The sequence below is a fragment of the Wyeomyia smithii genome, chromosome 1, assembly GCF_029784165.1.
Source record: "Wyeomyia smithii strain HCP4-BCI-WySm-NY-G18 chromosome 1, ASM2978416v1, whole genome shotgun sequence".
Lineage (NCBI taxonomy): Eukaryota > Metazoa > Arthropoda > Insecta > Diptera > Culicidae > Wyeomyia > Wyeomyia smithii.
In genome coordinates, this window is record NC_073694.1 from 24,548,103 (window position 1) to 24,620,191 (window position 72,089).

The 72,089-nt window shown below is 39.4% G+C and overlaps 1 protein-coding gene across 1 annotated transcript; it reads left to right on the top strand.

Annotated features, from left to right (window-relative positions):
- The first annotated feature begins 1,925 nt into the window (after positions 1–1,925).
- LOC129717927 (transcription factor E3-like) lies at positions 1,926–52,075 on the top strand. Its single transcript, XM_055668215.1, has 4 exons — positions 1,926–2,238; positions 27,505–27,537; positions 50,614–50,762; positions 50,864–52,075. Exons 3-4 carry the CDS (start codon positions 50,629–50,631, stop codon positions 51,753–51,755), a joined length of 1,026 nt encoding a protein of 341 aa, XP_055524190.1. The 5' UTR covers positions 1,926–2,238; positions 27,505–27,537; positions 50,614–50,628; the 3' UTR covers positions 51,756–52,075.
- Positions 52,076–72,089: the final 20,014 nt, after the last annotated feature.

A 72,089-nucleotide genomic window follows, 5' to 3' on the forward strand; every position in this document is an offset into this window, starting at 1 on the left:
CTTTGCCGCCTCCAAGAACATGGCCGTGCGTAGTACCTGCTTCCAGCACAACCTCCTACACAAGTACACCTGGAGGTCACCAAATCAGACAGAAACACAGATCGACCACGTTCTGATTGACTGTCGGTACTTCTCAGACATCATCGACGTCAGATCCTATAGGAGCGCTAACGTCGACTCGAACCATGGTGATGGTTAAGATGCGCCCAAAACTCTCCGTTGTTAACAACATTCGGTACCGACGCCCGCCTCGGTTAGATTACGAGCGACTGAAGCAGCCTAACGTCGCCGAAAACTACGCGCATTCACTCGAAGCTGCGCTGCCGGAAGAGGACCAGCTGGAGGAAGCTCCTCTCGAGGACTATTGGAACACTATCAGAACAGCCATCAACAGCGTAGCGGATGATGATGATGATGATGATGATGATGATGATGATGATGATGATGATGATGATGATGATGATGATGATGATGATGATGATGATGGGATGAAGATGGTAGTATTCTGACGGACGATCGTTAGGTGACCGAAAGGTGGAAGCAGCACTTCGACGAACGCCTGAATTGCGCCCAGGCAGGAGACCATGGCGGCGGAGAAAGCGATCCCGCCGGTGCAACAAATGTAGAAGACGTGCCAGCCCCAACGATAGGCGAAGTTAAGGATGCCATCAAGCAGCAGATCAAAAAACAATAAATCGGCTGGCAAGGATGGCCTCGGAGCGGAGCTTATGAAGATGGGCCCGGAAAAGCTGGCCGTTTGTTTGCACCGGTTGATTGCAAGAATTTGGGATACAGAACAGCTACCGGAGGAGTGGAAAGATGGGGTTTTCTGTCCTATCTATAAGAAAGGCGACAAATTGGACTGTGGGAAGGTCATGGACGAAAACGGCTTTCCGGGGAAGCTGATTAGACTAATAAAGGCTACGGTGGATGGGACGCAGTGCTGTGTGCGGATTTCGAGTGGATAGTCGGGTTCATTTGAATACCTCAGGGGGCTTTAACAGGGTGATGGTCTCTCCTGCCTGCTATTCAATATTGCGCTACAGGGTGTAATGAATCGAGCGGACATCAACACGCGGGGCACGATTTTTAACAAATCCGGTGAATTCGTTTGCTCTGCTGATGACATGGACATTGTCGGCAGAAAAACTGCGGCGGTGGCAGAACAGTACACCAGACTAAAACGCGAAGCAGCGAGGATTGGGTTGCTGATAAATACGTCTAAAACGAAGCTCCACAAGCATTTGCGGTCGAACAGACTTAGCCCCCGTACGAAGTGTGACCTGTACAAAACGGATGCAGGAGAACGGAATATGGAGGCGAAGGATGAACCATGAGCTCGCGCAACTCTACGGCGAACCCAGTATTCAAAAGGTGGCCAAAGCAAAAAAGAAGACGACCAGGAACGCAGCGAGCAAGATGGGTAGACCAGGTGGAGCGAGATCTGGCGGAGAGTACACGGTGTCCTAGGGATTGAAGAGCAGCAGCTAATAACCGAGTGAATTGGAGAAACTTTGTTTATCATGACGGAATGCCAAATAAATAAAATAAATAATAGTTATTTGAATGACATTTTCAAATGTTCGCTTTCTCAATTTGAAAACTTGAATATATGCCTCCCAACTTGCTTAAAAAATGTAACTGTTTTTGTCTGAATTTTAACATTGTTTTTTTTTTTGTATAAGTTTTAACATGATATTGGTTTGGCCTTTGGGGAAGGGTTCAAACTTCAACCCCCAATAACACTTCCCCCAAAACGGCTATGAGTACATATTTGTGTTTAACACCACTGACTGTACACATCGCTGCTAAAAAACGCGAACGAGCAAAACAGGAACGACGGGTGGTGAATATTAGCGATCGGCGCAACATCAAAACAAATGACCCCCTCATCTTCCATCCAGTTTCCCCGCATCCACAACAGAAGAGACCGGCTTCGGCGCCGTCGCGTCGCTGCGCATGATTAAAAGCACACTTTCGGTATAGTTCACCACAGCACACCACACCACATCACACAGTCCAAGCCAGTCTCAGCTGGCCGCGCTGCTTTTGGATTGGTGGTTCAATTATTTCTTGTCAAGGGAACGAACGTGACGCTGTTAGTAATTCGGGTTTTTTTGCTGTCTGGAATTTCGAGTGTCTCCATTTAATAGTGAATTTTTAATCGCCAAGAAGGTGTTAAGTGTTACTCGTAGCAAGTGAGTCGTGAAATTCGTCGAAGAATCGCACCAATTAAAGGTAAGTGATAGTCGGATGTAACGAGAGATGGCAAAAGTAATGAAATATTTATTCTGTCGATAAACCGATCTTAAATTGAAACTGGTTTTGTGGGAATGACGTATCCGCTTAGTTTTTTTTTGCTGATCATGACATCGGTTCATCGGTTAAACGTTCAAGACTGGTTGGAAATTGTGGCTTCTCGGAAGATATGCGCGTTTAGTTGAGAACATTTTGCACCGCAAAAAGTTACGTAATCAGTATTGTCACCGCATACACAAAGTGGGTCTGGTGATAACCTATCTTAACCATTGCTTCCGGAGATAAACAATTAGAAGCGACCGAAGCGGTGCAAAGGGAACTCGAACTTGAAGAAAGAAAGTAGGCCTATAGAACTGCTGAAGAGAAGCGTAAAAGCTACTCCAAGTAAGCACTTGCTGCACGGTTGATTTTGCAGGAAAACAGGCTTGTTAAACCTGTTGAGGTAAGTCGCGTGTCCGCTGAACTTAAAATACGCACATTAGTGACGGATTCTCTGTTGCTGTGAGAGCTACAATTGAAGTTTCGACCAGCATGAGCCAAATGCTCATGATTACGATTGTTCGCGGCTTCTCAACGCTTTTGCAGAATAGTGCCAAGACAAAAAATAAATGAGACGTTTAGGATGATATGAGACTTTCGGAACCACTGCTTTGAAGAGATGGTGAATACCAGACGTATGTTATTGACGTAGAACTACATTTTTCTTCAATCCGGGTAAATTTCTGTGGAAAGGTATTTTGGTTAGACCTGTGCGCCGACCATATCATCGGCGGCGGCGGCGTAGGAAACATTTATCCTCGGCGGCGATCGGCGCGCCGGCGTGACGCCGTTGACTTTTATCGGTGGCGGCGGCGGCAGCGTGTATCGGCGTGACTCTAATTACCACTTTTAAAATATTGCGCTGTGCTTTTGTACTCTCATTTTCGGATTTTTTTAATTCAACGTTCATAAATAAAAATGTATGGGTCAGGGTTGACAGGATGGAGAAAAAAGAACCAAAAATGGTAAGAAAAGAAATAAACAAACAAAGTATAAACAAGTGTGAATACCAAAAAATCATCAACGAGCCCACAAAAAAAAAAAATACGAGATGTTCAGTTTAGGAAAAAAAGATAGATAGTTTTTCGATATGTTCATTTCGATTAACCGTAGACCTACTTCGGGAAAATTTGATAAATCTTACGTTGGGTCGTTTTCAATTTTCATATATTTTGTTAGGTTACCCATGGAAAAATTGTAAAAAATGTAAATTTTTTTTCATTCGAATAGAATTTTTCTTTAAACTCCACAGATTCTTCATTTTCTATTGCGACTTTTAAAACATATTCATTATCATTACCACCTGGAAAATTTCGTTTGTTTGAAATAGCGTTGAAATAGGCAACAAAATCACATTAACTATGTGATGTCATCTCCATGAAAATCGCCTTAAAATATGATCCATTCTGACCGAAAAGTTAGCAGAAATCACCATGGTAGGGGAAAATAGCTGAAAGTGTTCTTTTCGATGCCGTAACGTTCAAGCAACAAAGTAACGAGGAACCAGCAAACAAATAAAATGTTTGAAAACGTTCTTTTTGATCATTTTGATTAATATTAAATTCATCGTTAATTTTGGTGAAAAGTTTAAAATCGACGTTGAAAATAATTATCTACAAAAAATCTCTGTTTCAGCTTATTTAATGTTAAATATTGGGGGACTTAGGGAACATTTGTAGATACACGCTCAGGGGAAGGGAGGTACTTAACGAAGTGTTGCACTGCGTGAGGCCACCATGTAAAATTGCGTTACGTAGGGGTGAAGGGGTATTGAGAATTGCCAATCCCGCGATATTTAATATACGAGTGTTCCCTTATCGGCTGTGATTTGCGGTATTTTTATAATCATGGACAAATCTAGCAAACACAACCACTATCGGCGCGGTAAAAATTTCCCCGGCGGCGCGCTAAAAATTCTCGGCGGCGCGCCGGGTCCAAATTATCGGCGGCGGCGGCGTGCGTAAAAGTGTCGGCGGCAGCGGTGCGGCGTGGCGTCGCACAGGACTAATTTTGGTTGATTAAATGAAAATGTTTATCAACCGAGCAAAAAAAAAAACCTAAAAAGCCACTATAACCACAGACAAACAGACCTGCCACTCGATGACGATTTAATCGACCAGAAAAACAACGATTATTTTGAAATTTTACTTAATGGGCAGTAATGCTGCTAATATCGCTATAAGCAAGCGTGCACTAGGGTGTCCCAAAAAAAATCGATGTTGAAAAAGTTGACTTTCTAAAAATTTGTTTTCAGGTTGCCCAAACGTGATTTATGAAAAAATGACTTTTTTAGGCTACAAACCCACTCTGGATTTTTTTTTCAATTCTGTTCGATTCTTAAATTTTTCCATATATTTTTTTATTTTTGTGGGGTTGTTTTTGAACTTCCAGAGCTCATTAAAGATCACAAAAAAAAAAAGAATTTTTCCTCATAATTTCTAGATAAAACCCTTTAAAACACAGATAAAAACAAATTTTGATCAAGAACTGAAATTTTCATTCAAAGCGGGATTTACGACGAAAATTTACATGAAAAAAGATCCTTGATATCTAATCGGGGGGCTGAGATATTGGCATTTTTCTATGTGATAGAAAACTATGCATTTTAACAAATATGTTAAATAATTGTTTTGTTTAGGAAATAAAAAATAACAATGTTCAGAAAACAAATGCATTTTTGGATGACTGATAACTTAGTAGAAGGTTTGAAAATTCGGAAAAATCTGCGAAAAAAGTTAGAACCTAATAGAAAACTAATAGAAAACTCAATGTTGCTCTTAATATGGAAGAGATAGAAACATGATGTCTTCGATAAAGTTCCTTGTTTTAAGATAATATAAAACTTTGTCGAAGACACCTTGCGTCTATCTTATTCTGATAAAAAAGTATTTTTTTATCTCACTCATTGGTGGTTTGATCACCCATCTTTCTACATTAAAAGATGTATTTTTAAATATCCTGAAACTTGAACATACCTTATGGCTATAATCAACATTTGAATATTCGCTGTTTAGGAAATTTTACGCACAAGCGGCAAAATAAAACACTGTGCAATGGAGATATTGATGCATAGTTTTCCATCACATGTAAAAATGCTAATATCTGAGCCCCCCGATAAGATATCGAGGATCTTTTTTCATGTAAATTTTCGTCTTAAATCCCGCTTTGCAGTAAAAATTTCAGTTCTTGATCAAAACAATTTTTTATATGCGTTTTGAAGCGTTTTATCTGGAAATTATGAAAAGAATTCACTTTTTTGTGATGTTCAATGGGCTCTGTGAGTCAAATAATTAAACGCGATGCTGAACCAAACCATGCAAAATATTCAAAAACTGGAAAAATTTAAGAATCAAACAGATTTGAAAAAAGTGCAGAAGAGTGGTTTTGTAGCTTGTTCTTAAATCACGTTTGGGCAACCTGAAAACGATTTTTTAGAAAGTCGAAATGTTCTACAAAAATGCAATAAATAACATTATCTTTCAATTTAGGGCTGAGCACCTTAACTTTTTCAACATCGGTTTTTTTTTTTGACAGCCTAGTGTACATTCATTATCGAAGACAAAAACCGTCGGTAATGCCGCTGGTGTTGATTTAAGCAAGCGTGCACACCCATCAGCAAAGACAAGAACCGTTTTACAGAAATAAGTTAGTAGGCAATAAGCTCACATGGTGGCGCATGAGTGTTAGAATAAGGACGAAGATTTTTAAGGATTTTTCTTCGAAGAGACAGGTCTGTTTGTCTGTGCTAGAACTATCAAACAACATGTCATGGATCTCAAAATATTTAGAATCATCAATGTTATTTCGACACGAAGACTTTTCAAAAATTGGTCGTAAACATCTGTTTCAGCAGAATAATAAAAAAAAACAATTATAAAATATATTAAAATTCTCCTACGGTGCTTATTATTCCATTATATTAGGCGTTTTAGACATTTTGGATAGCATTTTTCGCATTCAAGACATTTTTGATAATGCTTTGAAATTTTTGCCATTTTTTGTCAACTTGGTCATTCGGAATTCCAATCTATGATTTTAAACTTTAATTGGGCTGTGATGTAAGAAATTTTTCTTCATCTGCTCCGACACGCAACACAAAGTAATATATCGGAAATAAATTTCCTTGGCAAAGAAGAAAGAAAAACTAGACGCTAGATTTATCGTAGTAATTGAAGCTGGAACTAAAGCTGCTGCACTCTAGCTGTAGAATAGAAAATTATCACGCTCCACACTTTTGCATCCTTCTTCCTTGACGTGTACAACCTCTCACAGAAACTCTGAAGTGTGGGTGTCTGTTTTTATGGTGTTATTTACGCCTTTTTACGCTCGTTAGAGTTTCGAGATTTGTGGAAAGCTAGCAGCATCCAGCAGCTAGACTAGGCTCTAGGTCTCTAGGTTGGCCGTCTTATGAAAATGGACATTTGCTTCTGTGCTGCAACTGCAAGCAAGAAAACGTTGTCATAAATCACTTGCACATGCACACGCAGGGAACACGCTTAACAGTTGGAAAATTTCCACTAATGAATATGCATATGGAATACGTGATGCACCAGCATTAGCATCCTTGGAGGGATTTGCATATCGCAGTGTGAACTGGAAACCGGGGTTCGGAGTTTGTTTTCAGTTTTGTTTTTGGCAGATTCGACTGCGAGTAAAATTTAAAATTTCTTGCAAACGATTTGATGATGAAAAAGTGTTAACAATGCTGACAATTTCGAGTACATGTTCATTATCTGAATGGAACTTTTCCCTACACCGACAGTCAGTGGGTTCTGTCACATAAACGTACGATTAGAATGACGAGCCCTACAAGAATAGATGTGGTAATTTCCCAATGTACGACCGAAGGGGAATGTTGTTGAGATTCAGCTTTCGGAGCAATTTCCCAGGTACGTACGGTGATGTCGTTCCCGTTGAAGGACTTCTCCCTACCACAGCCTCCACCAGCTACCAAATGGAATGGAAGCATGCAAAGCGAGAAGCGGGCGCGCAGATCGATTACGATGCCACCCTCCTCCCCCTAACTGCCGTACCATCGAGAGACATTTATGAATACAAATAAGCCACAAATAGTAGTACACAATACATGCCCTTCGTATGGTACTTCTGTTTGACATGGACCAAATCCTCCTCCCCTCTGATCAACCTAGCTCGCTTGGGAATGGGGGGAGAGAAAATACATGCCGGAATTTTGGGTACGTGATAACCAACCCTGAGCGAACGGCAATATCCAGTGATGGTGACCACATTTCCATCACACACAATCTCCGTTCCGTTTGCCCTCTTTTGTTCGGAAGCTGCCGCGTGATGGGGTGTAGGCTTTTGTAGCAGCCAGCCGCGAGGGGTTGGGGGACAGGAAAGTTCCATTACATTCCCATATCACATCGCAAGGCTGCTCGTTGGGAGCTAGTTGTTAGGGACCGTTGGTGGTCCCGAGCAATACCGTTTAGATCCCGATGACGATGAAAGCAACTTGTTGGTATTTTCCCACCCTTTTATTAGAGAATTTTGGAACTATTAGCAATTGAATGGGTGAGGATTCTTGGTCGGAGATTCAGTGACAAATGTTCCGAGTGATGGATGGATGATACGACTTGAAATGATAAATGCTCAATTATCAGCTGGCAGAAGGAACAATGCCAAAAGTGCTTCATCATCATCACACCTCTTCATTACAAATCGCTCTACGAAATCTTCCAAATTATGTAAAATCGACTGAGCCATCGAAATGTCGTGCTCCACTCGAAAAACAGCTGAAAGACATCTTCTTTCGTAGCCGGAGCATCCAACCAAGCTTCCGTCGTTAGCTCTTGTCGTGCTACGGATCCGGTGGAACGTCGTTATCATATAAATTGAATCCTGCCTGACGGTCTAAAACTTGGACACACTTGACGGAACATTTTCCACCCATTCCACGGTGCCGGTGAAAAAGCCTCCCCAGGATAATATTTCTCCGCTCCGAGGAAGCAGCTTTTCTCGAAGACGCACCACAAGGCAAAACGAAAATCGATAAAACCAATAAAGAGGAGGCTCGCACACACACACACACACACACCCAGCATAGAGAAGCGTCCATGTTTAAGCGGTAAATGTTGACTAATAAACTAGACACGATTGGTGTGCCTTCGAAAGCTGTTGCGAATTTTAAAGCGATCCAAATTGAGTTGAAATTCTACCTAGTTTCCCAGTCAGGTAAATAAACACCCAACCTACGCGTGTTGCAATGATTGCAATGCACTTCGAGCCACAATAAAGAGAGCGCTAGTATGTTGCCATGCCAGGAGAGGTCGTTGAAACATCTGGCATGGAGTGCAGCATATTTGCAGTCGACTCACAGCTGTGGAAAAATGCCGGTACAGTTCTGCATTCCGGTTCACAGGTATAAATCACTGATTCACTTGTTCACCATCAGGAATTCTACGGATGGTTTACAAGTTTCCTCGGGCTCGTGAATGTCGTTTCCACTGACGGATGGTGCATGGCATTAAACTATCTTATTTGTTACCATTTGTGAGCAACGCTCGACTGTCTGGCATACGGAGGACTGTCACCGTTCTGATGCATAGTCTGTAGAGTACTTTTCCAGTAGGAGTGTGAAATTTACGTTCCTCGCAAAGGAATGATAACTGTCTTGATCTGACTTTTCCATGAAAAAACTTAATCCCGGAAAGAGCAACAATACATATTCAACTGTCTACTGAACAAGTATTGAATTTTATTCAACTACCATAAAACAAGCACTAGTATTTGTGTGTGAATTATTCTTCAAATGACTCCGGAATCGAGCATGTTAGTTTTTGGTTTGTTTTTAAGAAATATTGAAAAAGATACGACTTCTTCCTGCAAATTTTGCGAAAATAAAATTAAGTTTGATCAACTTTAGAGCCTTTCCTTTCGGGTTTCGTGCTACTAGGAAATCAAATGAAGCGTGTCATTAGGTGGAGGCTCATTAATGACCGTCTATGCGTATTGAGGATCAAGGGCAGATTCTTCAATTACAGCCTTATCAACGTGTACCCGCCGACAAACGACAAAAACCATAACGTAAAGGAGGAGTTCTATGAGCTCCTTGCGAAAACATATGTGGAGTGCCCACAACACGATATAAAGATCGTCATCGGAGATACGAACGCACAAATCGGACGAGAGGAGTTCTTTCGTCCCGTTAATGGTAGGGAAAGCCTTCACTCTACCACCAACGACAACGGCTTGAGGTTAGTGAACTTCGCCGCGGCCAGGGAAATGGCCATCTGTAGTACTCATTTTGCACGTGTTAATATTCGGAAGCACACCTGGAGACACCCCAATGGAGAGGCATGCTCCCAGATCGACCACATGCTGATCGACGGCCGGCACTTTTCAGACGTCATAGATGTGCGACCAAATCACTATCTCGTGGTAGGCAAGATTCGCGCCCGGTTGTCCAACGTATTCAAATCGAGTTCGGCGAGGAAGATACGTCTAGACATCCAGAGGTTTTCATCGGAAGGAGTTGCTGCAGAGTATACTCGGAAAGTTGATAGACGGATCGGTTAACCAGCTGGAGGGGACCTGAACAAGCAGTGGAAGCACATCCATGATGCGGTCAGCGAAACAGCGCGAGAAGTGATAGGCATGACAACGAGAACCACGCGTAGTGGGTGGTTCGATGCTGTGTGTCTAGAGGTGACGGAAGAGAAGAACCGAGCCTACGTCAACACGTTAGTAGCAGCTAATCGTGTAACGCATCACATGCGGGAGAAATACCGGGAGGCAAGAGCTGCCTAAAAGAGGCTCCACTGCCGCACTGTGGGGCAGAACCCAGAAAAGTCGCGACAAAACTCAAAAAAAAACGAAATTCAGTTTTCATGCCTCATTTTATTTTCTACTTGCAGTAGACATGTTATCGACTGGAAATCATGACAATTCACTTTGAAAAATAAATTAGGAAATGTGCTATAATGTTGTGAAAGTGAGGATTTACAAGGCTTGTAATATGAAAGTAAAAAATTTCACAGATATTTTCCAGTAGGGCATGCAAATACTTATAAATTAATTAAATAACTCATATGACTCTCATAAAATAGAATATAAACTAAAAGGTAATGTGATACCAAGACAGTTTTGTTGAAAATAGGTTCGAAGGAGGCATAGTATGTCAAACAAGTTTTTTTTGTAATTTTTCCTCATTTTCGGCAATATGAAAAACATAAAGTTCTACGTTGTTCTGCTATGACACTATTATTGTACTAAAATACAAGGTATTGGCTAGTACTAAACCAAAAATCAGCTGCTACTAGTTGCGACTTACCGAGTAATTCGAGTTTTCGCAACGATTGTTTTCATGTCAATTAATGTAAAAAATCGTCAATCAGCAGGGTCCGTATCGATGTTTTTCCTACAAAAGGCTTCGCTAAATGCCGGTGTATGCATTACGACCATAATCGTGTTCGGGGGTCTTTCAAAACTGACGTCCAGTAGTATGAAGACCCCTCAGAAATAATTATTAGTTCTTAGGAAACAGTTTGTTATTGGATGAACAGTGTCTTAAACAAAAGTAAGCGTTTAGTATCTATGCCAAATGGAATAAAATATAACAAGAAGAGCTCTTAGAAAGGGAACATGACCAACTAATCTTCAATTGAACAATGTTCCTATTTGAAATATTTTGTCACAAACAATAACATTAAAATTATATTTTATATTGTTTCTCAAAAATGATGACACATCACAGGTTGGCAAAAAACTATACAAAGACAACTGCAAACTTCCAATAATTCATTTCATGATGACTCGGAAGTTCGAATATATCTGAAATTGAAACATATGTACCTAAGTCCCAGCTATGATTCATTACTGAAATTTTGGGTTTATGAATAATGAAAATAATTTTATCTCGTTAACGGTCCGTCCTACAGTTGTAATATGTTTGACAACTTTATGTCAATTGATGATATAAACAACTTTCCCGAAGCTAAGGCTAGCACCATTTATTCAGAAGATAGATGTCAGCGCCATCTGTAGAAAAAAAAATAAAGCTGCCTGAATACATTTTTCAAAGAGATGTTTTTATGGTGAACAACATTTCCGAAGACATGAACACTGTGGAAACAACTGTTAAGGAGTTATGAGGTTTTGTCGCACCAACGGACCAATTTGCCCCACTGTGTGCCGTAAGAAACGTGAGCACTACGATCGCGTCCGGCACGACACGAGGGGCTTCTATAGGGTAGATCTACTTAATATAGACCACTTCCTTTAGTGGACCACCTGAACTTCTTACACCAAATTACACATTATAAATATACTTATTTTGATATATACTTTGACAACTTCAATAATGTTCTTCATTAGAAATGTTGCAAGAGATGTTTACTATAATATTCTTCATTAAAGCTGCAAAAATGTCTTTCAATAACAGCTACCTGGTTTACCATGGTTTGTTAACGTTTTCATAGGAAATGGCTTTACCAAAAACTGTACTGACATCACACTTTCCGAGCGAAAATAATCAGATTTTCGATGAACGTGTAGGAAAAGAGTGTCTTTAAAAGATAAGCAATAAATTGTACTAAAAAAACACTTGAAATATTGAAAAAAATAGTGGCCCAATTAAGGGTGGAAATGATACTGTATTCCTAATTCCGGCATGCTTCATTTCGAACAAGAGCTATCTTCGAAATAACGCCGCGAATCATAGTTACCATAAATTTGTTATGATTGAGTTATTGTATAAAATTGCTGCTAAAATGGGAAAAACGTCGGAAATTGGTAAAAAATATACTGAAGCAGCTGTTACTGAGTGTCTTCAAGCAATAAAAAGTGGTGTTTCGACTAGAGAAGCTCGCAGGCGCTCCAATTTTCCACGATCCACCGTAATGTTCCGTGCAAGCAGCAAGTGGTCAGGAAAACCACGAAAAGGTAAACAAACTGCATTGACTGCCGCGGAAGGGGACTCATTTGTTCGCTGGATAACTCGGATGGTACGTAAAGGATTCCCTATTACGAAAGAACGGGTGCAGTCTACAGTTGATCCAGATCCAGAACTCTCAGTGCGTAAGCCAGAGTTAGTTTCATCAGCGGCAGCTACTGTTGAAGAGATGTATTATTTAGACCTGGCCCAAATTAGGAAATTGTTGTGGTCCAAATAAGGAAACGGTGGCCCATTAAAGGAAACTGAAGTGATGATTTATTTCTTTTATTATGAGAAAATAGAGGTATTATCTAATTGTTTTTCATGCAGAAAAGATGATAAACATGTTACTTCATGTTTATACACAAAGAAATACTTAATTCAGTTTAGATATTTACACTTTTTCTTGCAAAATTTGCAGCTACGCTACTAAGTGGTCCATTAAAGGCAGTTATACACTAGAACGGAATCAGGAACCGGACCATGTCAGTACCTTCCAGGGAGGGGAACCTGATTACCGATAAATCGCAGGTGGCAAGGCTTTGGGAACAACAGTTTGAAGTGGTGTTGAACGGTGAGAAAGGTAGATGCTAGAAATTGAGGAGGACGGACAACCCGTGGACCCACAACCATTGGACGAGAAAAAAAAAAATACTTACAAAGAACTAAAGAACCACAAAGCCGCTGGGAAGGACGACCTTTTCAAAGTCTGGAGCGAGCGGCTGTGTAGTGCATTTCACCAGATTATCCGAAGGGTATGGTCTGAGGAACAACTACCTACGGACTGGTTGGAAGGACCCATATGCCCTATCTACAAGAAGGGACATAGACTCGACTGTAGTAATTATAACCCTCCTCAATTCCACTTACAAAATTCTTTCCCGTATCCTGTTCTAGCGACTAACGCCGTTACAGGAAGCCTTTGTTGGAGAATATCAATGCGGTTTTCGAGTGGGGCGATCTACAACGGACCAGATGTTCACATTGAGACAGATCCTCGGCAAGTTTCGAGAACACTACTTGCAGACACATTATCTGTTATCCGAATATCGTCACAAATCAAAAAGATTATTTATTTATTAATTTTTTTATTTAACCATCTAGCCATTCAGGTCATGATGGTTTTTCTAGGGTGGGGAAAGCCCTCTGTGGGAGGGGGGGGGGGTGTATAGGTAAGAGCCAGTCTCAAACGGGCGTAAAAACCCTACCGGAATTTCGTACGATAACATTTAACAATGAACATTTAACATTTAGCATTTAACAATCAGCATTCAACATACACATTTTACATTCAACGTTAACGTAGCATAAAAACATTTCGAATTTGTCAAGGAGCTAGTCTTAGTATATTCTCAAAACTATCACTAGGAATACAAAAGTCAAAATGCACATACAAACTATCAAATAATCTACATATCGCTCTGATTGGTTCATTTTGTCCGTATACAAAAAAATACCAAATATTTTCCAGGGTATCCATACCTAGTAGATGGAATCTCTCTTCGTAAGGAGGCAGCTCCATTCTGTTGGGCCAAAGTAAGAACCGAAGGGCATAACATATAAGCCTTGACTGCTCAGATTCAATTCTTCTAATCCATATTTCTGCGTACGTGTTCGACACAATGACACATGATTCCAGTGCAGAACGCACAAGCTAGAAGTATACGGCTTTAAGGCAATATGGGTTTCTGAACTCTCTGGCGATTCGCATAATAAAACCTAAATTTTTATTCGCTTTTGATATGATATGAGCGTGATGGTCATGGAATAACATTTGATAATCTAGCAGTACACCAAGATCTTAACTACAATTGTACGATTAAGTTATTCACCGTTGATCGTATGGTTCCAGATTATTGGATTTTCTTCCGGGTGAATGAAATCACGGAATATTTTGTCACACCTATGGTCAGAAGATTTTTGCAACACCAGTCGCAGAGAAGGTCAACGTACCTCTGCAGCTCCTGGCAGTCATCAATAGATCTGGTTGCCAAATATTTAAGATCATCGGCATAAATCAGCCTACATCCTAGTGGCAAAACAAGACAGATATCGTTGAAAAATAGCGAGAAAAGCAATAGACCAAGGTTGCTTCCTTGGGGCACACCTGATAAATGTACAAAACTGCAAGACTCAGCACTTCCCAATTAAACCATGAAGCCAAGCTGATCCTCAGAAATGTACGATTTAGTAGCAACTTGGAACTTGCACATAACGAGGTTATACCATGATAATCTAAAATGTTTGGTTGTCGCCGTGCTTGAAAACCGGGAACAGAAATGTTTTATTTTTCTGCAATAAGGAATACTCTGACTGTGGCAACGAAATAAATGCTATCCCAACATGCACAAATATTTGTTTAGCTAGAAAATGTAGATATGCCAATATCTGTATTTTCTCTGATAGTCAAGCAGCTCTTAATGCACTTTAAGCCTACACATGCCAGTCGAAGTTAGTTTGAGATTGTATTTTATCCCTACGACAACTGACTGTAACAAATGATGTAAATCTATACTGGGTGCCTGGTCACTGTGGTATAGAAGGAAATGAAAAAGCCGATCTCTTAGCAAGAATTGGTTCTTCAACTGCATTCTTCGGACCGGAGCCATTCTGTGGGGTTTCTACATCCTGCCTGAAATCATAGCTCAGAGGCTGGGAAGCAATGATGATTGGTGCCAACTGGAGGGCTACTTCCAATGCAAGACAATCTAAACTGTTCATTACACCTTGCAATAGAATCACCCGCAACCTCCTCAGTACAAATAAAGCTGATCTGAGTACGTTGACTGGCCTACTGACTGGACACTGTCCGAGTAGGTATCACCTTAAAACCTAAATTAATCCACCTAGCGGTCAGACCCAGCCTTTCTCATTCAAACTTATCTACTATGTACTATATTGATGTTATTCCCTCCGTATCTGAACTATACAGTCACCACTATCGTTTTAAATCGTTCTAAATCAAAAAAATAAGTGATGACATGTGGTTTTTTTTTACATTTACATTTACATTTTTACATTTTTTTAGTATCTGATAACTAAAACTTGAGATGTTATACACAAAACTACATAAAACATGCAAAATTATGACTTTTTATGCTGAATTTGCCTCTAATTCAAAATTCAAAGCGATGACATGTGGTTATTATTCCATTAAAATGTTTGTTAACGCTCAGGAAAGATATATGAGGAAAAATATAAAGTATCTGATTACTAAAACTTGAGATGTTATTCACAAAACTACTTAAAACATGCAAAATTATTACTTTTTATGCTGAATTTGCCTCTATTTCAAAATTCAAAGCGATGACATGTGGTTATTTTTCCATTAAAATGTTTGCTAACGTTCAGGAAAGACATTTGAGGAAACACAAAAAGTATCTGATTGCCTAATTTTAAGATATTATTCACAAAACTACGTAAAACATGCAAAATTATGACTTTTTTTGCTGAATTTGTCTCTAAATCAAAATTCAAAGCGATGACATGAGATTATTTTTTCATTAAAAAGTTTTTTTACGTTCAGGATAGACATTTGAGGAAAAGTAAAACGTATCTGAAATATTAATCACAAAACTACGTAAAACATGTAAAATCATGAGTTTTTAGCTGAATTTGCCTCTAAATCGAAATTCAATGCGATGACATGTGATTACTCTTTCATTAAAATGTTCGTTAACGTTCAGGAAGACATTTGAGGAAAAATAAAAGGTATCATAATGCAAAAAGTTGAGATATAACTCATAAAACTACGTATGTTTGAAGATGGTTTATGTATACAGCACAACAATATCGCACGCTAGCCTTCTAATAGCGTTCTTGATCAACCAGATTAGTTGGGAGAATTCGTTATCTATATTGTTTTTAGCACATTTTGCATGCTGTTGGATAAGTACAACCATACACCGTGCCCCGGTGCTGAGTCGAAAAAAATTCCAGGTCGAAAAGATTTTCGACCTGATCGGGGATCGAACCCGATATCACAACCGTGTGAGAGCCAATCGACATCGCTAACCACAGAGCCACGGGGAATACAGAATACAGAAAAACATATCAAAATACTTTTTTTGAAATTTATATGTTTTATACAGTCCCTTCACAATTACGGGTCAGTCAACGTTTTGCCTGAATGTTCAAAAATGAAGATAAAATCGGAAAAATTATCAACCACGAATGCTTTACTATCTATTTCTGTGTTCTGATGTATACTTTCGATCGACAATTAGTTTTATTGCAGCTGATGTGTGTAAATCGGTTAAGAAGTAAAATATCATTTGCATAGCAAAAGACACAATTATGGGTCGCTTTTGGCATTCAAGATCATTTAGTCTATAAAATCATCAAAGAAAGTTATCTAAAAAGTTATTTCATTGTTGTAAAAGCTTGATCATTTCATTAAGTCGTGATGTATTATCATGCAAAAGTAAGAAAAACACCGCAAAATGTAGCATTTCTACAATTATGGGTCACTTTACTTAATGGACGGAGCAGAATTATTTTTTTCAGTGACATTTTCAAAATTAAATCATTTCAATCGTATAAATAAGGTTACAAGTGAGTTATAAAAAATACCTCTGCCAATAAAAATAGAAATAAAAAATGTCGACTTCCGGTTTAAGCAAAATAACCTAAAGAGCTATTTGACCAACAATTTCAATACTTCCAAAAGTAGAACTCCTTAAGTCTTTTTGAAATCCAAAATGGTGACTTACAGTTTCTGTAAATCAGCCTTAAAACACAAAATGCAATCCAATAAGGAAACTTCCGTTCTCGGAATATTGAAGTACTAAAAGTGATGATAGACATATAAGATGTGAAATATTTTTTAAGTAAGTTGAGCTAATGCAGCAATGAAGTATAAAAAAAAAATCTTGGCTTCGAAACCTTTGATCCCGAGCATCGCCGGGAGCGTTCAACTAGTATCAAATAATTATGAAGTTTGTTATTTGTAAGTTTGAGAGATGACTCGTTCGTATGACACTATTTATGTTCAAATAAGTCGTGTAATCTTTGAGATAATAGAATTTCGTTGTTTTATTACCAATTTAATACAAACCGGTTGCTTAGTTCGATTATAATCAAATGAAATGGGAACTTATAGGGCAGCCAAACTTTGAAACCACGTCTTCAATCATAATCCATCAGTTAACCCTTAAATAGTCCGTTCATCTGATAATACTATTGATCAAATCGGTTGTGTACTTTCTGAGATAATAAAGTTTCGTGATTTTCACAATTCGGTACATTACAGACGAAGTTAAAGTTCGATTACAGTAAAATTCATGAGTCAGCTAGACCTTTCATTTGACACTAATTTCGTGAAAATCGGTTCAGCCATCTCTGAGAAAAGTGAGTGAGCTTATGTACTCTTCGGAATATGTTTCTTTTCATAGCTAGATTTCACATTTCTAAACATAACAGGCAAAGTAATAGTCCGATTGCAAAAAAATCAATGGGGTCTTATGGGGTAACTAGACTTTTGATATAACACTGATTTTGTGCAAATTGGTCCAGCCATCTCTGAGAAACATGAGTGAAATTAAACAGTCTTCAGAAGACGTTTCTTTTCATAACTTTTGAACCACATATTCAATCTATAAAAAATTCAAAAATTAAGTGTTTTTAAGATTTTTTTAAGTACATTTGATACCAGTTTTATTGAAATCGGTTGTGTGGTTTCTGAGATATTAATATTTCGTGACTTTTACATTTTTAAACATAACCTCCAAAATAAAAAACACACACACACACACATACAGACACAGACACAGACACACACACACACACGCACACACATACATACATACATACAGAAAATGCTCAGCTCGTCGAACTGAGTGGAGTGATATATGCCATTCGGCCCTTTGGAGCACTTTCATATCTTCGGTTTTGCAAGTGATTGCTATACCTTTCTAGGAGAAAGGCAAAAAGTTAGAAAAATTATTTATTAGGAGTAAATTATTCGTGCTGAAGAAATAGCGAAATAAAAAATATGACTTTGAATTTCGTACACTTCAATCACGAGCAATACCGGGAACGTACGAATAGCACAATACCAAATTTAAATTTTGTTGAGGCCATATGTTTTGATCAAAGCAGTTACAGTTTTAAATAGTCTTTGAATTTCGTTTCTTTTCATAACTTTTGAAACACATATCAAATTGCTATGGAATTTCTTACTTGTGAGTTTGAGAGACAACCCGTTCAAATCTCACTAGATATGTTCAATAAGTCGTGTGATCTTTGAGATAATAGACTTTCGTTGTTTTTATAATTTAATACCTAACGGTTGGAATAAAAATACGATTATAGTCAAATAAAATGGGAACCTATAGGAAAGCCAAGCTTTTCATTTGACACTAAGATGGTTGAATTTAGTCCAGCTAAGAAACGAGTGAATTTGAAAAGTCACCGGAACATGTTTCTTTTCACAATTTTTGAACCACGTGTTTAATCACTATAGAATTCATCAATTAACCTTTAACTAGCCCGTTCATTTGATACCAATATTGTTCAAATCGGTTGTGTACTTTCTGAGATAATGAAGTTTCGTGATTTTCATATTTTGATACATTACAGACAAAGTAACAGACTGATTACATTGAAATTCAATAGGGAGTTATGAGGCAGCTAGACCTTCCATTTGACACTAATTTCGAGGAAATCGGTTCTGCCATCTCTGAGAAAAGTGAGTGAGTTCAAGTAGTCTTCGGAATATGTTTCTTTTCAAAGCTGGATTTCACATTTTTAAACATAACAGGCAAAGTAATAGTCCAATTGCAAAATAAATCAATAGAGTCTCATGGGGTAATTAGACCTTTCAAATGACACTGATTTTGTGGAAATCGGTTCAGCCATCTCTGAGAAACATGAGTGAGATTAAACACTCTCCAGAACACGTTTCTTTGAATAACTTCTGAACCACACGTTCAATCTTCATGAAACTCAAAAGTTAAGGATTTTTTAAGTAGCTTGTTCATTTAAAACCAATTTAAACCAATTTAAAACCAATCGGTTGAGTAGTTTCTGAGATAATGATGTTTCGTGATTTTCACATTTTTAAACAACCTCTAAACTAAAAATCCGATTGCAATGAAATTCAATAGGGTCTTATGGGGCAACTAGATCTTTCATTTGCAATTAGTTTCATGAAGATAAGCTCCTACAAGGGAAGAAGTGGCAACGATTTGTTGAAAATAATCCTAAGAGGTACGCATAGCAGTGATGCACATTATTGAGTACAATGACTGAAATTCCATCTGGTCCAGGGGACAAGGACTTCATTCTCCCTAGAGCTGTCAAAACATCGTTGTTAGAAAACTGCACATTAGACAGACTAAGCAGGTTAGTTGGAACGTATTGAATTGCTGTTTTTGACTTACTCTGCAGTTGCTGAATTTGTCTTGAAAACGCTCGTGAAATGTTTGGTAAATAAATCACAGATTCCATCGGGTGAGCTGGCAGATTCGTTCTCAAGAAACATGGTAGATGGCAGTCCGGTTTTTTTCCGTTTTTCGTTTACAAATTTCCAAAACCGCTTTGGGTCTGATTGCGTTTTCATCACATATTGTTTGTGAAGAAAGCGGTTGTAATTTCTTTAGTTGCTACTGGATGACCGAGGACGAAAAACAGGAAGGTGGATAGTGAACAGCTCATTCAAAATTAAAAAGAAACTTCCAACAGCAGCATTAACATCCGAAATCAGTATAAGATACCAATTTAAATCCCGAAGGGAGCAATTTAGTCCATCAAAATAGGTTTTAGAAAAGTTTAGCAGTCTGTTGTCCGTTACTTTAGCAAAACGAATATTTTTCCTGAAGGGTAATGTTGCGAACAAAGGAGGGTGATGCGCGTCAGCTTCGATTAGTGATTCAAAGACTTCAGACACTACAGTGTACGATTCCAGTGTACGATTCCGTTCATTCCTAACTCAACTGCAACATATTCAGCTTGTTCATTCCATCAATGAGATAGGAATTGGACCGTGAGAAAACCGATTCTGACGGATCAGGATAGACAAAACCAGAGTATGACGTTTTCCAAACCAGCGACGGGAAACTGGTGAAACCACGTCAAGCGGACGGAGAATCCAGCTGAGCTTGTATCAAGGGGATTTTAGGGGGTATACCGAACGACCTGGAGGAGCTACCGCCTTGGCTGCATGGTTCTTGATCAACATTGGAGCAGTCATTTCGAAAATTTGTGTTTCCGCGTCAAGCTTCACTTGAATGCAGCTGAAGTATCATCTGCGCTGACAGAACCAGCTTCGGCAACAGGCGATGCTCTCACGAAGTGGAATCAAAGTAACAGAAAAGCCAAGTCGATTCCCATTGGATTCACAACGGACAAACTCCTTGAATTTGACAAAGCCGTTTCAAGCCAAACGTTGCTAAGGAAGCAGTTGGCACGATTACGAAGGAAGGAAGGAATCTCATGATCTTATCCGGCAACTCAAGACCATAGGAGCGAAAATGGAAGTAGGTGAATTTGTAGCTGCTTTCAACCTCACGCGACAGCAATGATCCTCAGGTGACAGCACACGAGAATCTATAGAAGAAGAACGGTCAAGCAGCGGATGTTGGCCGAAGAAAGAAAAAGGACAGATCGCCAGGATGACTTGGAGTGAAGAAGCGGCAGAAGAGGTTTACTGACAAGTGCCATCACAATGGCAAAGTCGGGCACATGCAGCAGAATTGATGTTCGGAGAAACCGGAACGAAATATTTTAGCGGCACTGGATAAGAAGGCAGTCGCGTTCATGATCAATGGTGATCAGGAAAAGTCTGAAACCGGAAGGATCCAGTTCTGCCTAGGCTAAGGATGCAGTGATCATCTCGTGAAGAATTTTAATCATCTGCGGTCTGTCGCGGAATCGAAGAATCCCACAACAAAACGAGATAGCTGAACGCTTTAATCAGACGCAGGTTGAAAAGCTAAGATTAATTTGGCCTAATTCGAAGACTGCGATTATGTTGTGGTTAGAAATGGCTTTGACGGCGACGTACCTCCTAAACGGAATGTTTCACTCACACTGAGGTGGAATCAGTGAACCGCAAATCAGTAAGTGACCCTGTTCCATTTTTACTTTCGAGCAAGGAGCACGTGATGTTGAGCGCTGGTTTGGCTGTAGTAATTTGGCTAGCCGGTCGGCGATCTATGGAGACAACCGTGGTTGTACAGGGATGGCCCAAAACCTGGAGGGTAACCGAGCAAAACATATTTACATCAAACACCATTTTATTCGCGACCACATTGTAGCTGAACGCATACGAATGCAACTTTTTTGGACTGACAGCCGTCTGGTGGACATTCACGAAGGTGCTGGACGGTAGATGGTTCGAAGATCTGCAATGACTAGTTGGGCTCCATAATAGAAAAGGGTTGACGAAGTAGGTATTAACAAGCCGGCCTTGAGAAGTTGACAAGCGCTCATAGAGAAGATATTTAGTCATTTCCAATAAAGTTTTTCGATGATTGACGAGTACGCGACCGTCTGTTTTGCCTTCGCGGTAATCTGCTCCTACAGGTAGCACCTGCGACAATGGACTTAACGCCTGCTGCTGACTCAGCTACGATAAAAGAAATCGGTATTAAAACTTCCCAGTATGCCATCGTCTAAACCCCCTAACTGGAGAAAAAACGAGAATGATCTTCATACCAAAGGCTTGCAAGCGCAATAAATCACCTGCAAAGGCCTTTAGACCAATCAGTTTGTTAAAAATAATGAAAAAAACTAATTTACTACCACGTCAAATTAATATACCTAAAACACATATGCTGAAGACAAAAAAGCAAAATCTATAGATGCAAAAGAAATCGCACTAGCTGCTTTCTTAGACATAGAGGGAGCTTTTCATAATGTATCGCAACACTCAATACTGAACGCAATAAAATGCTATGAACTTGATACATATACCTCAAAATGGATTCAAACAATGCTGAATAGTCGTGACAAAAATGCCGTATTGGGTAATAATACCCTCACAAGGAACACAACTAAGTTTTTCACTGAGACTAAACATCTTGGAGTAGTTTTAGATCAGAAACTAAGCTGGAATGCACATATTGAATATGTCATTGGTAAAGCTACAAGTGCCCTCTGGGCGTGTAGCAAAGCTATTGGCAGAAAATGGGGTCTAAGGCCAAGTATCATTTATTGGTTGTACCAGGCAATAATTAGACCAAGGATAACATATGCCTCGCCAGTGTAGTGGCTTAAAACGAAAGAACAGTCAACGCAGAACATGCTTGGCAAGTTGCAAAGGCTAATTTGTAATGCAATTACAGGAATAATAAACAGTGCTCCGTCGGAAGCCTTATATGCAATTCTGCATATATTACCACTTTCAGGTAGTACAACTAGAGGCAAAAAAAGTGCGTTGAAATTAACACGTCATAAGGAATTACCTGATGAAGATCAAAGAGGCCAACTGGCAATCCTCAAAGATTTCCAGCTGAGCAAACATATACCAGGAAGACTTCATGAATACAAAAGCAAATTTCGAAATACCTTCCAAAATCATAGAGACCGAGCGGGAAGTCTGGGAACAAGGTGGCCTGAATATCCGACAAGGCTCTGTCGTCTTTCACACAGATGGCTCAAAAATGAATGATTCAACCGGAGCAGGTGTTAATGGTCCAGGAATAAGTATCTCGATACCAATGGACCGTTCTGTGGGGTGTCATCAAGCACCTTGGAAGCAGGATCGAAAACCTGGGAACATCGGACAATACAAATGAACTGAATATGCTCAGTAAGGCCACGCCAGTCGAAACGCTTTATAAAACCAACCGTGAAGAGAAGCCAGCAGTTGCTTAGTTTGAATAAAAAGGAATTAAGGACAATTAATGGACTGTTTACAGAACACTGTCCAAGTAAACATCACCTGAAACAAATTGGTCAGTCAATTGATGAAATTTGTCGTTTCTGCGGGTTCTAATGTGAAACCACAAAACATTTGCCCTGCCACTGCAGTGCACTAATACAGTGCAAAATAGGAGCCTTTGGAAAAGGAACTTCGGAGCCTTTAGAGGTCTGGTCTGCGAATCCTAATTCAGTACCAAATTGGGAGAAAGGGTGCGACATGACAACGACGATCACTTCCATCAAGAGTGATATGTCTGCAACGAGTATCTAGACTAAAAGAAAGATATACCACAAAAGATTAAAATAACACAAAACGCCATCGTCTGAAAGTTTATCCCGCCGCGAGCACCCAACTGCGGTGACCTTTGGGAGGCGGCCGTAAAATATGCGAAGACGTCGCTCATCCGGGTCCTGGGTACACGACAACGGTCTTCACTCGGGTCAAAGCGGAAATGAACTCGTACGTAAGAGTTCAGAGCGGCGACTAATTAATGCTCTCGATCTCTGAACTCCCCTAGCCCCAAACCGAAATTTCAGTTAGGTAAACCGAGATTCACGAAAAAATGTGACAGCTGTCATTATGTTTTTGCCCGAGCACTCAGTGGTGCCGTTCTCGTCAATAAATTACCGAGACCCGGCAAAAATTTAAGTGTGTAGGATAAATACAACGGTATACCGCGCCCCAATGTCAAGTCGAGAAAATTTCCAGCTCGAAAAAATCTTAGCGCTGATCGAGAATCGAACCCGATATCACAACCGTGTGGGAGAGCTAGCCGATCGACATGGCTAACCACAGAACCACGGGGACCACGAGCAGCCATTGGACGAATTGTTGGAGAAGAAGACCCTGTTTTTTGCGGACTCGGCGTACAGCGTGGGATTCATCAGGATTACTTAACGTTGCATGAAACCCCTTTACGCTCTACGATGATCCAGCTGCGACAAAAGAAATCACTATTGAAACTTCTCAGTGTCGTATTCGAAGGAAGTTTATTCCGCCGCTCGCACCCAACTTCAACGCCCTTTTCTGGGGCGACTGTGAAATCAGCAAAGACTTTGCTCATCCGGGTCCTCACTCAGGTCAAAGTAAGTATGAACTCATACCTGCTCACCCCGCTGTTGGAAGATCCGGACGAATGTGCTTTCTTTCGGTTACTTGCTGACGGGCACTTCCATGTTTGCAGTTCCCGACGACTCAAACTACACGGATGTCTTCACGAATCGGCTGCAACACTCAGAGCTACGGAAAGTCAATATCATTCTACTGACATTACGCCAAAATGATGCTACATCAGAATCAGCCAGCTACGATGCATGGTTCATTACAGATTTTGCGATGTTACAATGATTCTCTTAGCGTCAACTCTCACTCACATTTTTTTCTTGCTATCTTACTCGATCATTCGGGTATGGCTGTACTGAGATTGAACCAGCAGAAATATCAAGTTCATTTTGACAGCATGATGTTATGAGGATACCAAACATAAAATCAATGATTTTTCTTCAATTGATATGTATGATATGGTCGGCTTCAATTGATATGTATGATATGGTCGGCGTGCGATCAGACCGAACTAAGCGCCGTTTTCTCAGATTGAGTTATTGACACCCAGTGGATATGAGAAGTAATAATCTATCTATTATGAAATAACGAAATCGTTCGAGCATTTGATAACACGCCGACTTAAAGCATTGTCAATAAACAACTATTACTACGTTTTGTAACTGAGCGTATTTTAGTTTGGTACATTTTGAATCTGTATGATCATTCATTTTTATTCTCAGTAGAGAATATGCTTCTTCATACCACCAATTGTAATAAAAAGAATTCTATTAATATTTTTCAAATGATCTCATATATTAATATTGCATTTTTATTTGTTTTTTGACAGCATGAGTTTATTAAATTGATTCTTGAATATTGTGCTAAATTTTGGCACGGTTCAACTTTGAAACTGTTCAATTTCGGTTCGGAACGGTTTTGCTTTTCTCCTAGTTTTCATTCATATTTTCTTTAAACGAAGAGGATGGCCGGAGTTAATCGACTGGTTTCGGATATATAGCCGGAATATGTTTCAGTAACATGGTAACGATGATCAAAGCGGTACTTAGAAGTGCTTAAAATCCTACCATGCCTCTCATTGAAAAATGTAAAAATGCGGACCTGTTTCGGTTTTGTTCCGAATACTCGGGGTTGTTGTGCCAGCTCATCAAGCGACACCTATTACCACTGGTTTGAAATTATTACCCTAGTTCATTGGTGGCCATATCTTAAGTTGGGATCGTCACGGACCGCAAAGCAGATCAAATTTAAATTTAAATCCTGATAGCAACAAACTTCAAGCTGGCACTGACATAATCACGCTACTGAAACGATTTTTGCTATTCCAAAAATCACCTTGATTTGCATTGCAGTGATATTTCCGAGTGAACTCTGTATATTCACGACGATTGACAATGAGAAGCCGAAAATGGCAACAAAAGAGACAAGATATTGAATCACTTGTCGGATCTCAACGCTTACTGTGATGGTTGCTGGCTATTCATGAGAGAAAGAAACGAGTGCGATGATATTTTCTCTCTCATCATAGTCAGCATGTTGCTTGGATTAATCGCAGCTCTGGCAACACTACCAGCAATTGCAGCAGCTGGTTCAGCATAACTAAAAGCGAATAAAGCAGAAGTTTATTATAATGTTCGTATAATTATATGTTCGTTAATTATATGGCTCATCATCATGTTGGCCTGAGGTTTAGTATTAGGGTATGAAGGTATGAGGTATGAAGCATTTTATTATAACTCTCTCTGTAAATTTTCAGTTTTTTTTTGTGTTGGGCTAATTTAATACTTTTCATTTCGCTTCATTTCGCAGTTGATTTTCCGTTTGTTTTTTATTAATACAAAATCTAGTAAATTCAATCTTAGCTAATGTGGATGGTGTTAAAATCTTTATCTTTCGTTTTCCCGATTACTGCTACGTTATTTCGAATTTCTGGGCATTCGGCAACCTTGAGATCAAAATGAACATTTTTTGTTGTTATTAACATATCAACTGTTAACATATCAACTGCTTTAATATGCAAATGCAAGTACTAGTACTGGTAAAACTGGTACAACTCATGGCATAGAAAAAATCCTTTGACTCAACCTTGCTGGTTTTGCTAACAACATTAATTGTCTGAACAACTAACAACAGGATTATTTAAATGTCAATGTCAATGATGAAGAAAACCGCGAGCAACTGCTGGGCGATGATTGAGTGGTCATAAAGTTCAAACCCCACAGGATAGCAACTTCCACTGTATCTTAACATCCTATTGCCACGGATAATAAAAGAAGAAATCGCTGTGAGGTTTTTTCGCCTTTTTAGTCTTTGAACGCATGAGGAGGTTGATTAATGAAGCCAGACTTTGGAGCCTGTTGGCTGATAACATTCCACACAGCAAGTCCCCCTTTGTTGGATAGGCGACTAGTTCATTCAGGATATTGCGACCGGTTATGACTGATGATAGAACTTTGGCTGAACGATGTCGAAGGGATTGCCTCGCCAGGTATTCGCATGTCACGTCGGCTAGCCCTGGGGGAAAAAGCTAGACCACAAATCTCAGCTTGGGTTTCTTTTTTGCGCCGCTCTAGCGAGCTGACAACGATGACAACAACGACGACGCCAGTAGCAATGTGGAGCATAAATTTTGTGCTCATCTTCGCCGGCTGACTTCGGTCGGAATCATAATTTCCGGCACCGTGACGTTTGAAGACACGGTGTCGGAAATTACTGGCACGGGAGCAGATCCCAGCTGGTATGATGTGACTTTGAGAGTGATTTCCGTGACCGAAAATATTTTCCCATGTGTGACGCACACAACACAAGCGCCAGAAGCTCGGGGGCCACGAATTCGGGATGCCGATAGAAATGAAGAATATGGATTTAATTAAAGTATGCCGGAGACAGGTCGGAATTTTGCTAACCATTTTGACAGTTTGCTAAGCACAAAATTCCCGATGCGAGGCGAATCTTCTAAACGACAAAAGGCTGGAGCTGTTTCGGGATTGAGAAATTTTCCACTTATTGGCTATGAGTGGAAAGTATGCTGCTGCTGCTAACGTCCATTCATCTCTTCGTTTCCGCTTCCTTTCAAAAGGATGAAATAATTTTCCGAAGCAGCGGGAGCTTTTCCGTCATGGCAAGATTAACGACATCGTCGGTGATTTGCTGGTAATCCAGCGCTGAGCAGCTTCGAGTTGATAGAATTTTCAGGCCCCGATGGACTTGAGGATGCAGGATTTACTACACACGCTGATGACGCCATCCAAAGGCAAAATATTTGATGAAAGTCTCATCCATAGCTAAGCTCCATCTTCTTGTTATTTCCAGTGAAATGAATAATTTAACTCTCAATACATATTTGCATGTTCTAATGAACTTTATGTTTTTGTTTCTCCCTCAGATTTCCTCTTCTGTTCCCAGTCTGTGAATCAAGGTACGTAGCATGCTTTTTGTATCAAGCCTTATCCTATAAAACTTCTTCAAAACAATTGCGAAAGTTCCATCTTGTTGAAAGATACTTCAAAGCATCATAAGCTTCCATATTTAATGGCAAGACTAAAGCAAACCAACCGAACCGAATCGAATCCGATTTTCGATCCGGTTGACAAATCCGGTCCAATATCACTTGGAAGGAATTAACATAAAATTATTTAATGGTTGTGTGTGCTTCCATCAACTGGAGGGAGAAAAAATCCCTCGAACAAACAAACCCCATGCTTCCGTCCCTAATCCTAGTGGATTGAATCTGTGTGAAAGACCGAATCTTATTTTCACCAGAAGCATCGAAATCCGTCCATAACCTATAGATGTGTGTTTCGTACTCGAATTGAATCTCCGTGCTACTCGACCGTGTCCAAGATGCGACAGTAAAATATTAGACAACTATCGAGTTCCCAATCCGCAACCTGGTTCGAGACACTGTTATCCCTCGTAGGTATCTTGGAACACGCAAGCCACTAGCTTAACCTAGCTCGACTTGATGTCGACAACGACACACGCCGGATATATAAGGTGGTGGAGTGAGAAGGTAGATGAGCAAAAGGACAAGCAAAAAAGTAATTTGTAATCCTTTTGAATGAACCTTCGGTTCTCCCTCGCTCTCTGTGTGTATTCAATCGGTGGTTCAATGGAATCGAAAACTTCGACCAACCAGACCAACTTCAAATCAAAATTTCTACACCGGTTTGCTTTTCACCTCCCCCTTCCCTCCTTTCGTAGTTGGTCACATGTGGCCACACTGTGAATGGCTTACCATTGGCGGGAAATTGGGTGTTTTCTTGTTGCTTTTCCATTTACGAAACTGCTGTAGTATCAGGTGCGCTAAAAATTGGTAAAAACAGGAAAACAGTACCAAAAAAAAAAAAAAATTACCAAAAAAATAAAAAATTGAGACAGGAACACATTCGGATCGTTCCGTACGAACATACCACTTGGACAAGACCATCGCAGATTTTGCTCAAAGTGGGGGGAATTATTCTTCTAGTGTCACTTTGGAAAAATCGCAATTTCGGAGTCAGCAAACTAACACTTTTGTGGTCAAAACCTATTTGTCCTCTTTTTACTTCGGGGTGGTACGTGTTTCGTAAAATATTCCGAAAAATAAGTTGGAACTATTAAATTTAAAATAAAATTATCTGCATTTTTTTGGAAAAGGCTAATATTTGTTTTCAAATACAAAAAAAATATCTTGCAACACTTCCGGTCAAAAATATTTTTTTCTCTGGATCCCATGGTTTATTTTAAAAATCACTTATCAGTATTTTTCGGACGTCTTACGTCTATGTAAAGTGTCATGTAAAGTGTTCTACCAAAAGAGGCGTTATTTAGCAACAAAAGGGAGTCCTATAGAGCGGGGGGTCTGAGCAAAATCTGTGATGGTCGTATCCAAGTTTGGGATTTTTCGTGGTCACTTAATATGAAATGACCCATGAAACATTTGAGCGATGAAACATGTTTAAAGTAGTATTGAGTGTTTTGAACGTTATAATTTGTCATAACCGGCAAAAAAATGAAATTTAGTAAATTTATCAAAAATAATTAAGAACCACTGGGAAATTAATGAGCAACCGTTGAAATTCCAAATACTAAAGAGCGAAAAAATAAAATTACTTACTTACTTCGTTGGCTAACGGACCGGACCGTTCACCGGTCGAACGAATTAGAGATGTCCAGCTTCTTCTGTCTAGGGCAGCCGTTCTGCAGTCTCCTCGTACACCAGCAGATCGTGCATCTTCCTTCACCGCGCACGTTCACTGCAAGCGAGGCCTCTTCCTGGTTCTCTACTGAAGATGGTTTTGGCGGCTCTCTCGTTAGTCATTCTGGCTACATGTCCAGCCCACTGAAGCCTGCCCCGCTGTATAACGTTCACTACCTTGGTACAAGTGTACCAAGATAAACGAATTCGTCAACCCCTTCAAATCATTCCCCATTTATCTCCACCTCAGCACCAACGCCACGGGAATTCCTACGCTCCCTGCCAGCTACCATGTACTTCGTTTTGGCAGAGGTCATGACAAGTCCCAATCTCGCTGCTTCTCTCTTAAAAGGTACGAAGGCCTCCTCCACGGCCCTACGGTCGATACCGATGATATCTATGTCGTCCGAAAAACCAAGGAGCATGTGAGATTTCGGGTTTGCATCCCCCTGCTTCAGTCCATCCAACGTAACGAACGCGGCTGATGTCTCGCCAGCTATCCGCACGCATGATCTCGATCTCTTCGCCGCCTTGAAATTCCTCAAATAGATGGTGCGTCTGCAGGTTATACTTCCGGCACTTATCGAGGATCTGTCGCAGGGTGAAGATTTGATCCGTCATGGAACGCTCCTGTCGAAAACCAGTCGTCGAATAAAATAAACGTCATAAGTAAGTTAGCAAAGTGCCACAAAGAAATTTGCAAAACGTTGGACCAGAATTACGTAAAAAGTTTTCAGAAACTGTCGGAAGGTAGACTTGAAAATATCTTCAAAAAAATAATTGAGAATTGAGGATTGAGAATTATGATAGAATAGTGTAAATAGAAAAAAAAACAATGATAACATGAATAGAAGACACGAAATAGAAAATAGCGCAAAATTTTCAGCGGAAAAATAAATTTAAAATAATGCAGAGTGTCATCATAAAATAGAAATAAACGGGCAGAAAAATACGATGAAAAATTAAATTAAATACAAGGTTGTTTATTATACACAACCACAAGTTAGCGTAGAATAATGACAGCCTGCCTTATATAAATATATAATTTGTTATAGGTTTGGAAATACACTCGATTGGGATAAATCGATAAATTTCAGTGAGAATTTGTTTTCAATTCATTTTTTTTTTATTAATTGATTGGTAACCGTGATTTTGGATTGCCAGTTACCGATGACACAGGGTGATTCTAGTTCTCTTGTTATTTTTCGCGCACACTGCAAGCAAACAAACAGGACATAAGTATGACCGTACGCCACCGAATCACTCACAGCTATTTACAATGGCCAAATGGCTGAAAGTAAACGCGAGGCGATAAATCCAGACAAAATTACTAACATGTCTGGACCAGGCCTATGAAAAGACGCCATCTTTTCATGACCCAAAAATAACGTTTGACAATCTGGAGTCACGGTGGGTTCCAAAAATATGTCACATACAAACCCAGTAGTATAGGCGCGTCTGAGGCCTGGTTTGGACATGTTCAGCAGTGTTATGCAATGCTGCGGGTTCGTCCGTCTGTTTTGAAACGCTGCGATCGAATGAGTTGACGGCTCAACCTTGCTGCGTTAAAATCAACTGTTGCTGTGCCGGTCATCTTGCTGTAGTAACCCAGGTTATACAATGAAAACTCAATTTCGGCATAAGCATGCTTTTATACGTGACTACTGAAAGTTAATTTTCCGGTAGTCGTGTCTTTGTGGACTGGAGCGAATAAAACAACAACAACAAATCGGTTATAGAATAAAACCGTTTGTAAACTTTGGCGTCCACTGTGTTGAGGAAGAAGGTTTTGTCTCAGTTTTGAATGGTCGAAACATGCGTTCAGCAAGGCTCTGCATTTTTCAATAGTACAATAGTTAGTATCACAAATTCGCAACTCTCCGCTTTTTAGTGGACGCATAGTTGATTTTTCAATCGATTGCTGTAAGAATAAAGAAAATCCGTCGCTGATTTCGTGCGCAAAATTAATAGCGTCTTCAAATTAGATTTTAGTGATATACTTTATTCGGAAAAGTTTCTATGTATTTTATTGTGCTTCTTTTAGAATCTACGATTTAGTGATAAATTCACCTAGAAGTGATATGAAACATTTATTTTTTCAGGACAGTGAGATAGACAGCTAGTGTCTTCAAGAAAATTGTGGCAAATGGTTTTACTAGTAACTTTGTTGAAGGTGTCGGATTTCTATCTCTTATGTTAAAAAAGATATAAAAAGTTTTATATGCAAGTCAAATCGTTTGTATATTTTAGTATCAGCTGTGCTTAGGAAGAAAAGAAAGGTTATTGATTGTTTAGCTTGATTTAGACTGAGACTAAGCATTTCGCCTGATGTTTGGCCTTGCTTTCAGTTATAATTGATCGAAATATACTTTTGACTAGGCTTGCATTTTTCTATAGTATAATAGTAACATAACAATTTTAAGAGAGCTTCGTAGCCGCAAGGTTACAGAGTCCGCTTTGATGAACGAGTGGTCGTGGGTTCGAATCTTAGTAGAACCAGGCCATCTGGTTGTCAAAGGACTTTAACATGGGTTCATTCTCAGGCTCTTTACTACATACCCTTTCTTCAAGCTGAATTCTATAGTACCCTTGCTGACTTTCATCCTAACAAAAAAGTCCCTCTTATAATAAAACTGTTCTGAGTAACGTATAATAGTTCTCTTCAGGGAATTGTAATTATGACGCGGTCTTGGCTGGAGGAACGAGGTTTCGATAAGACTCCTTCCTCTTGACAAAAATATAAGTCCTACTTATAATAAACCTGACCAGAGGTGTAGCATTGAGTGCCTCTTCAGGGAATTGTGATTGTGACGCGATGTTGGTAGGAGGAACGAGGTTCGATAAGACTCCTTCCTCTTGACAAAATAAGTCCTTCTTATTATAAAATTGATTTCAGAAATATTTACCCTCTACAAGGAATTGTAATTGGCGATATCGGCACGAGGAACGAGGTTTCGATAAGACTCCTTCCTCTTGACATAATAAGTCCCTCTTAGAATAAACCTGGCCAGAGAGGAACGTTAGGTGTAGCCTCAGTTCAGGGAATTGTAATTTGCCGATATTGGTAGGATAGAAAAGAGGCTCGGCGGTAGAGTAGAGCAGTAAGCTTGAAATGATAGGGTAAACTCTCACACACAAGCACGGATATAAAAAAGCGTATCATTCACTTCAATAATGATACTGCCAATAATATGAAGTGTGGAGTACAGAACAGCTGGGCGATATCACAATAGATCAAAATGTCTCTGGTCGCAGTGATGAGTCCACACAGAGGAAAAAAAACATAACAATATTTCGCAATATGGTGGCTTTATATACGAATTTTCTAATTTCTCGCAAACTGGTTCTTCATAATGTAGAGCAGCGGTTCTCAACCTGGGGTACGCGTACCCCTAGGGGTACGCAAGAGCCTTCAGGAGTCACGCGAAAGAAAAATCAGTAATGGCGGACAAAGCATTTTTTTAAATACTTTATTTGTTGTTCAAACTTGCTCTTAAAACATGACGGATAGCAATCAAACAAATCACAGTTCAATTTGAAACCTGAACTAGACTACCACAACATGATCTACCTCTTCTCTCTCCCACTCTGCGAGAACATTCCCAGCCAGGGAGTACAATTGATTTGGAAAATATCGCCAAGGGGTACGCGGACAAAAAAAGGTTGAGAACCGCTGATGTAGAGCAAAAGATTAGTTTTCTATGACTTAATTAACCCCCCGGGCGCTAATAGGTAAAACCTGACGATGATAAAGCCAATACCCTATTATATTTTTATTGGCATCTTTATTCTGTGACAGTTTCAAATTGGTCCGAAATAATCTACTACAGTAGAGGTATAATTTTTTTAAAAAAGAATAAAACTTTGACGTAGACAGTAATTTTGAAGTTCACTTGAAACCGTGCAATTTGCGGTTGTTTCTTTTCTTTAGCAGGTTTAGCAATTTTACTGTGAAACTTAAATAGGACTTGTTTTCGGATTACCCGTTTATGTAAGCTTCGTTCGCTTGCAGTTCAAAACAAAATCGCACCACAGACGACTATACTAAGCTTGTCTGGGTGTAGAATGGCATGAAAATTTTACTTTCCAAATCGAGTTTAGTCCTGCTCAATATTACATTACACAAACTAAAACTTTTTTTCTCGCTCTGTTGCGCCCGAATCGATGTGAAAGGCGAACGTTCACTGGCAAGTGCATAGCGGTGGATAAAGCTTCTGTATCTGCAGCGGAAAACTGGACTTCACCGATGGGGTACAGATTGAATTTATTAAGTCTTGCGGTTGGAGGAATCCCATTTTCGGGGCACGAGGTTTCGTTTCGTCCTTCTGTGTGTTCGTTCTTGTGACCACACAGACACCGAGCAACCATTAGAAGCACGTTTTATTTGACTATCGGTGATGCCTAGAAGAACACATGTATATGAAGGAGGACGGATCGGGGCAGGATCACCGGAAAACCTGTTGAGAATGTAAAATGTGGATGTGGCCAAATGCTGCAAAACATAAATTTGCTGTCCGGGCAGAGGGTGGGACGGTTTAAAGAAGGCACAGTTATAGAGGCAGAATATTTTTCTTTCATCGAATGAAATTTGCTCTAACTTTGCTCGTTTATTAAAGCAAACTTTTGGCTGTGGCGGTTTGGTTGACAAAGTTTGACGATTTTGTTGCAGAAAATGAACCCCACGCAGACGATAACGATCAACTGCAGCTAGTCAAATCACGAAGTTTGTTATATTAATGGCTTTCAGAATTACGAGAGAGACCATTTTGGTTTGATGCATCTCGCGAGTGTGTGACCCCCCTCCCACCACTGGACTCCCGGTTTATCTCTTTTTGTTTTCAGCTCAGCTCAGTGGCAATAACATCTCGAAAGTTGGATCGTTAAAAACACTTTTCTTCGGCACGTTTCGGGGCTGCGCACTCAAACTGAAGTCACTTTTTCCAATCAATACCTACGACTTCCAACAAAGACGAGACGCCAGCCATAAAAGAGAGAAATAAAGTTCTGACTAGTAAATCTATACAACCCAGCAGAAGGATCATCAAGGCGTGAATCCGTTTGTCCGAGCGGTTGTAGGTTGAAGTGAATTGTTATAACCTTACTTAAAGAAGAAAACTTTGGAAAAAAAATCAACAATAAAACATTTTGTCATTGGTACTGGAACCGACGGACCTCGAAATCGTAAAACGACGACGGAGAAGGTGTTGCCTTTATTGTTGCTTAGGGGAATTAGTCTGAATCTTGAAAATGATTCAACTCAAAACGAGCGCTCTAATTGATTTTTTTATAAATTTATCTAATTTTTATCCTAAAAATTTTTATTCTTAAGTCTGTATAATGAATACTGACTGTATAATAATAATAATACTTCTTCCAAGATCTGACCTATCCTATCTATTTTGTAATTGATATTTGCGATATTTTCTGGTTCGTTTTCGGTCTTTCTGGCTTGCGGCTTTACTTCCAGTAGGATTGCTTGTTGTATTTACTGTCACATCACATCTTCCCCCTTTTGAAAAAAATGGTATAATGCAATGAAATGGAATGAAAGTATTTTTAAATGTTTGTAACAATTTTCATATCCTCTCAAGTATTTCGCTAGATGGACCGTAAATCAGTGGAATTACGAGTGGAGTGAACAAATTTAGGCTCAACCTCATCTTTCTCTTATTTATTAAACAAAAATCTAACATTCCTTTCACTCTCGCTCGACACACATCGACTGTGCCAGCTGGAGGCGAAAGAAATCCGCCACACGAGCGGCAATCCCATAAACTGTCCGCACCTTGACACCAAGCGCCAGTTACTAGCAAATTCCATCGGGGATCACAATAACATTACTTTCCCGCTGATGAAAAATCGTTGGCTGCAATAAAAATTCCTTCCGTCAGCGTCGTCGTCTTGGCCGGCAGCAGCAGCAGCATATTTTCGCATTCCATTGTTTGCCCTGTTGAGTGGCAGCTGAGAGTGGGCACCATTCTGGGGGGAAGCACTTCGATTGCGGTCGAAAACGCTGTTAATCAGATGCTGGATTCGTTCTTCTGCTTAGGGTAGTGGTGGGATGAGTATTGTGATAAGCTCAAACCGATGGAAGTCAAAACAATTGAAAGGCCATTCACATTCTGCCAGAATAAAACCAGACGAAAAAACTTTTCATATCATTAGGTCAACAGAATGCGAACGCCCAAAACAAACAACCGAAGTTGAGGGAGAGAAAGGTATAGTGGGGGTAAGAATCATCAACAATATAATCCAATTTTATCCAGCACAATTCATGGAATAAAGAAGAACCCGATTCCTGGTGGTTTTTCCCCGTGATACGACGAACAACAGTGCCGAAAGTTAAATCTGTCACGTACTGTCCCGTTCGGAGGTTTGGGGATCGGAAAAAAAAAGTGATGGCTGGAGAGCAGCACTTTTCGAAACTTCCCCACTTTCCGTTGAGGCGTCAAGGGCGCTTAGCTAAAAAACATGTCTTCCACTCGCCGCGCACTCTCCACCTACGAGGGAGAAAGTTCGGGGAAAAAAGTATCGTTCTGCCGCTGGTGGTTTCATGTTTCAAAGCAAGAACTTGTAAAAATACTTCTTTTTGCTGGATAATTTCGAATTGAAATCAACCGCCGCCGTCGACTGCATTAAATAACGAACCATTAAATCGTGGTGGGAAGTTCACTGTAAGAGCAGAATAAATAAACATCAGTGTACAGCAGAGTAAGTAAATCTTGCACGTATGTTGAACACTGCGAGTAAGTCGACTCTTCCCCTCTTTCCCCCTTCTCCTAGGTGCCGCTTTACGTGACAACCATCCTAATGAATTTAGCCTTTCCGGGGGCTGCTACTGCTTTCTCCGGCAGGCAAACTTCTACACTATCGAATCTGCCGGCTGGTACGTGAACCAATTTGATAGTGAAGTTACACGAGCGAACACTTCAACAGGGGAGTTCTGAAATCCTTGTTTATTTTTTTTGTGTTCTGTTGTCCTTGTCCGCGTGTCCTAGGAGAGGTATCTTTTATGATTTGCTGCAACTGAAAAGACACTGAATCTTCGCTCGTGTTCCCTAGGGGTGACGTTGTTGTTACTGTGGGGATTATTCGCATTCCAAAGCGCAATTTATTTTCGAAGGTTGCACCACTAGGTGATGTCATTTTTCGCTTATGTAGTTTTAATATTTTTTTTCCTCATTCGTTAACGGTAGTGAAAATTCAATAAGCCAAAAAGTCTAAAGTCTGAAGTCAAAAAGCCAAACAGTCAAGAAATGAAAAAGTCAATTAAGATGAAAAAGTCAATTAAGATGAAAAAGTCATGAAGACTAAACGTTAAGTAGCCAGAAATCGAAGATTCAAACAAGCAAAATTGGAGAAGATAATCGATCGTAAGTCAAGTAAAAAGTTTAATATTCGCAATAAAAATGCTAAAAACGCAAGATCAAATGCCAAAAAGTGAGTGTTGTTTGACAAAAAAATTAAGTCAAAAAGACAAAAAATTATCAGTCGTATATGGTGAAAAAAAGACAAAATAAAAAAGTCAGACAATTATTGAAAGTTGAAAAGTTTATTATGGTGATAAAGCTAAAAAGGCATAAAAACCCAATAAATAATGTTCAAGAAGTCAAAACTATTATTAATCTTTGAAGTTAAAATAATTTAAATCAATCGAAGAGCCAAACAACTTGAAATCATGCAGTCAAATAAGTTGGGAGATTCAAGAGGCTCTAGCACAAAATTTAAAAGTTAATAGATTTTATAAATTTTTAAAATAGATTTTTAAAAAGGTATTTTTTGAGATATTTCAGATTTTGTGACAACTTGGCCCAGGAAAAAACATTTTTTTTAAAATCGCAATATTATTAATCCTATTTCCTCATTTCCTATTTTGGCTTTTTCTGGCCTTTAGAAGGGGTTTTCGACGATTCTGAGCTTAATTTGGGATCATTTTCTATTTTGACCTTTTCTGGCCTCTTTTTTCCGGCCATTCTGAGCTTTATTTGGGATCATTTTCTATTTGGCCTTTTCCGGCCTCTAGAAGGGTTTTTCGGCCATTCAGAGCATAATTCAGGATCGTTTTCTATTTTGGCTCTCTCTGGCCTTCAGAAAGGTTTTTCGACGATTCTGAGCTTAATTTGGGATCATTTTCTATTTTGGCCTTTAGAAGGGTTTTCCGGCCATTCTGAGCCTAATTTGGGATCATTTTCTATTTTTGCCTTTTCTGGCCTTTAGAAGGGGTTTTCGGCCATTCAGAGCTTAATTACAACTTTGCTGAAGACAGCATTTCAATTAAACAAGTCGTTTTTCTGATACAGAATATTTTATTCGTCAGTCACATTTTTGGTTAGGACCTATTGAAGCAGCAGTCGTGAGTCAACATGAAGAACTGATAGTGTAGAATGACCTCTTTATTAGCTAGGAACAACTGTGCAAAGTTTCAGCGAAATCGGAAAGGACATCCCAAAAAAAAATATTTAATTTTTATTTATTTTCCATGGAATGCCTCCAATGTCAAATTATGTTTTTTTTTTTGCTTCTCACGACTTCACCTCTTTTTCCTATGAAAATAATTTCTGGCTACGCCACAGCATCATACAAGTGAAATGACGAAAAAAAACAATTGTTTTAGGTTCGTTGATTGCAAGTTTATATCGTTTTTTTTTGTGATTCGATTATCCGGAAAATTCGAAATTTTTTCGAAACTCCGAATAATCGAGTCCGACCTGTATTATATCAAAGAGACAACTAAAGAAATAAATAAATTCAAAAATGGTTTTAATTCATTTCATTGCATTTCATCATTCTTCTCAAAGGGAGAAGGTGTGATGGGCATTCGTACATCTTCACCCGTAAATGAGTACAAGTTACGAATATTCCAGTAAACACACCAAGTCATTCCACTTGAAATAAACTCGCAAGTCATATAAAGCTGCTGCAAATATAACCATACCCGACGATTGAGAATTTAAAAAAATAAAAACTTTGGAAAATCAATACGTCAACATTCGAAAAAGTAAGGAATCAAAAGACCAGTAATGAAACAGAAAACATTGCAAATATCAAAATACAATAAGGTCAGATCTTGGAAGAAGTATTTACGTACGTATATTAAACAGTTAGTATTTATTATACAAACAGATAATCAACCCAAAACTAGTAGATTTAATTTTGAAGAAGTCACTTAACCAAACACTCAAATAACTTAACGAAAGTCGAAAAGACAACCAATCAGACAATGAGAAGTAAAAAAAGGAATGTTTTTTTTTACCATAATAAATAAGCGATTCAAAAGCCAAATAGTCAAAATTCCAATGTGAAAGATAATAAGCTAAACAGTCAAAAATCAATGAAAACAAGCAAAACAGTTTAGAAATGAGTAAGAATACAAACCATCAGAATATCACAAAGTCAAAAAGATAAAAAGTTGTGAAATTGAACAGTCAATCAATCAAAAGGACAAAAAGCTAACGGATGAAAAATCAAAAAGTATAATAAGATGAGAAAAATGCCAAAATCGAGAAAAAGTTGACGAACCAAAAAGACAAAAATTAAAAAAAAAAAAACAAAAAATCGAAAAAAATAAACAAACAGTCGAAGAGTGTTGAATATGAAATAAAAGAATTGAAAAGATAATAAGTTCAACTTCCATAAACAGTCAAAAGTAAAACAGTCATAATATCAGAATATCAAAAAGCCACAATCAAAAGGTTGAACAATAAAAAAGCAACACGCCTACATGTCGAATGAATGAGATGAGTCTAAAACACTATTAGCCATGTAGTCAAAAATCAAAAAGTCAAACCAAAAAATTTAACACACCAAAACAGTCAAGCAAATCGAAAAGACAGTATTCAAAAATAGACTAAGGAAAAACTAGAATAATTAAAACAATAAAAAATTGAAGAGTTTGTTCTTAAGACACCACCGAAAAGTTAACGTGGAATTACAAAAGTCTGCCTGATGTCAATATACTTTTTGCGATAGGTTTGGAAATATGTTCACTCGATTGAGGTTAATCAATTTAATGCTGCTTCGCGGCAAATTTCAGTGATAATTCTTAACGCAAGCAAGCAAACAAGACATACCAAAAACAACACACGCTACCAGCACAGCTATTAGTAAACGTGATGCGACAAATCCGGACAGGAATACTAACCCGTCCGAACATGTTCAGCAATGCTTTACAGTGCTGTGGTCCTCCGATTGGTTCGTGTGGAACGCAACCATCGAATGAGTCGCCTGCTCAGCCTTGCTGTGCTAATACAGCTGCTGCTCTGACGGTTCAAAAAGGCTCTACGTTTCTCAATAGTACAAAAATCGTCATCACAATATTACAATTTTCCGCATCTTGGTAGACGCATAACAAATTTTCAAAGAGATTGCTGTAAGAATGAAGAAAATACTTTGGAAACTGAGTAGGTTTCAGGTATTCGAAATTGGATGTTTTCGGTTTTTTAATTGGTACTCCTACATATGTTGCCATAAGACATAGTTCTACGTCAAAAATAGTTCTAAAATCCTAGCCTAACTTCAAGATAAAAAAGAAGGTCAAGAGTCTAACTTTGAGTGAAAAGTTTGGTAATATAAGAAAAAACATTCATCATACTAACTGGAGAATAAACAAAAACGAAGAACGGTGACATTTTATTCCATGACATTACATCATTTTTTTCAAAGAGGGACGGTGTGACACTTTTCAAATGAGGCTAAGCAAGAGATTTTTTTGTAACGAAACATTGCTCTTATCTCGCGCCACTCCTCTCTTATGTAGTAATTCGTCACGCTCCTAGGTGCGTTACGTAATTAATAGCTGCCGCCAAATCGTCAACAAAGGTTTTGCAGTGTTTGTTCCTTCTCTATTTTGTAATGACACAAAAAATAAAACCCAAAATTTATCCTTACCGCAGCCACATAAATGTCAAGCTGCGAGTGCTTATGTTATTTGTGTCCCTTTTTGCACAATTAAATGTTCTTAGTTAAAGTTAGTGAGGTAATTGATTTAGTTAAAGTGTAGTGAATTTTTGTTTTATTTTTCTTTGAGAATCCTTTTGAAATCATTCTTTAATTCGAGTTTTTCTCAAACATTTGCAGCTGTCATAGATTATATCAGAATTTTTTTCCTTAACTATTTTATCCGCTTATTTTTGCCACATTCTAATTCTTTTTACAAGGTTTTTTATTATTTTGTTTTTTTTTATGCTTTGATTATATTATTTTCCTATCTTCACCTCTTTCTATGTGGCTTGCATTTTAATGCTGGTTTTTTGCTTGTTTTAATTTTAATGATTTTTCGTCAATTATTTTTCTATTTTTTTGATAATTTTGTACCTTTTTCAATATTGTTCGACCTTGTTGTATGTTGTTCTTTAAGTCTTCATTATTATAGTTTTCATGTATTTGCTTTTTTAACTTATTTTATGACCCTTACTTTGGTTTTCTGTTAAGCTCTAACTTTTACTTTAGTTTTTTGTTTTTGTTTTGTTCCTCTAGAACTGTTGGTTTGATTTTACTTTCCCTAATTGACGATTTACTTCTTTCTCTAGTTAAACTTACTGAAAGTTTCTTTTGCTTTTTGTTTGTTTGTTCGTTTTTTTTTTGTTGAGTTTCTTCGATTACTTGAACTTTATCTTCAATTTTTTTACTGTTTCTAAGATTCTTCACTACCATATTTGGTGTCTTTCGCCAAGCTTCTAAGAGAGAATGTAAAATGAAAGATTGAAATCGAAACATGTGATAATTCTTGTTCAATTTCAAATACTTACAACTCGGTAAGTTTTCAACAGCTTTCCTTTGTTTTCACAGCAATCGATTGAAAAATAAGTACAATCCACCAAAATGTGAAATTTTATGACGTGAACTATTGTTCTATTGAAAAACGTCGAGCCATCTTGTTATCGCAGATGTCGACCAGTTAGAGCTAAAAACCAGGTCAATCAGCATCCAATATGGGTCATTTCATATCTGCTCTTTGAAGTTTTATTGTTGTTTCTCTTCATGCATCTACTAACATCCAATTCAATATGTAGCTAAGCAAAAATAGAATTATTTTGAATTAATTTATCTCCCCCGAAAAGGCGTCGCAGCCTCCCCTTCGGCGCTAATGCTAATGAGTAATGCAGCAATTCCATTAGGACTGAAATAATAATTATTATTTGGTTTAGATTTCATTTTCATTTCACGGCAGCGCCATTTATAACAGGCAATTATGCACAACCAATTAGCCGTCGGGACTGAATAATTCACGCGCAAAAAAAAAAATAACGGAAACGATTTGTACGCTGGAAAATGTGTCGAGCTCAGTCTTGCAATTCGAGTGCCGATGTACAGAGTAGAGCACATACTTTTTCTGGATGGTTGAGAATTATAAAAAATTGAATGTTATTCGTCTAGAGTAAAGAAAAGGAACCGGCGGCTGTTCCTCATTCAACAGATGAGACATTCTTTCTTCGGTGATTTCCACTGAAAAAGGTAGAACCGGCAAAAAACCGAGAGATCGAGGACGCAAAAAATGAAGTCACGAGCCGAGCGCCTGAAGCTATACAATTAATCACTAATGACCATAATCAGACGACTTCCACTTCTGTATACTGTTCGCGAAGTAATCCCATTTTCCTGTCGTCCTGCGTCCTCCTGCTGGCTGGAGCAGGAATGATGAAAAATTCCACTGAAGCATCTGGAAATTCCTATGATTAATGATCCCAGGCCAGCGTCATTTTCATTCATACGGCACCGCCGCTGCCGCTGCTGTCATTGTTGTTGCCCTCGAAGCGCGAAACCTTTTCCGTTGCAGGTTTTTGCTCCGCGTTTTTCCTCCATGTTGCCATGTCGCTGTTTTTATCTGCTTTTGCGAGAGATATGCCTTTCGGCTCAATCCATCAAACTGATCGGAGTAGGGCTCGCAACACTAGCAACAGTACCTTTGCCAAGCCGCGAGCACGAACACAGACGACGACTGAAACCAGCGGTGATGCCGTTTCGAATCTCAATTTACTCAATGTGCCAAGAGTCTGACCTCTTGACCTCATCTGGTGAGCAAAATAAAAACCCTTTTCCATCAGCCTTTGCAGTCGTTATCTTTGTTGGGGGTAAGGCGTGGGAGGAGGAAACACCACAGAAAGCAAACAAAAAATGTTCCCTGACTGACAAGATGAATAATCGATTCCGGTTTTCCCCCGCTCTCACGGCGAACCAAAACGCCGTTCTGACTCTTTTCGCTGGTCGGTCGGTTAGTTTGGCAGGTTGGTGATAATCCGGCTGGAAATTCTCTTTCATTTCCTAGGTTTCACGCTCGGTTGCACATCTTCCGACAGGTTACCCCCAACACATACACACAGATACAAACATACCAGCCGCAGAGCCGAGCCTGAATCGCTTCTGCATGTAATTTAGATTCGCTTTGTGGGAAAACATTCTGCTCCGTTTGAGGCCAAGGCTAAGCTTGTAGCGAATAACTCCCAGCATTAGCCCCGAATAGGAAAGAATAACCGGAAGGCAATGCTCACGTGCCATCCGAAATAATGGTAAATATCGGTGCAGTTTATTGTCGTGATACACCTCCCCCTGGGTTGGATGCAGTCTTCAACGAATCGAGTCTTTATTTACCCTTCGAGAACAACCCATAATCGATCGAACGATTGAACGTTAAGCCCACGAGCACAGATGTGATTCTCCATACGGGAAGCTGTATGCTACACCTTCCCCCTACCAAAGAATGGCTAGAACGGAGAGAAAACTATCGCATTTCCCACTGAGTTGACAAACACGTCACGAAGTGGGTGGAATTTTTCGGTGGAGACTCGAAGGGTGGGAGACATGATTTCCATAGAGAGTGGGATTTGAATCGGGATTTTATCAGGGGCGAAATGTTCTTATGTACCGTCACGTAAACTGAAACCAATTCCTTTGGGGCTGACGTACAAGAAGAAACACGACCATCCAACATTGGGCTATATATGAAGGATACTATACCCTAAAAAACCATCAATTTGAGCTCCACTGCACAGCTTAATCAGCAATAAAGTGCTGCAATTTCTTTGCTTTTTCACCTTCACCAAAAATTGAAACAAAAATAGGCACCGCCATAATTCACCGTGACACCGGGCTACTGTTGTGAAAAGCGGACCTTTTACGAGATTGCCATATTTTTCACGACCGGGAGCAACGTCTGTAGTCAGCAACATTCATGGCACCAGCTGTGTACACAATCCCAGTCAACAAAATACGGCTGAAAGACTATGTACTCACACGGCAATACGGAGACACACAAGCATAGCCCAGCCGCCAAGAGCCAGAAAAAAAAAAATCAAATAAAATGATTTCGTTTGTCACCCGGGTTGCAGAGGAAACAATGTCATGAATCTTGCCCGGGTTAGGGAACAATGATATGTACTTCCGGCGGAAGAAGCAAATAAATCCTGGCTGCCGAGTACTAGCCGGGTTGATATGAGTGCTGATTTCGGGCGGTACAACAAATGAACTTCGTTTGTTTTCTTTGACGAACTTTTACAGGATGAAGAAGGAGAGAGTCTAAATTAGGTCAATCATATAAACTTCAAGTTTTGATTTGTTGTGGGCGAGAGGTGTATAGTTGAATCGAGTATCACGTACTTGTATTTTCAGTTTATTAGTGGAATTCAACGAGGACGTAACATGCAGTACATAATATACAGTGCGGCAGGAAAAAATGCTGAAACACTCAAATTCTTGCCATGTCACTCGTCATTGTCAATGTATAATCTTCTATAACTCATTTCTCTTAACTTAATCGTACGCTGCTTTGAAGTCTATGACCAGATAATAAGTCTACGAGTGGAATGTTGGAAATTCATCGAGAATCAAGGATCTCGGCATTGAGAAGAGTTATAATAATTGCTACAATCCAGGCGGTAGCCTTTTCTGTTGATTGGGCAAATAAAACCGATTTTGCAGAGTTCGGCGGTAATGCCGTTCTTCCAGCTTCCTTGCAGTTTCTCAGCTTTTTCATTGCTTTTTGTACTCTGTCTATAGATGGTAGATTAAGAGCTTGTCCTTGATTCTCAATATTCAACCTGCACCTTTCGATGCCTCCCTCTGCCTCGCCGTTCAACAGCACGCTAAAATTTTGTTTTAAATGCCTGGCCACTTCTGATTTATCGGTAATCAGGTTTCTTTCCTTGTCGTTGCGCATTACAGGGGCTGACACGTTTTGGTTGCTGATTCCGTTGATCTACTTGCATCGTGCCTGAAGAAGCAACTCCTCGCCTCAGTCCACAGTCTAAATTTAATTGTAGTCGATTCCGGGAGATTTCCTGAGACGAAAAATATCTGGGATCACGCCTTATTTCGCATTGGGAAGTAAACTCGTTGGCGCTAGTTCGTTAATCAACGAGTGGTAAGTTAGGAAGTTGCCTCCCCGGGCGTCTGTGATTGGTACAACAGTGGTGAAACAAGATCTCAAAAAATAAGCGAAAATAAAAAAATAACCTTCTCGATGTCCTCGCAGTTCCGCTTCAACCTGATCAAGCCATCTGGCACGTTGGGTTCCTCTATTCCTGGTGCCGGTGGGGTTCTTGAATAGAACCGATTTTACCGCACTGACGTCCGGCATCCTCGCGACATGCCCGGCCCATCGTAGCCTCCCGATCTTCGTCAGGTGTACAATCTCTCCAAGTAGTGCCTGCAGCTCGTGGTTCACCTACGCCACTCTACGCTTTCGGTTTGTACTCCACCAAATATTGTCCGCAACACTTTTCATTCCAATAAGGCCAGTGCGCGTATGTTCTCCGTGAGCGACGTTGGACCGCCTTACTTGTTTTATTGTCGGCGGTTACCAGAGATCCCAAGTATACGAATTTCTCTACTACTTCGAGCTCAGAGCGGGGGCATAGTGTGGTTGGTAACGTCTCCGCCAACCACGCTCGACGCCTGGGTCCGAATCCCACCGCCGACATAGGTGTCGATGGTTGTGAGGTGGCGTGATCCACTCACAACCAACCCAACTGGTCTAGATCCTAGCCTGGTCTAGAATCCTAGCCGACACCGGGAGATTTTCTGAGGCGAAAAACTTCTAGGATCACGCCTTCCATCGCATGAGGAAGTAAAGCCGTTGGCGCCGGTCTGTTAATAAACGGGTCGTGAGTTAGGGTCCTGGGTGTGGAGTCGCCTCCCTGGGCGTCGGTGATTGGCCACAACAGTGGCGGAACTAGACCGACGGAAAATAAGCGAGAATAAAAAAAAAATACTTCGAGTTCGTTACCGTTCATGACCACCGTCAGTGGGAGGCGAATGTTGGTTTCTTTCGAGCTTTTTTGTTTCATGTACTTGGTTTTCGACACATTTATTTTTAGTCCAACTCTTCTAACTTCCACTTTTAGTCTGGCGTAGATTGCCTCCGCCGTCGCTGAGTTTCTCGTAATAATGTCCAGGTCGTCGTCTCTCGTTGATCGCATTCCAATCGATCACGCGATCCTGCATTCTGTCCATAACACAAAAACCCTTTCCCAGCTCGTTGGTTGCTCCACCGCTCTGGTAGAACTGGGCTTTGCCTCCACGGACTTTCACGATGCCGAACTTGCGGGGTTCTAGCTGCTCAAGCAGTCTCCATGCCGAATGATCCGAGTTATATTTTCTTGAAAGTTCGTGGTGTAGTTGTTTGGGTAGGTTGCCTCACTAAGGCCACGCTACCGAGTCTTGTGAAGGGGCTGCCATCTTGGGTATAGCGTTCGAGACAGCACGTTTCTTTATTCAGCCGCCCGCTCCGGGACAGACGCTGTTATGAGTCGCCCATAACCTGGGAAACAGACGCTCAGAAAAGCTGGGTTTTCCTCGAGGAAGTCAACCCACCTCCCCCTTTTCTGTCTGCATACGACCGAGGTTCCACCAAAGGTTGATTACCATGACCATCGCCTGGTTACTCGTATCCCGGCTGGTACCACGGTGCCGGCCTCCAAGTGTGCTTTCGAATATTGGGGTGTGCAAAATAAATACTACGGATATCCGTGCCTCTGGCTACAGAGAAATAGATGAGCCTCAAATCATTATCGTAATAGAATGGAAATTCATTACGGGATGGAAAAAGTCTTCCTGCCCGACCCTGTTATTCGCCACTGTAGAACACATTCTTCAGTTTTCGGCTCCGCACCCCCTGGATACCTGCGACCTCTATATTAACCTTCCGCAGCTCTCTAGCCAGAACACCAGCGCGTGTCAGATTTATTCCTAGTAGTAATTCATATTCGGAATGCCACCTTGCAAGGGCTGCGATACCAAATCTTGCGACGGTGCTGCCATCTTAGATGTAAATGGCGATACATCACATTTCATGATTCACACGGTGGCTCCGGGTCAGACGCTGTAGAACGCCGCTCCCTATATAAGGAAACAATCGCGTTTGACTTTCTTTATTATTCAGCATACGATCTTATTTTCCGCTCTGGGATACACTTAAGTTACTCGTATACCAGTTGGCACCTCATGGAGGCTAGGATAAGAATTTCTGAACAGATTGGATGATCGCATTAGAGTATCCAGTAGGGTGGGGAATCGTTATATGGAAAAAACGAAACTTGATAGCAGAAATCCAGAACCTAGTTTTTTTGTTCTGTTTGGGGCCACAAACAATCCTGAATTGCAAGTCGATTGGTTTTGTCTCCGCTTGGCGCATTGCATTTTAAATTTATATGGAGATTTGTATGGAAAAACCAACGTTTTTGCATTTTCCATTTTAAAGAGCTCAAAATGACTCAAACCATAGGTTTCATGACTTCAAACGGTAGGTTTTTTGATGTCTAACAACTTGGCCGAAGACACTGAAGAGCTAGGGTGGACCAAAAAAATACTAGAGCTGTTCAAAGTTGAGTATGTCGAAATTTATGTTGTTTATTGTTGTTATGTGCATAAACTCGTTACGACATGTTACTTCTGATGGGAATCCTACTGACGCCGGTACATTGGTAATGTTGGCAAAAAAACAAGATTTTCTGCATTTAAATCGACATACTCAACTTTGAACAGCTTTAGCTCTTCTTGGGGACATTCTAGCTCTTCAGTGTCTTCTGCAAAGTTGTTAGGCATATGAAATACTATACTGTAACATAATATAGTGCATTATTAGAGCATTATTGAGCTCTCTAGAAAGGTAAATGCACAAGAGTAGGTTTTCCCATATAAATTTTCATACAAATTTGAAATGTAATGCGCCAAGCGGAGACAAAACCAATCGACTTCAGGTAAGTTTAGGGTTGTCTGGGATCCCAAAAGGAACCAAAAAAACTTAGTTCTGGAAATTCGACCACTTTTCCCCACTTTAGTATCCAGTGACATGTGTTCAGTCATTAACCAACCAATTAATGACATAGTCAATTGAAAAAAAGGTTAAACTAATTGTTCACCTGCCTTCGTAGTCCTCGAACATTCTGGTAATATATCTTAAATTGAGCTGAATTGTTTCAGGTTGTAAGTGTTGAGGTTTAAAACGTCATCTCTAAATAATTACTGTTCGGGTCAGAATTCAATTTCGGTGGGATACCCATGGGCACAACTGAGGGGGGGGGGCTTTGTATGTCTGAGAAGAATGTCGATAAAAACATGGTCAATTTGGTGTGTTGTACGTTGGTCAGGTAATCTCCAGGTGATTTCGTAGATGTCCTCTAGGGGAAAGAAGTTTGCGGGAATCTGCGAAGTTGACGCATAACTGATCACAAGCTTAGTTATGTCTTCCCTATTGATCTGAGCATTCATTTCCCCAATGACGATGTAAAAGTCTCTACGCGAGCAGCTATCGCAGGGTTTCCCCAGCTGTGCGTAGAACGTTTCTTTGTCTATATCGGGTCGTCCTTCGTGAGGGCAGTGAACATTGAGGATGGTGTAGTTGTAGAACCGGCATTTTATTCTCAACAAACACAACTTGTCGCTGAACGCCTGCCACTTGGTCGCACGAACTTGGATCATGCCCAGCTCTATAATGCCGGTACCCAGCTCATTGGTTGCTCCGCCGCTCTGGTCTCGCGACGGGGCTGCCGTCTTGGGTTCATAGTTTAACCGTCCGCTTAGGATCAGTCGCTGTTTGAGTCGCCCCTATCCTAGAAAACAAACGTTCAGACCAGCTGCTCTCCAAGGAGAACAACTACCCCTTCCTTGTCAACATACGACCAAGTTCCCGCCGAATCTCCGATCTTTCCTTGGTTGCCCATATTCCAGTCGGTTCCACGTGGAGGTAGGGATGTGGCATTATGTCTTGGACCACACTGGGGTTTATTCATGCCAACTAGTACGGGTGTACTGCTGATACGCACTGCCCAGCCGTTTACCGAACGAATAAGTGTTGCTGAAAGAGGTTGGCGTTGACGCTGTGGTCAAGATATTCAATGCATCTTCAGAGATTCAATCCCGATTGAAGTGATTTTTTCTACAGTTACGACACTATTTTATGCGTTTTTAAATAAGCGCATTTTAACTCTTTTTCTCTCTTTTTTAAAATGAAATGTATGAAAACTAACCGCCCCTAGAAATTTTCCCTAGTTGCGCCCATGACTGTTTCGGAAGACCTTTGGGTATCGGGAATCGCAGCGGTTGAACGGGGGAGGAACTGGGTTGGTCGTACTTATTTCGAATTCGGAAAATTAAACAGGAACTAACTTAAACACTGTTATCTTTATTACACTTTTGTCACAAATAATTTACTTTCACTAACTTTTTATAACACCTTTAATGAAGCTTTCGTAGTTCTTGTCTCTCGTAAACACTTGAGAAAAATACTGAACTCATTTGCGTCGATCGGATCTCTTTTATAGCACTGATGGCTTCTTTCTCGAATCTTCAGAAACTCCGAACAAAAGGATGTTGTTTACTTCACGTGTAGTCAAAACACGATGCATCGTTTTGCGGCTTGGAAAAAAAGATAATCGGATGGAAGCAGGCAGCACTCTCAGCCAAGCAACAGATTATTACGTTGTTTCGTGTTGCATATTGCAGCTGTGCGGCTGGAAGAAAATAAAATTCTGTTCGTGACGGATTTCATCCCAAATCGTCTTAAGGATTGGCAGCACCCTCTCCGAATCGGTTGAAACTTTTTGGGTGTGAATACATCACCTAATTAAGCATCTCTGCATACTTACTTTTTCCAAAATTAGTCTAGACTGTCTTCTGAAAAGGGCGAAACTTGTTTTGCCGATTTTTTGTAAATCAATGTATTTCAAAAACGGTAAATTCTACAAAAAAGTGTGGGAAATTGTCTGAATTTTCATAAAAAAATATGGAAAAAATTATGTATCAAGTCCTACACTGAAAAAAAATGCAGTTAAAAAACAAAACATCGATTTAAAAAAAAAATGGTCATCTCCGAATTGGCTAAAAAAATTTTTGGTGAAAGACAACATTGTTGGCTACATTTCGTTCATACATCGCAACTTGAGCATATTTAAGGAAAAAAATTTATTCTCAAAAATAATAAATTAAAATGCAAACTGAAACTAAGACTATATTATTTTTTCAGTGTAAAACAACCTGATAGAATAAAATACTTCTGTGATATCTAACTCTAATTGGAGTGGTCTTCCTGAAAAAAAAAAGTTCGAGGTATGACCAATACAACTTTTAAAACACCTGCTTTATGAAATTTATTCATACAAAATTTCAGTACCCCAAAATGTTTATCGAATTTTTTCGTAACATTTGGGCACCATTTGAATGTATGTTGTTCTCAAAACATCTAGGTATTTTTTAGCTGTCTCAATGTCGAAATATTATTACTCAGTACTTTTTTCTGGGTTATCTGATAATTTATTCAATCTCAAATTGGTTATTTATTTGCTAACTTTCAAAAGTAGAAAAATAGCCAATTCAAAACAAATCCTTACGGCGAAGAAACGACTATAATTCATGCACAATCAGGCCATCGTTCCAAGTTAATATTACTGCCTGAGGACAGATAATGAAGACCCCGGATGACAAGCATCCGTGGGTAAATCATGTGATGAAATCGACAGCTAATAACGTGTTACATCACCTAACCATCCAGAGGTGCCTTTCACAGTTTGCTAGGCCTTCACTTCATGCCTACATAAATTCCTGGCGGCACGAGATGCATGATAGGTCAGCAATTCTGGGTCATAAATTTCTCGGTAAATGACTATGCGGACATAAAAGTTAGCTTCCACAGCGGACGATAATGTTGGCCCCCGAATGGGAAGCAAATAGCGTCATTAAGCCATCGTAATCAGGATCGTTACAGGGCATCGTTTGTCACTCATTTCGCTATCCAAACGTTTTTTTCTCTTACGCAAACACATAACAACATGTTGATGTCTCAAAATTGAGAATTTTTCTAAAGAAAAAACAACTTTTATTACGCAGCTTTTTTGCCACACCATGAACAACTGCCGAATTCTAGTCGACGTCGACTGCAGCCGCTACGAGGACGATGCCTTCTCGCTGTTGGATAAATCGGCCGAAGTTAACGTGGTCAAGGACCTCAAGTCCTCCACGGTGGCCACTTTCGATCAGTAAGTCGTGTTACTTTCTCATTTTTACAATGGTGTCGGGATTCTTTTTTTTTTTTGTTTGGATTACTAACCACCGCAATTCCATCTGCTCCACAACACAGAACCAGTTTCCCACATCTGAGCACCTCTTCGCGTACCCAACTAAAGCAGCAGCTGCTCCGGGAGCAGCTCAAAAACTGCGACCGGAGCCTGTCCCCGATGACCTCGCCGTCCGTTTTTTCCGTTCAGCTTCCGCTGGAAAACATGGACATCGATTTGCCGAAAAAGGTGCTCCAGGTAGAGACGCGGTTGGAGAACCCAACCCGGTACCACGTCATCCAGAAGCAAAAGACCCAGGTCCGGGAGTACGTGACCGCAGCGCTCAAACTCACCAAGCAAAACGTCCTACGCGAGGCTACCCACTCGCGTTTGCTGATCCTCGCTAAGCTGTACGATTCGTTTATCGGCAGTAAACCGGCGAGTGGAACAACACCGAACCGGCCGACAACTCCGTCCGCTACGGTGACTGGAACGGCAGCCGTCGGCGCAACACTCGAGCAGCAGCAGGAATGGCGGCTGGAAATGAAACTGGCGGCTCGTTTCGGCAACAAACTCTACCAGACGTTCATCGACGAGTTCGACTACATTCGGGATCTGCTCTGTCAGATTCGGTTCGAGATTCCCAAGTGGGTCTTCGTGGTGACGGAATTCGAGGGCGAGATTTCTTCCTTTCAGAGTGCGAAAGCCGCCGCTGGAGTTGAGGAGCTGTTGCTGAAGCAGTCACTGAGCAACGAGAAGAACTCCAAGCACGAGAAGTTCATCGAACCGGAGGTTCGCGATCGGATCAAGAAGGATAACCACAACTGTAGTATGTATCGGTGGGTCGGGCAGCTCTTGGCGTTGAGCTACACTTGTTATAACGTATGTTGGATTGTAATGCAGCTAGAGCCCAAAATTCGAGAAATGCACATCGAAATGATTTCTTTTATGGTTTACTGTTATTGTTTTCTCTGATACATTAAGGGAATTTGACTCGAAAACAAGATTGTTTTTTCTTCCTAGTTTCTTCCTCGGTTTTTTTTTACCAGGTAGAAGGAATGCTGATTTTGGCGATGATGGGAATGTACTACAGCTGAAATTGTTGGAGTTTCGGTCTAAGGAAGTGTCATCCACTAAAAACCAATCCCTATGCTTTGAGCTGGATCTTTCATCATTCCTCCCTTCTGTGTGGGTGTATTTTTTTAACTCGTCAAAAGCTAGTCTTGTGCTGTGATACATTAATTCAATATTAGTTAAAATTATTCTATTTGATTAAAACATTTGTAACGAATGTAGAGTCTCTAGTTTATTGATATTTTGTGAAATTCCAAAATTGGGTAACATGTTGATGACTTTTGGAAGCCAATTGACGGCGTTTTGATTTTTCCTGATAATATTTTTACAGAAATCTGATTAGGTACGTATTTCCAATGTTCAAGACATTTCCAAAAAAATCGATGTTATCTGAAAGAACCTTTTACAAACCATGTTTTTCATATTTTTGCCATCTTTATCATAAGTATGTAACATTTTTGCATACAAATTCAATTTTATTACTATTCCGATAAGTATTTATAATTTCATAATCATTAGTAGTATATATATAATAAGTTCATGCCTTCAACAATCATTAAACTTGGTCTTCTCAACAATATTTCTTCGTCGCCTCAGAAATGTCTGAAATATGTTCAAAAATGTTTCAGAAATGTTTTGAGAATGAGGCAGAACTTCAAGCATGATTCGAACATATTTCGAAAACATTTCAACATTTTTGAGAGTATCCAAAAATCGATAAAAAAATCTCAAAAGTGACTTAGTTTCTAAAATATTTCTCAATATTTAAAAAAAAAATTGTAAATAATATTAAAAAGATGTTTCGAATGATTTAGAAAAAGTCTCTGAATTGACTAGAACAAATTTAAATAAATGCCAAAAATATCTCGACAATTGTTACGAAAAACATCTCGAAGGGTCTTGAAAACATCAACAAATTTTTCAATATTTCTCAAAAACATTATAACACCTATCAAATATCTTAATCTGTCCTAAATTACCTTCAGTCCACATCTCATTGTAAGCTCGGAAAGCTTCAAGAGCAGCTTCCCGAAATTTACTTAGCCCTAATGTTTTTGAGTGTTAGTCTTAATTTTTCAACTTAACAAAGAAAGAACAAAAGACTGCGTATTGTTCTCATCGTAATGCTCGCTATTCAACTAAATTTACCGTGTTTCTGGAAACCAGCAAATCTTCCTGTTGTTTACACATTTAACATTGAAATCTGCTGTGCAGAAACGACTCCCTAGACATACAGTGACAAAGTGTAATATCAGCACAAAATAATGTGAATGTTATTTTCTGTTCCTTTTCTCGGGATCGATTTTTGACAATCTTTCTTTCACGGAGTGGCTCCAGGTCTGCATTCTTCAACTCAGCAACAGATTGTTAGTTTTCAGTTTTATCACAGGCGACTGTTTTCAAGAAGCCTTTCAAATTAAAACACTTTGCCTGTCAAGTGCCTCTCGTGCTTCTGAAGAGAAGGAACCGTTCAGCACGGCCTAACGGCTGCTAATGTCGAGACTGAGAGCTGGCCTGGCCTCGTACATGTATCAGGGTGAACGTACATAAAAAAGAGTACCGTGGCTTGCACAACATATTTCCCTGGAAAGCCATTTCCGGCCAGCAGCCGTGATGGCGTTAAAACAAAACACACAAGAAGCAACGCAAAAAAAATCGCCACATTGAGCGCTTTTGTTTCACAGAACACTTTCTCTCCTCCACCATTACCGTGCTTTGGCTTTTTATTAGTGCACCGGTTTTCCGTTGAATTTCCGATTGCTTGTGGGATGATGGCATTTCTGCGAAAATATAATTGCAGTGAGCGAAAGTGTACGAAACAAAAATCGGGAAAATTAATAACGGGTATTACATTTACTTATTTTTGTTTAAAAAAAACCTGATTTTTTTCACTGGTTTGCACACTGTTAAATATTAAAATTCGAAGAAGTCTGGATATACTTGAATGTTGCTGGAATAAAATATTCGTGTGAACAGTGAGTTACTGTGACAGCACACGAGAACAAAAGATTTGCACCTCATCCGCCCAGGATTTCAGAACGGATGTCGTGCCCCTGGAACAAAGACACTCTGTGGGTGCAAATATATTTATCTGAGCGGCACCACAGTATTTAGCGAACCTATACATTAGAGAAATGACAAGACACTCACCGTTAAGGCAACTGTCTACATAAAAACGGATAACGGCAATGCAAATTTATACAGCTCGCCCGTTTTGATGTTGACAGTTGCCTTAACGGTGAGTGTCTTGTCATTTCTCTAATGTATAGGTTCGCTAACAGTAATGCACATCGTTCGGATGCATGTCTTCAGACTATGGTTACTCACAATGTTAAAATTTCACCTGACTTGCATTAATCACCGCAAAGTCCTCTATAGCTTCAAATTGCACCAGAACCAAATCAACGATGATAACTAAAGGAAGGCGATAAGAGCGCCACCCCTCATTGACAATTCTAAGCAAACGAGACAAAGGAAAGGCTTAGGTTGGAGCTCTTCTTCACAGCAGGCTGCGAATTCGGTGCGTCTTTTAGTAGAAATTAATTTTCGCCTCCAAAAGATATGGGGAGAAATATTTTCCCAGTAGGCTGAGGCTGTGTTGTAAATAACAGCGTCAGCAGTAACAGCAGGGTAGTCGCCCTACTGTCAACCGAGCCATAAGGGGCCCAGAATCTTCGCAGCTAGCCGCTGCGTCTTGGCGAGTTCGCTTAATGGGCTTTTCGTCTGCTATCTTCCGGTGTTGTTTCTCGCAAGGAGGCAGATTTACAGCAGCTTATTTGGTTATATTTTATCTAACTTTAGAATAATATAACCCCGGGTAGGCACTAGAGCACTTAATCAAGTGGCATTCCACAGGGGAAGAACATTCCGGCGCGAACGAGAAGTTAACCCTTTTTTTATTCTTCACCAGGGAATAGCTGTAATTTTCTTTTCACAACGATGGAGCTTGTGAAAGTTTCAGGAAGACACCAAAAATAGAATCATTACCGAGCCAAAAAGTATTTACACCAAGTGGTATCAAAAAGGTTAATTAAATAATGAAATAAGGTAACAACAGAGAGCTACTAAAAAATACTCTGAAAGAGTAAAAAATTATGGAAAAACTGCAGTTCATTCATTTGCCAGGCAAATTATTTAATGGTGCGATTGAAATCTCAAGGCCCAAACACAATGGATACGTTTGCGTTGCAACGTTGCATTGTGTTTAGGCCTTCACAAATCACCAAACATAATATTTGTTAAAAAAAAAAAACAGAAATATAAATATAACGCAAAACTAAACAACTTTCTGGAACTATTGTGGTGGTACTTGAAAGATTCAAAATGACGTTTGAGTTGAGACCGTCATCCTCACCATTCACTGGTAAAATGATTGGTCTGAGCAGAAGAGCATTCTCGGTTAACTAGGTAGGTATAAAATTCTGTTGATCGTGTTAGGGAAAGCAAGCATTAAGCTATTACATTTTTTCCATTTGGGTTGAACAACGAAGAAAATCCGTTGAATGCTAACCGACTTATAAGCATTTGGAAAAGGATAAATTTAATTTAATTTATTTGTTGTTTTTCTTCGTTGTTTAAACTAAATACCTAATTGTGTAAACAAAAACACTACTTCACCAGAATAGAAATCGAAATAGTCGTAAACAGCGTAAAGGTACGAATTCATGCACTAAATGTACTGTTGAATCCATAGTTTGTCCTGTTTTCTGAGAGCCAAAGCGCAGCAGGGTATGGGTCATGGATGTTGATGCTTTAAAGTAAAGCTGGATAATCCATACGGCTAGTGAGAATCTTAAAATGAACGTTCGCTGTTAACCCTCTAGTGCCCAAGTTAATTTCTAGGGCTTCGGTAAAATCACTATGAATCATTATAAACACTTTTTAAGTATTTATTGAAGCTTTTTAGAGGTTCGACTAAAGCCCGCCAAATGGCGGCATTGGGCACTAGAGGGTTAAGATTCCTCTGTCGGACAAAGTTTCTAAGACAATCAACAGCCAGAGTGATGGATACGGTTGCAATTCTATAGGGTTAGCCCATGGGAGCTGGCGAAGCGTGAATCGTTTGAAATGCTTCTGTACTCGTTCTAACATCAGACTGTGCGAAACATGATACGGTACACGATCCAGAACAGATGAAATTATTCGGAAAATTTTAAGGTCATCTGCAGAAAACAGCTTTTCCGATAGCAAACACTAAACGGGCCGCTTATAAACAGGATAAAGATGAGAGGCCCGAGGATGCTCCCTTGAGGTACACCAGATTTGACGTCGAAGAGACTTCATATAATCTACTTGGACAAATACTTTTCTTGCAATAAGGTACAATCTCAGCCATTCAACTATCCAGTATGGGAAGCTCAAATGTAGGAGTTTTCTAGTTATTAGAAAGTGTGGAACCACATCAGAGGCTTTCGAAACAGTGTGTTGGTATAGTCCATCAGATTGGTCATCTTGGTAGTTTTCCACATTGACGGGAACGTACGCTCAGCTAGGAAACAATTGAAAATTATTGTTAAGGGTGTAACTAGTTCGGCTGCACAAATCTGTATTACATTGGACTGCTTTGCCGGCGATAAGCACACCGTCGCCTCTCAATAGTTCGCTCGCAAAGCCTTTTCGATCGAACGAAAGATGTGGTAGTCTGATGAGTGATGACAAGTTTCAGCCAGTACGAGAACGTCGCAATCGCAGCCTGAAAGTGTCAATCGTAACGCTTTCATTCTGGTATGTAATCCTCTGACATTTTGGTAATATACCGACAAAATGCGGTCGGTTGTCGTAGAAGTGGTGTTGGACGTTGTTGATCGAATTTGCAGCGTGCACCACAATTGGTCAGAAGATGTATTGGTTGCTGTTATCGATTTCGGTGCCACGCTTGATGAACCTAGATTGACGGTGTGAATAACAATCGGACCTTTTTGTGTGTGCGCTGGTATCGGATTACTAGAATGCGAAAAAAATTCAAGCATTCAAGACCAATGTTCGAAGCCTCAGGTGGTTGTAAGATCGTTTCCCATTGGATTGAACGCGGGACGACGATTTTTTTTTACTTGGTTCAAAAATTTTCTGAATATTAGTAGTATCTTTCATGCAACATTTAATACTGCGATTGTTCACATCAGCAATCAGAACAAATAAACAAAACTTTCCCTTGAGCGAATAAGTCTTGATAATTCTCGACTGATGTGAAAGCTGTCATCGTAAAAGCCATATCCTATGGGTTCAATATCGTTCACTTTCAGCTGGCATACTTTGCACCGTTTCTTTGCCATCGTTATCGTTTGGATCGGACGAACAATGAACAAGCGGCGATGGCTATGGTTTAGCTTGCTTGTAGCTTGATCGAGTAGGATTTTCATTAATAACAGCGAAATAGATCGATTTTATTCCCCATAACGCACGATAGAATAACTATCATCTCGGACTACAAATAACACAGTAGATACAATTCTGAATCCAGATTCGAAACGGTTAAACTACTTCAAAATATAAAGCGATATGAAAATTGCGACCGAATACGACAAGAGTACATAAAAATAAAATTTCGTCCCTTTGTTCAGTCTTTAGATTTTCAGTTTTACGCCCCTATGTAGTGGAACTTCCTAAGAGACGTAGCTCTACGTCAAAATTATAATAATTTTGAAAAACGTTTTTTTTTTTTTGAATCCTATTCTGAACACTATTGAAAAGTTCTTGAGGCAATTTGAAAACGTTTTTCGAAACTTTTACGAGATACAATTTTGAGACACTTTTGATTTTGATACAAGTCTTTATTTAAGACATTTTTGGAAAATAGATGAAACAAATTTCAAACCTTTTGGCACCTTTTCGGGATTGATTTATGAAACATTTTTAAGGGACTTTTGAGACACTTTGGAAACATTTGAACCAATTTTTAGATATAACTAATAATTTCAAGACATTTTCTCTTTCTTCAGGGAAGAGAACCTATTGCAAATAGCTTATGCAGACTCCTGTGTATTAAGACTAAATACTCGAAATGTGTAGGGTGGAACACAAATATAAGTAGAGTAAGTAACGGCTTCAGAAGTGGCACCTATTTTATTCAGTCGAAAAAAAACATGCCTCAAACTCCTGAATTTTGAACAACATCGATAATTTTAATGATGGAAACGAATACTTTGATTGTCTAGCTGTCTTACGAATATAAGATATACCGTTAATCAAAAAGAAATCTGTGAACAAACACAATTGAAACAAATCGACCTATATTGCAGCCATTCAGGCACCATTTCGGGTGCTGTTAATCATGAATGAATCACATTATCATGAATGAACGTAGCCGCAGCCCGTCGTAGTGGGTTACCTAGATATCCGCTGCAGTTGGTTACGTGCAAAATTGGTACCCTAGGTAACCACTGCAGTGCTGTCGATTTATGTCAATTATGTTGAAATAATTTAACATTTTCAGTATGATTTTTTCGTATTAACAAAAACTGATTTGGCACCTTTTGATTTTCTTCAACGCAGTGAAAACAGATGAAAATACATACAGTTGAAATAAGGAATTGTAAAAATTCATCCCATATATTTCTGCTTATTCAAGCTTGTTTTTGGAAATTTGAGGTGAACATTTCAAAGATTAAAGTATTTTTAGTGTAGTTAGTGATTTTGTTTAGTGATTAAAATAAAAACTGGTCCGCTAAAGATGAAAAAAAAACTTTGGTTGGCTGCTGAACGAGTCCTGTTGTAGTCGTATAGAACGATGCGCGGATTTTGTTTTCTGAGAAAGGTGATTGAATTAAATGAGTTTTCGGATGCAGATGTCGAATGCATCTGTCAGCATTTGTTTTCAGATAGTGAAATTGATTCAGCAAAGTTTAACAGTTATCAATTTTCAACCGAGGGACATCATTTCAATCACCCCGAAACTTCTTTAAGCAGTTTGCATCTGTCTTGCAGGGGATTTTTTTTGTCAGCACTGGAATGGCGCCCTAAAAAGGCTGCAATTTTGGTTGAATTTTTTTTTCAATTAATATTTTTTCGATGATTTTTTTTGGTATTGAACAGTATCTCATATACTCGTAAGATGATTAGTTTATCATAGTTTTCGTTTTCGTCATTGTAACCGTCGACATTGCCCAAAATTCGGGAATTTGTGGCCTGTTTTCTTCGACTAATTCAAAATAGGCGCCACTGCTTAAGCCGCTTCGAGCTTAACAGCTTCGAGTTGTTTATTAGACATTTGGGGATTTTTTTAAGATTTTACTAAAATCATCTGTAACATTTTTTTTTCAAAACTTGTTAACATTTTTATGACTTTTTATAAAATACCCTTGATGAACTTTGAAATATTTCATAAACATATTGAAGTCACTCTTAGGTTAGATATTAGTTAAATGCAAGCTTGAAGATATTCCTTATTTCCTAAATATTTTTGAAACGTTCTGAAAACATTTCAGAAAAAATTTCGAGATATTTCTGAGGTGAATTGGAATTATTTTTGAGACTTCTGGTCTTTAGAAGAGTTTTTCGACAATTCTGAGCTCAATTTGGGATCATTTCCTATTAAGGCATTTCTGGCCTTTAGAAAGGGTTTTCGACAATTCTGAGCTGAGTTTGGGATCATTTCCTATTTTGGCCTTTTCTGGGCATTTAAAGGATTTCTCGGTAACTCTGAGCTAAATTTGGGATCGTTTTCTATTTCGGTCTTTTCTGGCTTTAAAAAGGGTTTTTCGGCCATTCTGAGCTCGATTTGGGATCATCTAAATTGATCATTGCTGGAAACTTTTATTAATGAAGTTCTGTATTAATTTTGTGTCATTCGTAGGACATTTCTAAGCCATTCGTAAATCATATTTGGAACAATTGCAAACACAAGATTTTTTAACATATTTCAAAATTGTTACCTATTACATTTTTCGAATATTTCGGTCCACGGTCTTTTAAAACAATGTACATGAGTTTCTAAAACCTTTTAAGAACAATTATTGAAACATTTTTGATTCAGACGAAGAGTTTTTTGTGACATTATCGAAACATTCTTGTTGAAACTGTTACAAGTTCAGATAGGTTTTAATCAATACCAAGGATACATTGAGGTTATTGTTGTGACAGTTAAGAAATCCAATCATAATTGAGATGATGAATTCCATTTCTGTCCGAAAAGATGAATACAAGCGCCACAAAGTATATCAATAATGCCTCAAAGCGACGAAAATGCCAAAAATATGCCAACGAATTGTCAAAATGATGTCGACATTGTTCGAAGCTCTACTGGCAAAACAAGCATTTAATTTAGCGAATTCGGCGTAACATCTCTTTCTCAGCAAACAGCAAACTGAACGGTACTAGTTGAAATTGGAGACCAGAATGGTTCAAGCGGAAACGGGTAAAACTCATGTTAGGTTAGTTCCAGCTAGAATTCAATTATACGCTTTTTCCGTAGTTGTTACCGCTTTAAAACTTTGGCGAGTGACAGAAAAATTTATGACCTTCTTCAATTATGATTAAAAGCATTTCAAAATGCTTTAGTATTAATCACAATCGAGACAAGTTTATTTGATTTAGCATAGTTTTTGATTGCCATTCACCGATGAGACGGGTTGATTCGAGTTCTTCTGTTATTCTCCGCTCCGGTCCGCACGCACTGCAAGCAAGCAAACAAAATAGAATATTCATACACACACGCTAGTGGCACACTCACAGCTATTGGCACTGGCCAAATAGTTGAAAGCAAACGGGACGCGAAAGATCCAGACACAACATGTCCGGACATGCTAGGCAATGCTGTGCAGTCCGCCGGTTTGTCCGTCTGCTGTGGAAAGCTGCGATCGAATGAATCGCCTGCTCAGCTTGAACCAGTTGCAAGTAACCAACCGTCCTCTCACTGCAATTATCGGTTAAATTAAGGCTAATTTTCTGTAAGCTTGAGCTTTTATACGTGAATACTGAGAGTTGAATTTCCGGTAAACGTGGCGTGTGCACTAGAGCCAGTAGAACAACTAAGGACGTTGCGATACTAGTAAACATCAATACTTAGAATCGATCGTATCAAGAGCAAGTACCGATATTCCGATAGTATTGAGACTAACGTATCGATACCTAAATGCATCGTTGTTCGATACCAGTTCATTCCCCAAGATAAAACGTTTAATCCAATTAAACCTTTTATATTAGTTTACTGAACCTAGGAACACCAGCTACGGCAGGTACTGATTCGAAAGCCGATTACGCTTTTCCTTCATAATTTATCCATCCCGTTTTTGAAAAGAGCCGCTTGCATGGCTCTGTCGACTTCGCAACCAACTGTTTATTGTACACGACAATTGCGGGGCTATCGCTACGATCCTGCTGACCCTAACAGTCTCTCTCGAGCCTAGACTCGAACCTACGACGACTGGCTTGTTAGGCCAGCATCGTACCTCGAGACCATCTGAGAGATATATTGATAAAGTATCGCTGGTAAAACATCGATACACATATTCACATATTCGAGTATCGGAAGTTCACATATTCGAGTATCGGAAGTAGAAGGATCGTTACAGTATTAGTATCGATGGTATCGCAACGTACCTAAGAACAACAACAACAACAAATCATATACAAAATCAGATAAGCTGTATACTTTACTGTCGACTGTGCTGGGGAAAAAGTAGAGATTGGTTTCTTGGCATAAGTTAGACAAATCATGTTATTTACTATCTAGTACTACCAACTAATATCTGGATTAATTGGTTGTTGTTGTTACTCAACTCAATCGTGAAAAAAATTTTGATCGACTGATGCCAAAACCTCTATAATCTGCTGAAACATGACTGATACATAAACGCTCATGGTTAAATTATTAGTTATTCAAAATCGGGCGCCTAACTTCCAGAGAGACGTCAAAAAGCTATATCCATTAATACGGATGTTGTGTAGGTAACATAATGTAGTATGCTAAGTTTAATTCTAATTAGTTCAAGCAATGATTTTTTTTAATACATTAACTATTAGAAAAAAATAACATAAGTCTTTTTTGGTATCTTTAGTTGGGTTTGAATTTTTTTTAGTATATTAGAAAAAAGGTTAGCCCCGAAAATATTTTTCATGTATTAGGAACAATTTTTGATCTGGGTCGTTTCTGTTATTATCATTGATATAAAATATTTTTCGGGAGACTTTTAAAGTATAAGAAAAAGTTAGATCTTACATTTAACCAGACTTACCACAGTACTGTTCAAGTGAGTTTTTTTATAAAACTTAAATTTAACTGCAACTTTTCTTCGCAAGGCAGTCAAAGGATACGTTCATTTGCACAATCCTATCCACGAGCTCGAGCCACCCATCTTTCCATGCGAAGTGTTATTTTAAGCAAACCTTTATATTCATACACCTTTTTGACATAATTTGCCTTTCATCATTGACTCGCAACATCCTTTTGATGTTTGGAATGGAATTTTCGTAGCCGTGCAAAACTACGTTTCAAACACTAGCGAGCGAAAGTATGAAAAGATGCAAATTTAGGCCCAGTCAAGCCGAAGAACCGGATCATTTCACGCAAAGCTGGAGGCATTTCGGAAAGTCCCTTTGCACGTACCGAAAGACGCAATATTTACGCAGTCGAATGGAACCGCCGTTTTATTGGATTTCATCTTCCTTTAGTATAAAGACTCGATGAACAAAGGCTTAACGCTCTGTACACAGTACGCATAAATTGATCATAACAAAATAGACTTGTTTTTTAGGCGGGGTGGGGAACCAAACCGATAGAGGAGCATGTTTTCACATAATTAAACGCACCGAGGCGTAAACGACCTGCCGGGTGATGGGATCCAAGTTAATTTTCCCGCTGGCTGGTGTGTTGAAATGCTGTAATTTCTGTTCTCGCTCTCACGGTTAATTCAATCATTTTCCGGAGATTGCTGCCAGGGCGGGGAGCGAGTGATGATCGATTCAGACTCGGAACTGCCGCGTGAAAACATCGCGCGCGGGTTGTGTTTTTGGGTGTTCCACGATTTGTTTATACTCCAATCGGTTCACACAATCCGTGAGTTTCTTACCGAGACTAGCTAACAAATAATATTACGAGAGCGAGAGGGGAAGATTGCGATTAGATTTTACGGATAGGATTGAGAGAGTGGCGCAGCGTTGGCGCTGTTTTGTTGAAACAAAATTGAAGGTTTTCATTCAATGGATGGATTGTAGGAAATTATTCTAACTTCAAATTTAAGATTTCATCTTATGCTTTAAAATGCATAGTGTTTCAAACTCTAGAAAAGAGCCCATAGCTTCGGGAGGATTGTTTATTCAGTAGTAGCTCCATGTTATTTTAGGATTCCCAATTTCGCTTCTTTGTGCCATCTGAAAATAATAAACAAATCAAACAGCCCCAAAAAAATGAAAATAAAACCAGAAACTTTAAACGGAAGAATTCCGAAAGAATTTTTAATGCTCTACCAACAACCGACCTTTTTCGCCGTCGACAAAACACATTCCCTACTGCGCTCTGCATTGGATCAAATTCCATCCTCGCACATTCCGAAGAAGAATAAATATGCTTGGATGTCGAAAAGCCCAAACTTTGCCGTGTGCCCGTTCGGGATTTCGACGGTCAAGTTCGGTTAGCGTCGTTCTGCAACAGGCGGTGCAAATTTCCATCTGTGTCTGGAGAAAAAAACCCAAGAAAATCGATCCGAGTTTTCGCTGCTTTCAGACAAATTTTGGGTAAACGACAAACTTCATTGTTTAACTTCCAGGCATGAGCGAAAAACTTCCGCCCGTGCCACCGGAAGGCGGTCCGGATTTGTACAATGGGACGCGCGAGCACACAGACAATTGTACGTAGGATGTAGACATTTTTTTTGCTGTCGTTGTTGGGAATGTCTAATTGAATTTCGGCCTCCTCGCGATTGCGTTGACTGACATGAGAAAAAAAAAAAAATCACCATCAACATCACTGACATTATGCCGTTTTTTTCCACGGTGGTGTGTGATTATGACATTTCCAGCATGTGCCATTAAAAACTTTTCACTTTTTTGCTGTGTCGCGATGCCGACATAACACACATACACGCACACGTGCGCGCGTACATGTTGCGAGATGAAGCGAATTAAATACATAATATATTCTGACTTGTGCACCCGAACTCCCCCCAGCTTCTCAGTCCTTGCTTAATCTGGTTAGGGAGACTGTTGTCTTTCTCACTGAAAAAGGTTGTTATTTTACTTCAAAAGTAAATATTTTGAATGTGCAACTCACGTAATTGTGTATTTTCTATAATTAATCCCTAATCAGCACAGTTTCCAGGGGATGAGGTATGCGATGCGGGCAAGTGCCGTTTTAAACTGCTAGGTAGATTATGGTTACACTTTATTTTTTGGCTTCCTCCCACACGCTCTGATGTCTAAATTCAGCGTATTCATTTAAAATTATGACGCTTCCCACCAGCGGGAAAACAGATTTTAAACGGGTTTGCCGTTCTCTACTAACCCGTAGCTGGGATGTGTTTTTCCCTTGTGAGTTTTTTCATTGATTCTATGAGTGAATAAAGGGGAGTTCTAGTGTATCTAGCTTTTTTAATTTTCCAGGCTCATTAGCTTGGCAAAGTCTAGACCTGGTTTCAACTTAGTCTTGCTTTTGTTTTGGCTATTTGGAGCATTGACTGCAAAAATGAAAGAGTTGTTAAACATGATAATAATGACAAAAATGATAAAAATTACAAGAATATTGAAATATGCAAAAATGACAAGAAATTCAAATAGGTCAAAAATAAACAGAAACGACAAAAGTATGATGATGATAATGATAAAAAGACAAAAATAATATAAATAAATAGTGACGAAAATAATGAAAAAAAAAAAACACGGAAATAATATTATTGACAAACATGTCAGATATGATAAGTGTGGCACTTTTGTGCACAAATATGACAAAAAATAACGAGAAAGTTCAAAAATTAAATTAAATGATACAAAATGACAAAAACAAAAACTATACTAATGGCCTAGTAAGATAAAATCGATAGAAATACCTAAAGAAATAAAATTACATCAATGACAAACAAGCAAATGTTACAAAAATGTAGGTAGTTTTTCTCAGACCATACGCTTAGGATAATCTGGTGAATTGCACTACACAGCCGCTCGCTCCCAACTTTGAAAAGTTCGGCCGGTAAGCCGTCCTTCCCCGCGGCTTTGTGGTCCTTTAGCTCTTTGCAAGCATTCTTCACCTCGTCCAATGTTGGTGGGTCCACAGCTTGTCCGTTCTCCCCAATTTCTATTCTGTTCCCCTCGACGACTCTTCTACCTTCCTCAGCGTTCAACACCACTTTAAAATGTTGCTTCCAACGCCTGGCCACCTGCGATTCATCGGTAATCAGGTTCCCCTCCCTGTCATTGCACATGGCAGGTACAGATACGGTCCGGTTCCTGATTCCGTTGATCGTTCTTATAGAAGCTCCTCTTGTCGTGCCTGGTGAAGCAATTCTCCGCCTCCGTGAGGACGCGATCGTAGTGCTCACGTTTCTTACGACGATGAAGCCTCTTTTCGGCAGCTCTTGCCTCCCGGTATTTCTCCCGCATCTGACGCGTTACACGGTTGGCTGCTACTAACGTGTTGGCGTAGGCTCGGTTCTTCTCCTCCGTCAGCTCTAGGCACTCAGCATCGAACCACCCACTACGCGTGGTTCCCGTTGTCATGCCTATCACTTCTGTTTCGCTGACCGCATCATGGATGTGCTTCCACTGCTCGTTCAGGTCCACTTCGGCTGGTTCACCGATCCCTCTATCAACTTTCCGAGTATACTCTGCAGCAACTCCTTCCGCTGATAACCTCTGGATGTCCAGATGTATCTTCCTCGCCGATTTCGATTTAAATACATTGGACAACCGAGCGTGAATCATGCCTACCACGAGATAGTGATTCGAGTCAATGTTTAGCCCTCGAAAGGACCGCACATTTATGACGTCTGAAAAGTGCCGGCCGTCGATCAGCATGTGGTCGATCTGGGAGCAGGCCTTTCCATTGGGATGCTGCCAGGTGTGCTTCCGAATGTTCAGACGTGCAAAATGAGTACTACAGATGGCCATTACCCTGGCCGCGGTGAAGTTCACCAACCTCAAGCCGTTGTCGTTGGTGGTAGAGTAAAGGCTTTCCCTACCAAAAACGGGACGAAAGAACTCCTCTTGGCCGACTTGTGCGTTCGTATCGCCGATGACGATCTTTATATCGTGCTGTGGGCACTCTCCATACGTTTTCTCAAGGAGCTCATAGAACTCCTCCTTTACGTCATCGGTTTTATCGTTTGTCGGCGCGTACACGTTGATAAGGCTATAATCGAAGAATCTGCCCTTGATCCTCAATACGCATAGACGGTCATTAATAGGCCTTCACTAGGGTGCCAATCATCGTATGGAAAAAAGTGACCGGAAAATTAAAAAAAAAACCCTATGCAAAATGTTCACCTGCTCGAAAAAACACCTTGTGCAAAATTTCAGCTCAATCGGACTTGAAATGGGGTAGGGCAAAGCGATTGAAGTTTGGCCTTTTTGAAAACCGTTTTCGATTTTTTTTTTGATGCCAAAAGACTTAAAAACGCATGAAACGTCGAGAATTGGTATCATCTGAATTTTTTTTTGCAAAAATCGACTCTCTGGGATCGTTTTTTCAATTGTGGAAGGCGGAAATTAAAACATTTAGAATTTATTTAATGGAATTGATTGTTAGTCTCTCTAATTAGCCTGTAATGAAACATAATGTATTCGATGCTAGTTATAGTGTATATCATTATACAGGCTATTTCGAGAGACTTGTGATCAATTTCAAAAGATAAATTCTTAACATTTTGAACTTCGCCTCCGCGTTCCAGAGACGATTTTTGCAAAAAATCCCCCCCCCCCTTGGGTAATATTCCGGTTTTCAAAAAAAAAACCGAACTTCAATCGCTTTGCACTACCCCTTTTCAAGTCCGATTGAGCTCAGTGCGTCTTGAACTGTCCTACAGATCAGACGTTTTTTCGGTTGCTTGTGGACTGGTCTTTGACTGCCTATAGCTTCAAAGTTTGTGTTTTGTCAGTGTGTCTTTTAAAGACTACCTGAAAGTTATTTCCCATCAGTCTTTCTCAAGACTACCTACTTTTGAATTTAACATTTGTTTTAACTTTTTTCGTATCACCTGAAATGGCTGGACGGAAAAAGAAACCTCGCATCGCTGCGGGGAGGAAAAGAGAGGCATCTCTTTCTGACACATCGAGTGTCTGTAGTGACAATCCTTTTGATATTTTGCCTGAGCAAGAAGCTGGTGAAATGGAAGTTACCAATAATGAAACTATACAAAATATAAAATCTTTAAAAAAGGAGAAAGTTCCACCTATTGTGGTAACTATTTCTTCTGAATTTAATATATTCAAAAAGGAACTTTCAACGTTTGTTTCTAACGTTAAAGTTACCTATCAAATTGGCCGTAGAGGTGAATGCCGCTTATTAGCCGACTCAGTAAAGGGTCGTGATCGTCTTGTTCAGTATTTAACTGACAAGATGTACAAATTTTTTACATATGACACCAAGAACGCCAAGCCGTTCAAGGTTGTCTTGAAAGGTCTCACCAACGATCAAACCGTTGATGAGATCAAACTTACTTTAACAGAATTACTTGGCATAGCCCCTACCCAAGTAATTCTAATGAAACAAAAATCACGAGGCGAAAACAGTCAGAGAACTGGAATTTCCCTTGTTAATTATTTAATTCAATTTAACCGCAATGAGGTTAACAATTTAAAATTTTTTGAAAAAGCACATGCTTTGTATAATGTGCGTGTAAAGTGGGAAACTTATAGGAAGTATGGCGGAGGTGAAAAGCATATCACCCAATGCCGTACTTGCCAACGTTATGGCCATGGTTCCAAATTCTGTAACATGGACCAAAAATGTCTTAATTGTGGAGACTCTTCTCACAAAAAGGACACATGTCCTGTGAAAGAGAGTAAAAATTTTCGCTGTGCGAATTGTAACGGCAACCATATGTCAAATTTTTATCAATGCCCAGTTCGTTTAGCAATTGTTAAGGCAAGGCAAGGTAAACAAAATTCAATTTCTCAATTAAAACCAACGTCAAAACAAAATTCTCCAAGCGTACCAGTGACGCATAGTTTACCTACTCCTTTGCATACCCGTTTAACTTATGCACAGGTTACAGGTAGTTCGAACATTATACCGCCTAGTGTTGGTAGTTCGAAAATGACCGTTAATATGGGTAAGCAAAACACGCTAGAAAATAATTGTACACCTATCACTCCAGCTAATATTGCTGCCGAAAATATTTTTTCTAATGTCAACTGCCTGGGGCCTATTACGGCAGGTAAACTTTCTTTTTTGCAACAGGCAATGTTCGATCTTATGAACGCCATGTTGCAGGCAAAATCAATGTTTGAAGCCATTCAAATAGGCACAAATTTTACTATTAAAATTGTTTCTAATTTAAAATTTAGCAATGATTTTAAATAAAACAATTAAAATATTAAATTGGAATGCTCGCTCATTGAAGGCCAATGAGAATGAGCTTTTTAATTTTTTAACAGTAAATAATGTGCATATTGCAATTATTACTGAAACATTTTTGAAACCTAACATAAAATTAAAATATGATCCCAATTACGTGGTTCATAGATATGATAGGATTCAGGGTTCCGGCGGTGGAGTTGCAATTGTTATTCATCGCCGAATCAAACATCGTGCTCTTTCCCATCTTGAGACGAAAGTTATTGAAACTTTGGGAATTGAAGTTCAAACTGAACTTGGGATTTTATTTATTGCCGCAGCATATTTACCATTTCAATGCACACGCGAGCTCAAAAATTATTTTAAAGGTGATTTACAAAAACTCACCAGAAATCGTTCGAAATTTTTCATAATCGGCGATTTTAACGCTAAACATCGCTCATGGAATAATTCTCAAAGTAATTCCAATGGCGAAATTTTATTCAATGATTGTTCTTCAGGATACTATTCTATTTTGTCTCCGAATAGTCCTACATGCTTTTCTTCTGTAAGAAACCCTTCAACAATTGATTTGGTGCTGACAGATCAAAGTCATGTATGTAGTGATTTGATCACACATGCTGACTTTGATTCTGACCATCTTCCAATGACTTTTTCTTTATCACATGAATCAGTTTTAAACCCTATGAGCTCTGTTTTTAATTATAACAAAGCTAATTGGGAAAGATACAAAAATTATATTGAGAGAAATTTCAATAATGAGCTTGATTTGCAAAACGAAGTGAATATTGATTCCGCTTTGGAAGCATTAAAATGTGCAATTGTTGATGCCAGGAATTATTCTGTTCCAAAGGCTCAAGTGAAATTTGATTCACCAATAATTGACGAAAATCTTCAACTTCTAATTCGTTTGAAAAATGTCCGCAGACGTCAATATCAACGTTCTCGTGACCCTGTTTTTAAAACTATTTATAAAGATTTACAGAAAGAGATTAAACATAGATTTACTCTTCTGAGAAATCAAAATTTTGAGACTAAAGTTGAAAAATTGAAACCATATTCAAAACCATTTTGGAAGCTGTCGAAGATTCTTAAGAAACCTTCAAAGCCTATTCCAGTTTTAAAAGATGGTGAACGTTTTCTTGTATCCAATGAACAAAAGGCTCAAAGACTTGCTCAGCAGTTTGAGAGTGTTCATAACTAAAATTTGAATTTTGTGAGTCCAATTGAAAATGAAGTCACACGTCAATTTGATTTAATTTCTTCCCAGAATTTTTTACCTGCAGAAATAATTGAAACTAACTTGAATGAGATTAAATCAATTATTAAAAATTTCAAAAATATGAAAGCACCTGGTGACGATGGAATCTTTAATATACTAATCAAACATCTCCCTGAGAGCACAATGGATTTTTTAGTGAAAATTTTCAATTGCTGCTTCAAAATTGCATATTTTCCCAAATTATGGAAAAATGCAAAAATTACTCCAATTTTAAAACCGGATAAGAACCCAGCTGAAGTTTCAAGTTATCGACCAATCAGTTTGCTTTCTTCAATAAGTAAACTGTTTGAGAGAGTTATTCTTAACAGAATGATGTCACACATCAACGAAAATTCAATTTTTGCAAATGAACAGTTTGGATTTCGCCATGGGCATTCCACAACTCATCAATTGCTCAGAGTTACTAATATGATACGAGCTAACAAATCTGAAGGTTATTCCACTGGAGCTGCTCTTTTAGACATAGAAAAAGCATTCGACAGTGTTTGGCATAAAGGTTTGATTGCGAAATTGCAAACTTTTAATTTTCCAATTTTCCTAATCAAAATTTTAAAAAATTATCTTACTGATCGAACTCTGCAGGTTGTCTATCAGAATTCAAAATCTGATAGATTTCCTGTCAGAGCAGGTGTGCCTCAAGGTTCAGTCTTGGGTCCAGTCCTGTACAACATATTCACTTCAGATCTTCCTGATTTGCCTCCAGGATGCACAAAGTCATTGTTCTGCGATGACACAAGCATTTCCGTAAAAGGAAAAAGTCTTCGTGTCATATGCAGTCGATTGCAGAAAAGTTTAGATATTTTTTCTTCCTACTTGCAAAAGTGGAAAATCTCTCCCAATGCTTCTAAAACTCAAATGATAATTTTTCCTCATAAGCCTAGGGCTTCTTTCCTCAAGCCAAACAATAATCACGTTGTCAAGATGAATGGGGTTATTTTAAGTTGGTCCGACAAGGTTAAGTACTTGGGACTAATTTATGATAAAAAACTTATTTTCAAAGAGCACATTGAGAGTATACAAGCCAAGTGCATCAAATATACGAGATGTTTATATCCTCTCATTAACAGGAATTCTAAACTTTGTTTAAAGAACAAACTTTTGATTTACAAACAAATTTTTAGACCAGCAATGCTTTATGCTGTACCGATCTGGTCAAGTTGCTGTTCAACAAGGAAAAAAAACGCTCCAAAGGATTCAGAATAAAATTCTGAAAATGATTTTGAAGCGTCCTCCTTGGTTTGGTACACTCGAATTACATAGACTTACTGGTGTTGAACCATTAGAAGCTATGTCAAATAAAATTATTAACAATTTTCGACAAAAATCGTTGCAATCCTCAATTGCTACGATAAGCTCTCTTTATAGCCAATAAGTTAGCAATTAAGTTAGTTGTAAGTTTACTTCCCTTTTCTGACAAGTAGGTTTAAATCCCTACGAATGATAAGTCCTAAATTGCGAAAGCAAACAAATCCTAACAATTAAAATTACAAATCTCTAACAGTGTTGAGAAGTCACCATTTGTGATTGGACACACATACTCATTATTTACTAATATTTATCATAAATACTTAAGCTACTAACAAATCCCCCCTTAAAAAAAAAAAAAAAAGTCCGATTGAGCTGAAATTTTGCACAGGTGTTTTTTCGAGCCGGTGAAAATTTTGCATAGGTTTTTTTGAAATTCGAGATGATCATTTCCACTCAATAACACGCTTCATTTGGTTTCCAAGTAGCATGAAGCCGACGCCCCGTTTTGCTCATTCGCCGCCACTGTAGTAGATGTGATACTCGAAAGAAGTGCCCGCGGTCGGATCAACCGCCCGGAATTCACGTTCTCCGGTTTTAGGCCAACGCACCTCTTATATGGCTGCTACCTCCACATTTGCCTTCCGTAGCTCTCTGGCCTAGATGCCCGCGCGTGTCGGTTCGAGCAGAGTCCTAACAATTTAAGTGACAAGTTTCCAATCGTTGTCCTTTTTTGTTTGCCTAGGTCTATACCGATTGTTCCGATTCGTATCATTCTCTGGATTGTTCGTAGTATGTTTATTTTCAGCATGCTGCCTTACTAGGTCTGCGATGCCTAGTCTCGCGACAGGGCCGCCGTCTTGGGTGTAGCTGGCGAGACACCGCATTTCATAGTTCAGCCGTCCGCTCCGGATCAGTCGCTGTTTGAGCCGCCCCTGACCGGGGGAACAGACGCTCAGGCAAGCTGCTCTCCAAGGAGAACAACTCCCCCTTCCCTGTCAGCATACGACCAAGTTCCCACCGGCTCACCGATCTTCCCTTGGTTGCCCGTATCTCAGTCGGTACCACGTGGAGGTAGGGATAGGAAATGCACTGTTAGAGTAAATTGCAGAAAACACTAGAGTTACAATTCCGTCTATTTTTGGTTTTAATGGAATATAAAAATACCGTAGTCCAACGTCATGCGGTCGTGTATTGGATACCACCCTCCTACTTTTCTCTATTTCAGGGTTGTCCAGTCGCATCGTTTTATAGTTTTTATTGTTTT

What these genes read in the sequence shown, in the direction of transcription:
- LOC129717927 (XM_055668215.1), top strand. Translation starts at nt 50,629, where the DNA reads ATGAACAACTGCCGAATTCTAGTCGACGTCGACTGCAGCCGCTACGAG. An exon ending in ACGGTGGCCACTTTCGATCA is followed by an intron (nt 50,763 to 50,863) that starts GTAAGTCGTGTT and finishes TCCACAACACAG; the next exon opens with AACCAGTTTCCCACATCTGA.